Genomic DNA, 63,174 nt, shown 5'->3' on the forward strand with positions numbered 1-63,174 from the left:
GTGCAACAACATTTGCATGTTAAATTTTTGCATGTTAAAATTTAACATGCAAGTTTTTTAAAACGTAATTCAGCCTTACGGATAACTAGACGAAGCAAGTCAATAACAGTAATAAATACATCATCAAACAGTAAAACTGACACAGCTGATATAATCCTCTCAAATACGCACATAAAATGGATACATTTATAAAACAGATGGCAGTCTTGATCATAAAATAAATCCTCAATTCTAAATATTTAGAAGTCATATAAAGAGCTATTCCCCTGCAAAGATTACAATCCAATATGAGCTGTAATGACGTCATTATGTAACATTATACACGATTATTATAAAGTCTGCTCTTATAAAAAATGCATTCCTGAGTGTGATAAATCATACATAGTTTAGAAGAAGCTGCAGTCCAATTGTTTGCGTACAAGTTTCATTAAAAATCTAAATTTATATAGCTTATCCATCCATCTATCCTCTTTCACGTCTCCACTTCAGGGTCAGGGGGGGACTGGAGCTGGCACGGGGTGAGAGGCGGGGTACACCCTGGACAGGTCATCCGTCTGTCACAGGGCTAACACAGAGAGACAGACAACCATTCACACTCAAAGTCACACCTATGGGCCATTTAGAGTCACCAGTTAACCTAACCCACTAACTTCACGTTTTTGGACTTGCAAACTCCACATAGAAAGGCCTCGGACAGATGCTGGATTCAGACTTTCTTGTTGTGAGCTAACAGTGCTAAACACCATGACACCTTGCTGCCCTATACAGGTATATGTATAATTTGTATATAAATAAAATATATTTTTTAAGCCCAACTGCCTCTGACATGTAATAATTTAGTGTTTCTGTTTGCTTAATGTGATACAACACTAGATTTTTTTTGTCTTTTGTTTTGTTTTTTGCTTTTGTGTATCATTAATTATTATTTATCTTTTTTTTTTTTTTTTAGAATAAATGACAGCTGTAAGAATAATTTAACTTTTTAAAAATATTTAAGTCAGCTCAGCACTAACAGGAGGAATTAACACAATAATTATTAACACTTTTGTGTTGACTGAGAACCTTATAGATTATAACTTTTACTGGAAGGTTTTACTGAATAATAACTTGATTGCTGATCACTCAAACCAGTTATGTGAGCTTAAAAAGAGATGTTTTCATGCAGTCTGTAACCGTAGGTGTGTTTCACTTAGGCTGCAGGTTCCCAAGTAATAAAACTAAGGTGTTAATTTATGACAGCGCCACAGAGAGCTTTAAATTCAGGCCCAGAGGAAGAAACTTTTTTCTCAGGACAACAGGATTCAGCACAGGTGGAGGTAGGACAGGTCTTAAAAAGTCTTTTATGTATATGTAATTATTAAACATACATTTAAATGCCTTTTAATGCTTTTCAGGGATTTGGTGCTTAAACATGACAGTTTCCTACAGTCTTGAGGTGGCCAATGCCAGGTTTGCTGGCTTTTCCAGGCTCCTGTTCAGGTGGAAGGGAAGCATCTACAGGCTGCTCTACAAGGAGTTACTGGTGTTTTGTAGTGTTTATTTGTTTTTCAGTTTGTTTTACAGGTAAATTCACATTTTCATACCGCTCTTACTCTTACCTAGCTTTGCTTGTTTGTCTCGCAGTGACAATTTTAATTTGCTCCACAGGTTTCTCCTCACACGGAGGCAGCAGGATCTGTTTGAGCGTATCGCCCTTTACTGTGATCAGTTCACCAACACCAACTACATCCCTGTTTTGTTTGTGCTTGGTAAGAATGAATCATACAGCAGTTAAAGAACTAAAAAAAAAATCATATGCATGAACTTTCTCTCTTTTTTTTGTTTTATTCTAGGTTTCTATGTGACCTTGGCCTTTAATAGGTGGTGGGGTCAGTACACCAGCTTCCCACTGCCTGACAACCTGATGATGGTGGTGTCTGGGAACGTCCACGGGACTGATGAGAAGGGCCGTCTGCTGAGACGAACCCTCATGAGATATGCCAATTTATCTTCAGTCCTTATTCTCCGCTCCATTAGCACAAGAGTTCACAAGCGGTTCCCAACTTTGGACCACATTGTGGAGGCTGGTGAGAGCAACAGTTCTTAATCAAAAGTCGAGTTAATTTTAAAAATCTCAAATGTACCTTTTGCACCATATTCAACCATATAATAATTGCTGAATGTACCAGTAAGAAAGACAGAGTGCTTCCAATATAGACAATACTGAGGAAAAAATAAAGGGCTCATTACTCAAGACTTCTTCCTTTTGTACTTCTCACAGGCATCTTTTTACTTCACCAAATCTTAGTTATAAGTTACAAAATAATGCTGAAATAAGTTTTTTCTACACATCAAATACTTATAAACACACAGAAATATATATTTTTAGCACTAAAACAGGGAAGAGTTCAGCCAAGAGAATTGTTTTTATAGGTCACAATATACCACTGTACACCTCACAGGGATAAGGAGTTTGTCCATTTAGTAAAAATGTGTGATTAAGATTGAGTTGGGCAGTGGGGCTTTTGGAATACAAGTATTTTGTCAGTTACAACGGGGGGAAAAATGGAAAAAAAAAGAACAGCCATCATGATTCTCAGTCTTGTTTAGTTTAACTAACAGACCAAAACTCAAACACATTTACTTCATTGTATTTTAAAGTGAATAAAATCCTAATACTAACATTTCAGTGTTATGCAGTTCAGTTTATTGCTGTCACTTTAATTGCTGTCAGTAATTTAATGGTTTCATATATCATGTTAACTAAGTGTGTCTAATACGTGGGCAGGATTTATGACCTTGGAGGAGCTGAAAAAGTTTGAGTCACTGCACTCTGACTTCAACAAGTACTGGATGCCTCTGACGTGGTTTTCAAACCTGGCGTCCAGAGCGAGAGAGGAGGGCCGAGTGAGGGACGACATAGCTCTGAGGCTGCTGATGGATGTGAGGAGTTTACTAAAGAATGCAACAAGAGCAGACCTACACATTTTCTATGACTTACAAATAATCTATGGCTCTAAAGTGTGCGTAAACTCCACTGCTGTACTACATCTGCAGGAACTCAATAACTACAGAGCAAAGTGCAGTCTGCTGTTCCACTACGACTGGATAAGCATCCCTCTGGTCTACACTCAGGTACGATCAGCCAATGAAATATGAGCCATTCATTTAAGTGCTGTACATCACTATAGACTTGATTCATAACTAAATACATTCAAAGATTTTTATATCTAGAACATATTAAGGAATTATCAAATAAAACTTGGATTCTTTTTAGATTTTTTTATAGATTAAACCAACCATCAGCATGTAATGTTGCTGTTGTCCTGAATCATATTAGTGGTGCACATGGATATGCTTCTTTAACTCATGACCAGTTCAGGTTTTTTGCCTAGATCATTACATAAAATGTGTTTTTTTACATGACAAAACCTTTCTGCTGTTTCTTTTCAACAACATATGTGCTTGTCAGATTTCATCAATTTCATATAAATCACCAGATGATTCTACCTTCTGAGACACAACTGTACTTAGCAACCCCTAATTTTCTATCTCATTGGGTTTTTTTTCTGTGTAGGTAGTAACTATTGCAGTTTACTCATTTTTTGGCTTCTGTGTGATTGGCCGACAATTCCTGAATCCCGAGAAAGGTTACAAGGACCACAGACTGGACTTGTACGTCCCTGTTTTTACCCTGCTGCAGTTCTTCTTTTACACTGGCTGGCTCAAGGTAACACAGCACCATCATGTATAAGTGCACACTTCCATTCCAGGCTCTATAATATAGTCTTATCATATTTCAGAGGGAAATATGTACTTTTTATTTTTTGTGACAGTTTTAACATTGTGGTTTTGTATGATTTTACTTTAAAAAAAAAAGACATCCAATAAGCTCATAAAATACACCTTATGAGCATAAATTGGTTGTTCACAGCAGTTGAAAAGTAAAAAAAATAACAATGATGTGATGCTGAGGTCTTTGTTGCTGCTGTTCTAAAAAGAGATTTCCTATCAAGATTGTCTTTTGGTTTTACTTGAATAACTAATACAACTACGCCAAGCTTATGTATGCGAACTTTCTTTGTTCAACTCATAAACCCTCTAAGTTATCTGGTGACCAATTGGAGGCCCCTGACCCATCAGTTGGGAACAGTAGACTGAGATGTTTACTGAATATCACAGCTGCATGGAGAAAGGCATGCTGAAGCACTGACGCATGCAGTTTTTTTTCCCACTGTTTGCTTGTCCAGTTTCTGTTTCTGTTTTGTAGGTGGGAGAGCTGATCATCAATCCATTTGGCGAAGATGATGATGACTTTGAAACGAACCAGTTGATTGACAGAAACTTTCAGGTTTTCCCCTTCAGACATTCCCTCTAATTATGACTACTAGAAACCTAGAATGAGATGTTAAATCTCTTTCTTTCTCCCGCAGGTGTCAATGCTGGCTGTGGACGACATGTACCAGAATCTGGCTCCAATGGTGAAGGACAAACACTGGATGCAGAGACACTTCTCCATCCCTTACACTCTGTCGACAGCAGCGGAGAGCCTCAGACCAGCATTCAAAGGCTCCACTTATGACATGAGGTAAAGTGAGAGGGATGGAATTTAAGATATATGAGTATATCCATCCATTCATCCATCCATCCACCCTACCCGAACCTTATGGGGTTCGGGTAGCGGGGGCAGCGGCCTGAGCAGAGAAGCCCAGACTTCCCTCACCCAAGCCACCTCTTTCATCTTGTTATGTTATGTTATATATATGTGTGTGTGTATTTTATTCAAAATGTAAATATTTGTGAACTCTATTTATAAGTAGAACTGGAATTATATATCAATCCTTCTATGATTATCTTGATTTTTCTTTTTTTTTTGTAGCTTGTCAAAAATCTTTTTCATTTTTTATAAAAATTTTAATCCATATGATAATGATAATATAATATAATAATAATGATAATATTACATAATGATAATGGGAATATATCATAATTTTCAGTTACAATTTTGAAAATGTAAGTATATTTTTATACTTAAAATTTATTTAACACTTCCATTCTGGACAGTTTGTTGTAATAGCTTGATTTTACATTCCTAAATAAATCACAACCACTGCCATCTTTGGGTTTAAAGTATCTTCCATGTTTTCAGGATGAGTGCTGAAGATCTAGAGATTCACCAGCCTGGAGGCACTCCTATGAACAAACAGCATTTGCACCTTCAGGGCTCTGTGAGTGATGGGCTCAACAGCCTTCTGCAGTGGGGTAAAGGCATCCTGCGCAGTGGGAGCCTCTCTTCTCTGAAGGAAGTCTCGTCAAACCCAAACGAGGCAGACGGGGATGATGAAAGGGAAATAGATGTGATCACTCACAAAGAACAAGAAAGGGGACTAATTAAAGTTTTAATTGAACACAACTAATTGATACTTGCTGTCATGTTTTTGAAAACGTTTATTGTAAACATGACAAAAAAATGTTTGAAAACATTTTTTGGGGAGGTGGAAATGTGACATTGAAAGGTCTCGCTTGTTTTAAACTGTGAACTACAATAAGATTTCATCCTTTTCAGATTTTATTTGTAGACATTTTTGGAAATTAAGCACAAAACTAATTATTTATTTAATTATTAACTATTAGATCTCCTGTTTGCTTAGTACTGTGTCAGAGACCCATTTTATCCTATCTGTCAGAAATCTATGTATTATGAGAAAAAAATGTCTGATATTCTTGAGTAAATAAAATTCCAGATGAAAAATATGTTATTATTATCATTATTGTGCAATTTACTTTAAGTGGCTAAAAACTATTTGGAGGGAGCTAAAGTGTTTCAAAGCAGAAAACACTGTGACTGAAAACACTGTAAAACCCTGATGACTGTAAGTCTTTCATAAATGAAAACTTTATCGGTATAATGAAAATTATGAATGTTTATGATTGTTGAATATACTGAAATAGGTTTGTCTTCCACACAGGCTCTGTAAGATGTGATTAATGCTATTAAAAAGGTGTATTTAACTCAATCCATAGTAAACCTTTGATTGTGAAAGCCTTGGAGGTCTGAAGCCTTTGTTCAGTAAGTAATCCTCCCTTGCTATAACTGTATTTACATAAATCCACGTGATTTCCCTTAACAACAACAACACTAACAATAATGATATTAAAGTTGCAGTTTATTCTTTACACTTAGATCACACTAATGTATTTAATCGTATCTGACACGAGTTTTTATGAGTTTTTATAAAAACATATTAATCAATGAATTTCGCAAAAATCCCGGCTGTAGCAAATACCAATTAAAACTCATCCATGCAGATTTATTTTTAATTTCTTTTTTTTTAAGTTGTGTTGGAAGGTTGGATAAACAGTCAGGGTTCGAAAAATGTGAACTTTCTGGCAATTATTTTCGGAGTTCAGCCTTCAAAAGTTAAGAAAATTAAATACTCGACTGAGAAGCTTTTATTTTGTAAAGGAAACAGCGACGGAAGGCCGGAAGGATCAGAAGAGTCTTTGCTCTTCCGTGTTGTCAGAAAACCATAGAATCTGTAACAGGGTGCGGGACACTTGTCAGCAGGTACGTTGGTATCTACTGTTTTTAAGAATTGACCACACTTCTTACTCCGTGAAATGTTCATGTCCCGTGAAGTTTTGTTAAATATGAGCCTAGCTGGCCGCCAGGGTTGTTGATGACAGCTGCGGTGAGGGATGGACTCGTTTACTGAACACCCTGGTAGCATGCTAATGTTAGCGCTCTCACTTTTACCTAATGGGAGGAGGTGATATTTGTGTCAGGGAACTTTGCCTGCTGATTAGCGAATTCCTAGCATTTCAAACAGTGTTCAGATTTTATTAGGAGAGCTAGGAGCCAGTTTAATTAATCGATATTTTAAACGAAGCCAAAGTTTCTAAAGAAAGTTGGGTTTTGTTTGGTTTGACAGGAGCATCCCTGCGCAGCCACGCAGGAAAACAAAAGCGGTGTAATGTCAGCCGATGAGCTCCTGCTACTGCTGAGCTACTGACTGCCACCTTCACGATGGGCGACAACCCTCACCTGCTGCTCGGCAGGATCCGCTTCCTGAACAGGTGCATCGAAACTTTCAGGAGGAGCGAACCGGTGCCCGAGTGTCTGTGTTATGTCCCCAAAGAAGTGTGCTACAAAATCTGCAAGGATTCATCTTCCAGCTCATCCGCTTCCTCCTCCGGTGCCTCTGCGGGAGGCTCCACCGTGGGAAAAACCATAGTCTCTGTCTTCGAAAGCCCCCATCAGACTGCCCACAGTAAGAAAGCATGCAAGTACAACATTGAACCAAAGAAAGGGACATGCATCCGGACAACAGGGGAGGAGTACTGTAATAGCCAGGGCCTTTGGGTCAAAATGAATAAGGTAAGACGCTGTTACTTCCCCTTGGATGCAGTGACATCAGTAAAAGTCTTTGTGCTGCTTGAAACAACAATAACCCTTTGTTTACATACACTTTACATACTGTTACAGTGGTGGATGCTCACATTAAATAATGAGGTCCAATAATCCAGTGAGCCTAAAAGCACTCAGACAGTTTCAGACAGTGGATGAACTGAGTGGCTTTGCTAAGGCTCAGTATAACACAGCTCTAAAAGGGTCAAAGAATAAAAGTATTGAGCTGCAAAGTAACATATTAGGTACATAGTAGTGAAATTTGACCCTCTTTACAAATGAAACTCACATTAACTGATTCCAGTTCTTATATCAAATGTTTTTTCTGAATGAAAGGCAAGACTGAAGATTTCAGTTTGTGATATCATATTAGGATCTTCTCATGTCTGCAGTGATTTTCATCCAAAGATATGCATTAGGTTTAACTGGTAATCTCAGAAAAACAGGTGATCTTGTCACTATCAATAAGAGCTCTGTAAAATGATGAATCATGAATATAAGCTCGAGCAACTGAGTTAGAAAGAGAGAGGTTTATGTATTTTTGCCACATTTTATTACAGCAAAAATAGATTAATCTTGATTATAATTATTGCAGTGTATATTGCACAATAATGGTGCACATGTCTATTGTGGTTAAAGTTAGAAATAATGGGTTTTGTTACATACAAATAATTCATGTAAGCCAAACACAGGAATTATATTCCTGTGTTTGGCATCAAATAAAACTATTTCAGACAGTTTTTCAGCTCTTGGCTCTGTATGAGGTCATAGAAAGCTGATATCCCTAATGTCATCTCAGACATGCAGCTCCTCATACCTGCTGTTTAAACCCTCTGGTTGCAAAAGGGCAAGCCATTCAGGAAAACAGTTGGCTTAAAGGTAACAAGGGTGGAGTGAAATATGGATTTTTCAGAAAGTGGATGAACTTTGCATACAAGATAAATAAGAATTTTTTATGAGCTGTGACACAAAATTTAAAATATGGAACTCGAAAAGGTATTATAGGTTGATTTGTGTGTTCTCAATTATTGTAAATTTGGTAAGAAAGCAAATGTTGACCAGTTGATCCGTGGCTGTCCCCAGGAGCAGCTGGAGGAGCACCGTCCGGGCCAAGATTTGGAGGAAGGCTGGATCCTCGTGTGTAAACACACCGAGGGAGGCGACAGGCTGGTACCCGTGGAGTCACCAGAGACTGTCACTAGGCAGCAGCAGCTCTTTGGCTACGACCACAAGCCCTGCAACAGGTGGGAACAAGTGGTGGATGTGGAGAATGCACTTTACATTGGCGAGAAACCCAAAATCGCAGAGTGTGATGAGGCTGCCATCCAGAAGCTGAGGTGAGTCCGTCTGTGCAAAGTTAAAATGGAAAGTTGAGTTTTCTGGTGCAGCAGATTTTAAAATGAATGCAATTAATGCTCAGTTGAACTGTTTCAGGTATGTTCCTCCTACTTGGACATATGAATGTGATGAGGACCTCGTGCATTACTTCTACGATCACATAGGAAAAGAGGACGAGAACTTGGGGAGTGTGAAGCAGTGTGTGACCAGCATCGATGTGTCTTCATGCTCGGTGAGCAAAATTAAGCCCTCGTCACAAATGAAACTCGCATCGACTGACTTTAAATCTCATTTCAAACAGTCTAAATCTTTCTAAGTATAAAAAAAAGAAAATGAGGATTGTAGTTTGTGATGTCATGTTAAGGTAAATAGAATACTAGTAACTAGTCCGTAAGGTTTGTTTTCTTTTCTTTTTAACGTTGGCAAAACATGGATTGGCGTTCTCGGTGGAGTTACATTGGACCTCTTTCCTGATGACATCAAAAATGCAGTGAAAGGAAACTAGATTGATCTGAGAAGTTTTTATGACTTTAATTTGACCCAGTGACCATCATGATAGACAGTCTAGTATAACATGCATGTAATTATTTGTGGGTATGACAAATATGTATGTATTTATGAATTTAAAATGGGTTTGTTTATGAATTCAGTCCATTCATCAAACCTTGATATTTGCTTACAGGAAGATCCCAGCGGGGGGGCGAGTTGCCTGACAGATGGCGATGTTGAAACTTACTGGGAGAGCGACGGCATGCAGGGCCAACACTGGATCCGCCTGCACATGAAGAAAGGCACTGTGGTCAAGTAAGGAAACACAAAAATTGAGTAATAGTAAAGAATAGTAAAAATAAAGTCAAAGGCTTGGACAGTGCAGTGACTATGACAACAAGATCATTAAGATAAACTGTAATGTAAACTGTGCCACATGCAGTTTTTTGCCTTGTGGTGTAATGTATATATTAATATTAGTATATATAATGGTATGAATATAATGTTTTTGGGTTTGACAACAACTGATCTGGGTATTATACCCAAATTTTGCACTATCCCTATGATGGTGTAATCATCACGTAGAGTTGCTATATTAGACATTTAAAAATGTGAAGCACTTTATGTCTCTTTTTGTTTCACTGATAAGCTGCTGAGGTCTCAATATTTTATTTATTGCCTGTTTTGTTTACTAGTAAGCTGATACTGACTGTGGACTCAACGGATGATAACTACATGCCCAAAAGAGTCACAGTGTTTGGAGGAGAAGGAGACAACCTAAAGAAGCTAAGTGACGTCACCATAGATGAGTAAGTTTTGTCAAACGAGATTATTGCTACAGTTTGCAATTTAACAAAAAAAAAAGTTCAAAAATGAATGCATACTGATTACAGTTTATATTCTACATTTATGTACTTTTACTTTTATGTTTCTAGTAATCTGATAGGAGAAGTGTGTGTGCTTGAGGATATGACTTCCCATTTACCAGTTATAGAAATTCGGATCGAGGAATGTAGAGGTCAGAATTTTTATGTTTTTGTGTCAAACTAGCTGATTTCTGTTTGAATGCTTTTGCAAGAGCTTTTGCACTGAACATAAAGCAACGCTTTTTTCCTCATTTTGGCTTTTACAGAGGATGGAATAGATGTGCGGATCCGAGGCTTGAAGATTAAGTCGTCCTGTGAGAGGGATCTGGGTCTGAACGCTGATGTTTTCCAGTCCTCTAACCTCGTCCGCTACCCACGTCTGCAGGGCACCCCACCAGATATCCTGTACCGCAGAGCGTTAGTTATCCAGAGGTAGGTCAGCGAACATTGTGCCCCATGTACTTTTTACAGAACTAAATATTTGTCTTCGGGCTTGGAAAAAATATCCTTCTTCAACTTCTCAGGTCTTTACCCTCAAGATAAAGTGTTCTGATTGTCCATGTTATCTGTAAACAGAAGGTGTTTCCAGTTTGTGTCTCTTTCTGTCTGCAGGTTTATCAATCTTTTGGACAGCGCGCTCCCGCACCTAGTGCCAGCCTGGGATTACAGCCTGGGTACCTTCAACCAGATCAAAGTGAGCCGTCCTAAAGCTTTTAACATGTCATTTATGATCTGTGCACAACAGCAAGCATTTTTTATGTGTTTCTTTATAACATGTGTCTTTTGGTGCCCATTAGAGCATAAAGCAGTTCTTGCTGCTGTCCAAGCGCCGCTCAGCCCTCATCACTCAGTGCCTGAAAGACTCGGAGACCAGTAAGCCAAACTTCATGCCTCGACTCTACATTAACCGACGTCTGGCCATGGAGCACAGGGACAACTCATCTCTGGACCCAACCTGCAAGAACGCCGTCTTCAACCAGGTAGGGACCAGAAGGAAGCCTAAAATTCAATGTGTAGAGAAGATGTGCAATAACTCAGATGCTTTATTTTTCCTCTTGCAGGTGTATGAGGGTCTCAAGCCGTCAGACAAGTTTGAGAAAACTTTAGATTACAGGTGTGCATTTTATCAGCCTCTTGTGTCCAATATTTAGGACTTTTATAACTCGAGGATTAAAATCTGAATCTCCAGTGTGCCTTTTTGATCCTTCAGGTGGCCCGCTCGTTATGACCAGTGGTGGGAATGCAAGTTCATTGCAGAGGGAATTATCGACCAAGGAGGTGGATTTCGAGATAGCCTCGCAGACATGTCGGAGGAGCTTTGCCCCAGCTCGTCCGAGTGTCCCATGCCTCTCCCGTTCTTCAGCCGGACATCCAATCAGGTAGTCACTATCCCATTGCCGCCTATCATCAGAATGGATATCACTGTTGTTCTAAAAGTGTCTTTTGCTCATCTGTCAGGGTGACTTTGAGGCTAGAGATTATTACGTTCCCACCCCTTCCTGTAAAGAGTTCCACAAATACGAGTGGATCGGTCAGCTGATGGGTGCTGCTCTCAGAGGGAAAGATTTCTTGGTGAGTCTTTTGTAGGTTGTTTGCAATTTTAGAAATAGTGTAAGAATATTTATTGGGTTTTAACAAAAATGTAATGGTTTTATTAAATTATTGTAACATAGATAATTACCATTGTAAATATTTATTAGTTGTAGATATTTGACTTTTCAGACTTGCTGTGTGTTCACTCCTGCAGGTTTTGGCTCTTCCGGGGCTTGTGTGGAAGCAGCTGATTGGGGAAGCTGTCAGCTGGAGTAAAGACTTTGCTGCAGTAGACTCTGTACTGGTGAGGATATTCAAATCATTACATTTACATGGTGGTGTCATTTAAATGTCAAAGCTTTGAAAGAAGAAAAGTCTCTGCTGACTGTGTTTCATAAAAGTACAAGAATTTATTGTCACTATTTTATAATAATTATTAATTTGCTCCTACAGTTTGTTGATCGATTACATTTGTTTCATGTAGCGTTTTGGGTTTGTTTTTTTCTTTTTGCATTAAAATTAAAATCTAGAAGGAATTAACAGATTGGATGGGTTGTTTTCCTGGTTGCCTCACTGTGAACATGTGTTCAGGTAAACCTTCTGGAGGCCATGGAGAACATGGACCAGGAGACATTTGAGTTCCGATTTGGGGAGGAGCTGGTCTACACCACTCTGCTGACGGATGGCTCAATGGTGGAACTGATCCCCGGTGGCAGTAATGTGTCAGTTCGTTATGAGGACCGCAGTGAGTTTATCCGCCTGGTGCAGAAAGCTCGGATGGAGGAGAGCAAACAGCAGGTGGGCTTCACATAAATTGGAATTACCCGTATTTCTTTTACTCTTTAAGCCAACTCTTTGTAAAATACTCCAGTGATGTTTTAGTGGTTTGTACACGTGCGTTACAGATTGCTGCCATACAGACGGGACTGCTGAAGGTGGTTCCTCAGGCAGTGCTGGACCTGCTCACCTGGCAGGAAGTGGAAAAGAAAATATGTGGAGACCCAGAGATCACTGTGGAAGCTCTGAAGCGACTCAGTGAGTGTCCGGCCTGGATTTAAACTGACTTTGACTATAAGCAGACATTTTTCTGTCGTAATTAAGAAAGTGAAATGGGACCATTTGCAAGTAATTTATCCAAGACACAACTGGAAGTGGATAAATTCAAATAAAATTCTAGCTTAGTTTAAACTAAATCTAATTTTAGCAGTGGTATCTGTTATGTTTTCGAATGAATTGTATTTCATTTTCAGTACACCCGTGTATGCATGTGGTACCTTTTTTCACAAGTGGACTTGGCGTAGCTTTAAAAATACAAAAGAGGTTGACCTCTTGTGGGACTTTTCCCATCTTCGTTTTATCCACGTTCCTTTCAAATCCTCGACCACAAATGAGGTCTGAGATGTTGTTTCTGTTAAGGTACAAGTTAAGGTGAAGTAATAAGATGCAAGTTGTATTAAGTCACAAAATGCTGCAAGTAACCAAACCATTGTAATCTTTTGTTCTCCCCACCAGCACGTTATGAGGACCTGGAACAAAGTGATGTTAGAGTGCAGTACTTATGGGAGGCGCTGACAAACTTCACCAATGGTGAGTTCACTGTTTATTTTTGCCCCATTTTAAAAAGTAGTAAATGGCTCTCACAACATAAACTCTGCACCAATGGCCAAATATAAAAGACAGATAAAGCTTTTGGGTCCGAAAAATGACGCCAATGGAGAAATCCCTTAAATTGCTATTTTTTGTAATGACCAGCAGGGGGCAGATCCTCTGGTGTTAAGAAGAAGATGGGTTGTATAAGATTGAAAAATAAACCTTATCGTGCTTTGTCTATGAGCTCGGTTCACTCTTTCATGGTGAATTTATGGTCTAGGTTCTAGGTTTATATAAAGATGCTAAATTGTATTTGTGTCTGCATTATTCAAGTGCAGATTTTGACCCAGACTGATATTCTTGATTTCTGTCTTCAGAGGATCGCAGCAGGTTTCTGAGGTTTGTAACCGGTCGAAGTCGTCTTCCTGCACCTATCTACGTCTTTCCTGACAAACAAGGGTGAGTTCAAGTGTACGTAGTTATTATTATTTGACTACAATTAGATTTAGATTTGATTGTAATTTGTTTTTTGTTGTTTGTTTTCTTGATTCAGCTCTGAAACGACTGATGCACTTCCACAGTCCTCCACATGTTCTAGTACCCTTTATCTACCCAACTATCCGAGGTATAACAACCCCATGTGCTTTATGTGCACTGTTATTAATGATGCATTGATGATTTAACAGAAGTTAAATCTCTTAAAGATTATTAAGCAGTTTTTGAAGTTGACAGCACTGTTACATTATTGTCTTGTGTTTCCTCTATTCCTTGTTTTGTCCTGCAGTGCGAAAGTTTGTGAGGAGAAGCTGCGCTATGCTGCGTACAACTGTGTGGCCATTGATACCGACATGAGTCCCTGGGAAGAGTGATCTCCCTACTGTTTCACTGACCGCTGCACACGCCACAACTCAGTCGAATCAAGATATCTTGCCAACTTTTCACCATACCCTCACAACTGCCAAATAACCAATAGCTGTATATAATAAATAACTATATGGAAACATGGACGTGACTCAGTATGGTTTTTATTAACTTTTTATGTGTTCAACTCAGTAAAAGATCAAATTTTTCTTCAAGACTCATTTAACCCAGACAAAACAGGAAGAAGTTATCATGACATGTCATGTTTAAATGTTGCTGGTAATAAAAATGAGTAAACAGTGTTTCTAAACCCAAACTGTTAAAAATGATCAAACAGATAAAGTCATCTGTATAACACACGGTCCAATTAATTACTGTTAATAAAATTTTACATCAGATTTACGCATTATATGTATTTACTCATTCTTAATCTTTATTTTATTATATTTGTATCTGAAAACAACCTATTTAAAGTACCTGTGTTACACGTTCTTTAACATTGTCTATTCTTTTATTATACATTTTGAAATGACATCTGTTTTCACTACTAACTCTAAAAATTGTAAAACAAAATAGAAGTTGTTGCGGGGTGTGGTTTGTGACTCAGCCACTGAAGAGGGAGAGGGCAGTGCCAGGGAAGGATGGTCAACAGCAGGTAGCCATCGTTTAATCGTGGCTCCTCTATTTAAGCAGCGTGACGGGACTCGGGGAGGAGAGTTGGAGTACAAAAGCAAAAATAACAACATGGTGATACACAGTGAGAAGCAGACAAAGGCACGCTGAAAGACGCGTGCATGCAAATACATAAACAGAACATTTGCACCATTCCCTGCAGTCATCAAGTCCTTTTGTCACAGCAGTAATTAAATACATGTCATTATCCACTCACCAGCCACTTCATATGGCAGTAATGGCCCAGTCTATAAAAGATCTTGAGCCCAGAGGTCTTTTCAACCTTTCTCTGTTCAACAAATATAGGTGATTATATGATGTGGTGTGATATGGATGTCCCTTACTTATATTTGATGTGTGATTGTGTTCCTACACCAGTTTCTTGTTGTTAGTGTCTTTAATGTCTGCAATGGTAACAACTCTGTTATTGTGGTTATATTTGTCTGACAGTTGCTACAAGGCACAGATGGAATTTATAAAAGGACAAGTAAATAAAAATAATACTTTGTTTGGATCTGCCATCCCTTTGGCAAGGTCTGTTAAAAAACTCAACCGTCACTCTTAGATAAGATCAAATTGGTTAGGATGTTCAGGAACAGCGAAATACTTAAGCCTAACATGAGCTGGAGACTGCAGGAACAGTGGAGGGAGTTTTATATCACCATGGACTGAGAGGTTGCTGACCAAGAAAGACTGCCTTGCTTCAAAGTTGATACTTTCAAGCGTGACTGAAATGTGCCGCTGCCCAGATGGACAAGCTAAATACATTCTGGACAAAAGTTTTATGGTCAGACAAGACCAACTGAGTTATTTGGCTGCAGTGACAAGAGGTTTGTTTGGAGGAGTAAAGATGACCTAAAAACATTATACCAGATGGTGGTTGCATCATGCTCTGGGGCTGTTTTGCCGCCAGTGGAACTGGTATATTCCACAAAGTGGATAGAATAATGAGGAGGGAGTACCTTCAAATTCTTATACTTTACTTTGGATCAACAACTAAACTTGAAGGCAGTTGGGTGTTTCAAGAGGACAATGAGCCCAAACACCCTAACAGAACTGGTTTTGAAATGGATGAAGCAGGCTAACATAATGCGTGTGGACTGGCGCTTTCGAAGCCTCAGCCTTAACCTTATTAAAAATGTGTGGATTGTGGGTCCATGCCAGGGAAATCAATTTAAATGAATTCTACCAATTCTGCCAAGAAGAGTGGCCAAATATCCTGCCAGAATTAAGGCAGAACCACAAGTATCTGGTATCTTGCTAAAGCAGATTTTAGCCAAATATATGAGGAGGTGCATGCATATTTTGGACCCTGTGTGGATTAGAGGAAAATAAAGTTCAAATTTGTACATCCAATTCTTGTTTGTTTGTTTTTTTAAAGTTATGAAAGATGTATGTTGCATAAGCAAATAAATCATGAAAGTCCCAGAATTACCATGATATTTATGCCCATGACGAGTGTGTAAACTTCAGACCACAACTGGAAAAAATATGACTTAACTAACATATAGTAACATATATACTATATGTTCTAATCATTTTAGATAATGAATTTCTGATTTTCATGATTTATAAGCCACAGTCATCTAAAATAAAACAAAAAAGGCTTGAGATGTGTTATTGGGATATAAAAAAGTTCACATTTTTGAATAAAATTATGAAAAAAATAAACTTTTTCAGAATATTTCAGATTTTGAGATGCACCTGTATGTGATACCTTGAGCGATATCTGGAAAAATGATAACAGCAAGAGTGAAAGGGGAGGTTTACAAGATGATAGTAGGGCCTGCTATGGTGTATGAAGATGGCGGCACTGCAGGAAGACAGGAGGGAAAGCTGGAGGTTGAAGAACTGGAGATGCTGAGACCTTAATTGAGAGTGACCAGAATAGGCAAGATTATAAATGAGTACATCAGAGGGACACGGTCAGGCTGAGCGATTTGGAGGCAAAGTTAGAGTTTCAAGGCTACCATGGTTTAGACATGTGCAAAGGAGGGAATTGGATATACTGGACGGAGGAAGACCTCAGAGGAGAAGAAGAGCATGCAGAAAGCTGGTGTAACTGAAGAGGATGCAAGGGATGGAGTGAGATGGAGGCAGATGATCTGCTGTGTCCACACATAAATGAAACAGTCTGATGAAGAAGAAGAAAATGAAAACCTTAGAGAATATGAAAGCAATTTTGTACTTTCTGTAATGTTGTTCTGTCTCTGGTAGTGATATCTCGAAACTTTTCTGAGACAATAAAGGAAATCTCGTTCGCTGAAGAGTTAGTTCTCGCGAGACCTAGGGTGTTCAAACCTCCCCATGAGCCCTTGCGGTTCCTCTTTCTAGCCGGCGCCTGAGAATGGGTACGTGTTTTCATGCTCGCGCTGGAGACCGAATCCTTACCCATCTGATGTTTTAACGAAGGAATATTCCAGTAATGGTTTGCTATAGCGATAAATGTTGTCATCTAAATAGAAATAGTTGACTCTTTGCTGTCTATAGTATGTTGAATTTGTTTTAAAGAAATATTTTCTAGTCGTTATCTGAAGCGAGTATCCAAGATGGCTGCACTCAATGGCTATGTAGTTAGCTGTTGAGGCTGAAGCGTCCCCAAAGACTTCTCTTGTGGCTGGTTTGGGACGTTTTATTGTGAAGTAGCGGTGTTTTCGCGTTAATTTGGCTTTATACGAGAAGTGTTGGACATCTTTGCTCGCAAATTCAACTGTTTAGGCTGGTCGAAGTTAGCTTAGTTAGCATGCCTATCGTGATCTTGTCACGCTGCTTGGCTGAGACGCTTAACGTAATAATGTAAATGCTTATGCTTTTTTAGAGAAGTATTTTGTCTAGTTATTGTTGTCGAGCTTAATTCAGCTTTATTTTGTCCTATTTAGAGGCATCTTATTTTGAAAGCTATGTCGCAGGTAGACCCGGCCTGTCTCGTGTCTCCCTTCCTGCATGCTCTATGATGCATTCATGTTCTCCAGTGGGACACCTTGGGCTTCACCTCTAAATGTTCCTTGTTGTGCTTTGGAAGATGGACTGAATTATCTGGTCCACATTCAAACCATAACATGGAGTAGTGGAGCACCAGCCACTTGGAGAATAAAGACTAATGCTCATTGAGTGGGACAGTTAGCAGGCCTGCATGCAGGGTGGAACACAGGAGATGTCACTAGCCACATGTTTTGGTGGCTTTAGGTCCACGTTGGTGATGTAGGGCCCCTGGATTACTACTGAAAACCCAAACGAATATATATAATAGTTGTGGAAATATGTTTATGTCCTGACTTTAGGAATGCTATGATAGCACAGTCTAGGGTGTATTTGTAGCCTAGAAGACTGAGATTTTAAGGTACCAATGTGATGTAGTGGGTCTGTAAGAGCTTCTGAATGCATGTATCTGAGTATTGCATGTAACCAAACTGGTGTTGGTCACTTTGTCAAGATGCTGTTAGCTGTGTTATTATTGGCAAGTCCTGAAATATTGCTGCGTGGTTTTGAGTCTGGAAGTTGGCTCATCTCAGTTTTTTGTTTACTGTTAAAATAGTTTAAATCTGTGTTAATATGCAACACAAGTTGGCTTTGTTAATTTTTAACTTTTTGCAAAAGCAACTACATCTTGCCATTTTAAAGTACCATTTGATTGCTTGAGTGACATGATGAAACTCTTTTATGCGGAATCCAAATCAAATTGCGGACAACCCTTACCTTGGAGAACTGATTGCTCAAGCACAAAAAAATAATCTTCTTGCTAGCATCTTGTTGTTGGCCCAGTAAACTGACTCCTAGTTTTCCGTATTTTACTTTTGCAGGTATCTCAAGGGACAACTGGCATAAACGCCGCAAGACCGGCGGTAAACGCAAACCCTACCACAAGAAGAGGAAGTATGAGCTCGGGCGACCTGCTGCAAACACAAAGGTGACTTTTTTTGCGGGGGGCACCTCTTACCTGATTAGACTGAATAATGTGGTAGCGTGGGTGATGAAAACTTGACCTTAGGTGGGTCTTTTTTTTGAGCCGTTTTGGTTCAAAGCTTTGGGCTTACCAATGTTAGGACTTGTCATAGTTACACTGACACGCTTCAAAGCATATGCATGCTGCTGCTCAGGAAAGGAGGTTTCACACAAATCATTTTATAAACTATAATACAATGTGTTCTCGTTGTTTTGTTTTTTTTAAAGATTGGAGCTCGCCGCATCCACACGGTGAGGGTCCGCGGTGGGAACAAGAAGTACCGAGCTCTGAGGTTGGACAATGGAAACTTCTCATGGGGCTCTGAGTGTAAGTTTCTCCTGGAATACCTTTTGATATTCCACACACCTTTCCATGATGATAACTTTGTCCAGTTCTGCTACTGAATGCAAGTGGTGACAGCAAAGACTCCTGAGAAAGACACCTTCTCTCTATTCATAGTTAAATGATTTATGAAACTATGTAGTCAGATTCAATGGGAAGTTTAATGATCGTGCCTGGGTTTTGTGTATTCAGGCTGCACACGGAAGACCAGGATCATTGATGTGGTCTACAATGCCTCCAACAACGAGCTGGTCAGAACCAAGACCCTGGTGAAGAACTGCATCGTCCTTGTTGACAGTCTTCCCTTCAGGCAGTGGTATGAGGCTCACTACGCCACTCCACTGGGACGCAAGAAGGGCGCCAAGCTGGTATGTCATAAGCTCAGTGTTGATGCTTGTAGTTAAAGCATGTTATAACTAGGTTTCGCATTCTCTTGTGTTACTGTGAATGCTTTTTAAATGCTAATGGAGGCACATCGCTTTCATATGCAGCAGCTTTGTCATACCAAAGACTCTTAAGTTGTTTTTTTTTTTTTTTTAATGCCTTTCGTCTCCCTTCAGTGGAAGACGTCTTTATTTGTCCATAAACAACCAAAGTACAAGCCTTTTATCTTTATTAACAAAGATAACAGATTTGATATGTGTCTTTCCATGACGATAACTTGTCCAGTTCTGCTACTGAATGGAAGTGGTGATAGTAAAGACTCTGAGAAAGACCTGTCAACTGAAGTTGCTCATTAAAAGAACATTCAAAGCATGTGGTTTTTGTGCAGTAATTTTTTGCAACATCTAAAGAGCTTTGCTTTCCCATCCTGATGCAGAGCCCTGAGGAGGAAGAGATCCTGAACAGGAAGAGGTCAAAGAAGACCCAGAAGAAGTACGATGAGCGCAAGAAGAACGCCAAGATCAGCTCACTCCTGGAAGAGCAGTTCCAGCAGGGAAAACTGCTCGGTAAGTCCAACATTTGTGGCAGAATTATTTTTACTTGGATAAGTGGTGAGTGCTGTTTGAAAGTTTTCATTTTGGAGTATGAAAGTGTAATCATGTGTGGTAGTTTATCTTGTGCATATGTGTTAAAATACAAATACCAGGGCAGTGTTTTTGGTGTATTTAACAAAAAGGTTTTCACTTTCCACAAGAATTATAAATAATTTTGAGCGACTGTTTAAAAATTTGCTAGGAATAAAATATTTGTATTTTTATTGAAAGGTCAAATGACAGGAGAAATGCAAAGACTGACGTTAACATGCTCTCATTGCCTTAAATATATTTCTGCAACATCAAACCCACACATCTGAAACTTGATGTACTGACCTTGATAATGTGACTGACTCTGCTTCCATCTTCCTTCATGCAGCTTGCATCGCCTCCAGACCCGGCCAGTGCGGCAGAGCAGACGGCTACATCCTGGAGGGCAAGGAGCTGGAGTTCTACCTGAGGAAGATCAAGGCCAAGAAAGGCAAATAGATGTACAGCTGTTTGATACGTCAATAAAATCCAAACGTCCCACAATTGTCCACTGTGTCTGCTCTTTCACTGTTATTTGTGCATTCAATCAGAACTGGATTTTCTTTTCAAAGGCTAACTGGGGGTAAACTGATCACACATTATAATTAGTGACAAATATAAAAATGTAGATTTCTGACTGCCTTCAGGTCTGCATGCGTTAAAGAGTGCATTAGATGAATTGCTGAGTTGGAGGAGTATTCAGATCTGAGTAAAAGCAACTATTTAGAATGACATTCCCACACCTATTTTAATGAGGAAAGGCCTCTGCTGCTTAGGTGTTGGTGTAAATATAAGGCAAATACTTGTTAATGTCTGTTCGTTACATTAACACTGCTTGTGTTGGAGTCGAGGTATGACTTTTAACACTTAGCAGTGGATTTGATGCAAATAACCAGAAAAAATCTTGAGGGTGTTTTATTTCTGCCAATGTAGCCTGCAAATATTGGATAACATATTTGAGAGGTAAAGTGTTGTGTGTGTGTGTGTGTGTGTGTGTATAGAAAATGAGAAAATCAGTTCCTTAGAAGAACATAAGGATTGCATTAATTGAAACTCACGTGGTTAAACGTTTTAAGTCTTTAAACCAGTGTGATGAGGTGTGTTTTAGGTTAAAAAGTATCAGCCAAAAGATAACCTGAGAAAATTCCATTCATTAAGGGTAAAAACACCACCCTAACCTCAGTCTGGACCTTTGTGAAAAAACAATTCCCCTTAAAACCTAATGAGTCACGAAACCCTTTGCAGCAAAAACTAATCTGTAATCAAGCATTTGTGGTAACCAGTGTTGGTCAAGTTACTTGAAAAAAAGTAATTACTAATTACTTCTCGAAAAAAGTAATCCATTACTTAATGATTACTTATCATTAAGTAGTTACTTTTCGAAAACATGATGCACAACCTGATTACAGAATAAAGCAAAAGAACTTTCAGCCCAATTCAGTTTTTTCTGCATAATCCATCATATAGAATTGAATCAAATGAAAAGCCTCTTTCTAAAAGTTGTTTTATTAGTTTTAATCTTTCAATTTTATGCACATTGCTTTAAGCAAAAATTGAGTTATATGCAACTGTCTTTGACTTGAAGAGACTTGTTTAACATTTAAACCTATTTTCTGTTATCAGGATACAAAGTTAATGTGAGTAAAACACAATTGCTTGAATACAATTAGCGAGTAGCCTGCAAGATTTAATAAAAACTATTTTAAATCCATGGATCAAGCTGACTTTTAAAATTTGGGAAATAGTAATAAAATAGTATAAACTAAAAGAAGATGTAGCAATTCTTAAGTGGTGTGCATACGATACACATTTTGTTCCAAGTAAATTGGATTCTAGATTCAAAGATTGGACAAATAAAGGATTAACAGCTTTATGTATGGTAATGGAGAAAGGTAGACTACTAGTTTTGAAAAGGTTAAAGAAAAATACTCGTTAGAAACACAGGATTTTTGTAGATACCTACAGATGAGGCAAAAAGATCAAATCTAAGGCTGAATTAAGCAAACAGCTATTAGACTGGGCATACAGCTCAAATAAAGATAGAGGCTTTATCGCTGCCTTGTATAAAGGGTTAATAAACATGAAATCACACTCAACCCTACATATTAAAACAATGGGAAATGGAGGGAGGTATAGATATTATGAAGGAGGAGTGGAAAACAATAAGGACATACCAATGGAAATGTAGCAGCTCACAGAGCTGGAGGGAATTTGGTTGGAAAAGCCTGATAACATATTTTATTACATCTCACCAAAAATCAAAGTAACCCTCCCATTTGCTGGAAGAATTGTGGAAACACAAATGCAAATCATTATCATATAATTACTGGGACTGTCGTGTTATTAAAACTTATTGGAAGGGAATACATGTAGCAGTACAAGAGATATTTGGAAGTTATTTGCCTCTAGAAAGTAAATCTTTATTTTTTGGACTCATGACAGAAGGATGGACAGAGAACGATAAATATTTGTTTAATATTTTGTTGGTGGTAGGCAAAAAAGCCCTCACAAAAAATGACTTTCATGTCAGAGCCCAACAATGAACATGTGGATGGACGTCATAATGGACATTTACAGGATGGAGAAAACGAGCGGATGTGAACTACAAGAGGGACCTGTGTGTGTCATGTTGTAAGAAATGGATGGACTATATAATAACACGCAGGCCAGATTTAGACTTTGTTAACCTTAGATTTATTATTTATATTACTGGTAATTAAATCTCTCTCACTAATTGTTTTTGTCATTTTGTTTTGTTTTTCTTCTTCTTAGTTTCTTCTTCTTTTTTCTTCTTTTGCATGGATGTTTTCGTTGTTAAAAAAAGAAGAAGACATTTAGATGGATATCTGTAACAAATTATTGAAGCTGATGCACATGATACTGTACAGTGACTCCTAAATGTCAAAAAAAATTAAATTAAAATAAAAAAAACTGTTTTCTGCATATTTCAACATATAAAATAAAATAATGTTTTGTGTTTACACTCGCTCTTTCAAATAGATGCAAGTAAAACACGGCAAAAAATAATTACAATTAAAGATTCAGCGGCACTAAGTCCTTTCGCTCTTAAATCTATTGTCACCTGTTTAGCAGGAGTGGGGCGGGTGGAGGTTTGCCTGGTGCCACAGCAGTCATGTTAGTGGGGGGATCCAGGGGTTTCTCTGTGAATTTCACATTCCCACGCAGAGTGTACAGTGGACACTAATGTTTCATTCACTTTTTACGGAATAAAACTCAAAGTAATGTCAGTACGTCAACGCTTTGAATGCTGCATGCTCGTACTCTCTCCTGCACTCCTTATTATCCATGGTTGATCTAATCAGTAATCTAAATACTTTTTTTGCTATAGTAATCCCGTACATTACTCTTTAGTTGAAAAAAGTAACTGGATTACAGTAACGCGTTACTGCCCATCTCTGGTAGTAACTGTCAGTCTTTCGTATCACTGTGGAGGAGCTTTTTTCCACTTTTCTTCGCGCCTCTACTACCTGAGGAGACTGCGGAGCGCACACATTCCCAGATCTCTGATGTTGAACTTCTACAACTGTGCCATCAGCAGCGTTCTGACGTATGGATTTCTAGTGTGGTTCCCCAGCTGCACCAAGGCCGATCAGCAAGCACTCCAGCGGGTGGTGAAAGAAGCTGGCAGAATTATTGGAACAAGTCTGCCAGAGATCAGTAATATCTTCCCCACTCGCTGTCTGAGGAGGGTGCACAGTATCCTGCGGGACCAACATCACCCTGCGCGCCACCTTTTCCATCTGCTGCCCTCAGGGAGAAGGTACAGGTCTATACAGGCCAGAACATCCAGACTGGCCAACAGCCTGTATCCACAGGCTGTGAGGCTCCTGAACTCTCTGCCCCCCTCTCACGGACAATAACCATATCCAACTTCTTAATAGCAATGAACTGGTCTGCATTGGTGCATCATATCTTTATTCTCTTCCCCCTCCTGCCCCCCCTCTTTCTTAAATAGATAACTATCATATCTGATATCATATCTCACAGTACAATAATATTGAATGGGTTGTATTGTTGTACTTTGTCATGTTTCTCAGGTCTTTGTCTGAATTTCTACGAACATTATTGCTAAGGATTGTCTTATTGCATTGGAGTCACACTGGGTTAAATATGTACACTTGGGTTTTAAGGGGTATTTATTATTTTCTTCTTTTTTTTTGGGTTGTATGGAAGCCCCAAACGCAATTTCATTGTTCTTGACAATGACAATAAATAAATAAATACTAAAATACTAAATACTAAAATTGTGTTAATGCAAGCGCAGACGGTTTTCATTATTTCAAGCAGGGTTAAGTCAGGATTTTGACATGGCCACGTAACCCTCCATGGTGTGTTAGTTTTATGCCAGAGGTTACAGGAATCAAACCTTCCAGAGAATTGAATTTCTCGGTCCACAGAACATTTTCTCTCTTGGGGATCATTAGATATTTTTTTAGAAAATGTGAGATGAGCCTTTGGAATTCTCCCATGGATGCCATTTTTGCCCAATCTCATTCTTATCACTGAACTCCGACCTTCACTGAGACTCTGAGTTCTTTAGATGGTTTTCTGGGTTCTTTTGAGACCTCTTGGGTGAGTTGAAGTCGAAGCGTTGACTCCTGAGAAGGTTCACTGCTGTTCCAGGATTTCTCTATTTGCAGATAATGACTCTCACAATGGATCACTGGAGTCCCAAAGCCTGAGAAATTGCTTTGTAACTCTTTCCAGGCTGATAGATGTCAATGACTTTGTTTGTCACCTGTTTCTTTAGATCATGGGACACACAATGTGTTTGTTTTAGTCTTTGTCACTTTGTCAGGCAGGTTCTATTTAAATAACTTCTTGAGTCTGGCAGTAGTTAGTTTAACTCAGCTTCCCAAGAAGACATGGTTATGAAATCATCATTTAAAATCTGCAATTTTTTTTATTTACTTGTGTTATTCTTGTCTACAGGGAGTGCAGAATTATTAGGCAAATGAGTATTTTGTCCACATCATCCTCTTCATGCATGTTGTCTTACTCCAAGCTGTATAGGCTCAAAAGCCTACTACCAATTAAGCATATTAGGTGATGTGCATCTCTGTAATGAGAAGGGGTGTGGTCTAATGACATCAACACCCTATATCAGGTGTGCATAATTATTAGGCAACGTCCTTTCCTTTGGCAAAATGGGTCAAAAGAAGGACTTGACAGGCTCAGAAAAGTCAAAAATAGTGAGATATCTTGCAGAGGGATGCAGCAGTCTCAAAATTGCAAAGCTTCTGAAGCGTGATCATCGAACAATCAAGCGTTTCATTCAAAATAGTCAACAGGGTCGCAAGAAGCGTGTGGAAAAACCAAGGCGCAAAATAACTGCCCATGAACTGAGAAAAGTCAAGCGTGCAGCTGCCAAGATGCCACTTGCCACCAGTTCGGCCATATTTCAGAGCTGCAACATCACTGGAGTGCCCAAAAGCACAAGGTGTGCAATACTCAGAGACATGGCCAAGGTAAGAAAGGCTGAAAGACGACCACTGATGGACTGATGAAATGAGAGTGAGTCTTGATGGGCCAGATGGATGGGCCCGTGGCTGGATTGGTAAAGGGCAGAGAGCTCCAGTCCGACTCAGACGCCAGCAAGGTGGAGGTGGAGTACTGGTTTGGGCTGGTATCATCAAAGATGAGCTTGTGGGGCCTTTTCGGGTTGAGGATGGAGTCAAGCTCAACTCCCAGTCCTACTGCCAGTTTCTGGAAGACACCTTCTTCAAGCAGTGGTACAGGAAGAAGTCTGCATGCTTCAAGAAAAACATGGATTTTCATGCAGGACAATGCTCCATCACACGCGTCCAAGTACTCCACAGCGTGGCTGGCAAGAAAGGGTATAAAAGAAGAAAAACTAATGACATGGCCACCTTGTTCACCTGATCTGAACCCCATTGAGAACCTGCGGTCCATCATCAAATGTGAGATTTACAAGGAGGGAAAACAGTACACCTCTCTGAACAGTGTCTGGGAGGCTGTGGTTGCTGCTGCACGCAATGTTGATGGTGAACAGATCAAAACACTGACAGAATCCATGGATGGCAGGCTTTTGAGTGTCCTTGCAAAGAAAGGTGGCTATATTGGTCGCTGATTTGTTTTTGTTTTGTTTTTGAATGTCAGAAATGTATGTTTGTGAATGTGGAGATGTTATATTGGTTTCACTGGTAAAAATAAATAATTGAAATGGGTATATATTTGTTTTTTGTTAAGTTGCCTAATAATTATGCACAGTAATAGTCACCTGCACACACAGATATCCCCCTAAAATAGCTAAAACTAAAAACTACTTTCAAGAACATTCAGCTTTGATATTAATGAGTTTTTTGGTTTCATTGAGAACATGGTTGTTGTTCAATAATAAAATTATTCCTCAAAAATACAACTTGCCTAATAATTCTGCACTCCCTGTAATATTAAAATGTGTTCGATAGACTAAAATATGTTTTGCAAATATTCAAAACTACTCAACTTTTAATAGAGAGTTTGAGTGTTTCCTGTCCAGAAAACAGATGCAGTACTTCAAAATCATTTAGTAACTGTATCATAGACACCTTTTGTAGTCAATAGCTGAAAAACTCATGGACATCACCTGTCCTGTCCTGCTCTGCCAGGCCTGAAAAGCATGCTCTGTTGGGTTGACTTGACCATTAAAGAATATCTCATTTCTTTAGTTTGAGAAACTCTCAGGTTGCTTTTGCAGTATCAGTTTTGCAGCATTTTTTTGAATCTGTGCAGAGTAGAGCCCTGTACACTTCACAGTACATCCTGCCACTTCTTCTTTCTTTTCTTTTTTTGCCTGTCCCGTTTGGATCTTTAGCCATCAGAATTGTTGTCTGAAGGCCAAGAAAGATGCCAAGCGGATTTACTTTACCAATTGGATCATCATGGCCTTGTCATATTTGATTGACCTTTATTATAATTAAGTATTTATTTTACTTGATTTTCGGTTGTTACAGACGGGGTAGACATGACTGGGGGATAGGACAGGGAGAAAGAATGAAAGAAAGAGAGGGAGAGAAAGAAAAATAGAGGGGAGAAGAGATGGTGAGAAAGGGGAAAGAAAGAATTGAAAAACAAACAAAACACCTGGATCACCTGTATGGAGATAAGAAAAAACAGAAGAGAAAACAAACAAAAAAGAGCAACATAATAAATACAACACCATCACAATAAAGTAGCTAATCAGAATCAGAATGGGTTTATTGCCAGATGTTGAGGTTTACAACATTAGGAAATTGCTGCGGTGCTTCAGTGCAGACAATAAGAATTAAAGTGCTATGTAGAAAGAAAGATATGTGCATGAGATATACATGAGATATATACATGAGAATAAGAATTATGAGTGCTACGTAGAAAGATATATACATGGGTGCAGGTGGTGATCAGTGCCAAACATATATACATGAGAATAAGAATTATGAGTGCTACGTAGAAAGATATATACATGAGTGCAGGTGGTGATCAGTGCCAGACATGAAATGATGCAGTGGCACAGCGTAGGGTCATGTGTTAGTGGCGGGGACAGTCATGTGGTTATTGTTCATGTGTTCAACAGCAGAGGGGAAGAAACTGTTCTTGTGGCGAGAGGTTCTGGTGCGAATGGAACGGAGCCTCCTGCCTGAGGGGAGAAGGTCAAACAGACTGTGTCCAGGGTGAGAAGGGTCAGCTGAGATCCGGGCTGCACGCCGCAGTGTCCTGGAGGTGTACAGGTCCTGCAGAGATGGGAGTCTGCAGCCAATCACCTTCTCAGCAGAGCGCACAACACGCTGCAGTCTCTGTTTGTCCCTGATAGTGGCTCCAGCGTACCACACGGTGATGGAGGAGGTGAGGATGGACTCGATGATTGCAGTGTAGAATTGCATCATCGTCCGTGTTGGCAGGTTGAATTTCTTCAGCTGCCTCAGGAAGTACATCCTCTGCTGGGCTTTCTTGATGACGGAGGTGATGGTGGGCTCCCACTTCAGGTCCTGGGTGATGGTGGTATCCAGGAAGCGGAATGAGTCCACAGAGGTGATGGGGGTGTCAGTCAGGATGATGGGGGGGAGTGGGGCTGTGTGCTTCCTGAAGTCCACAATAATCTCCACTGTCTTCTGGGCATTCAGCACCAGCACAGTAGCTAACAGTAGATACTAAATATTACATGTTACTGTGCAGTACGCATGATTGACAGCGCACAATGTGATTTGAGGTAGCAGCCAACAAAGGTGTAGTTTGTGTCTGTGAACACCTGTGTGGATCAGCACGGAGTGTGGGGAGCCATAGCCCCGTCCCCCAGAGCATGAAGCAGGTATGGAGGAGATCCAGGCCCTAGACATCCAGAGGTCCCAGAGTACGAGGACCTGAGGAAGACCACCAGGGGGGCAACCGTGTCACCCTCCTGGGAAGAGCTTTTTGAACATTTTTTTAATGAGCATGAAGTATTGATACTATTGTGCTAGTATTGATCCAGTACCAATAGCAGTGGTACTGATACTATTGATATTTGGATCAATAAGCTCACCTAAATTATTAAATCATTTCAAAATATTCAGAACCTTTGATTGTGTTGTCTCAATAATAATAATACACAATAATAATATAGTTGATCACACTGACTTTGCCTCTTAACAGGAAAACGAGTAGGAACGAGGTTAAAGTGGGATTCAGCAGGAGGGGGAAACCTAAAATTAGTTGTAGTGGCTCAGTGTGGAGAAAAGAATCACAACTCGCAGTAATTTCTTATGAGTAGATTTTCTTGCACACCTAAATTCAACAAGATGTCAGCAGATGTTTAATGTTGGCCTGGCTGATTTCCATCCTCTGCACTGACAGCACACTGTTTATGCTGCCTTTATATTAGACAGTACAGTTTGTATGAAGGTGGAATTCAGTCAGTGAATCTAAGCATCATCAGCTTAAATTCAAATTCATCTCAGCTACACTTGATGTGACCTGACTCTGACCATGAGCACCACAACCACTGTTCACCATTCACACACCGTAACTTTAAATCCATCACAGTACAACCAGCTAACCTGTTTACCCTGTGCTAAAAAGCAGCGGATTTTAATGCAACCTTTTAAAAACACAGTTAGTCTGCTATGGTTTGTTTTGCAGCAGGTTTCACAATATGAAAAAAAAATCTGATTCTAACATCTGATTAAAAAACACAGGACTTACAAGTGAGCTTTAAATTTTCAGTTTATTAAATACCACAGAGAACAGGATTGCCTTTCATGCGTCACTGTTTATGGTGAAATTGGTTTGATGTTTGAAATAATAATAATAAGTTCCCTCAAATGCGTTAAGTCAAAAGTAAAGTCTGTTTTGAAATGTAAGGAGTAGATAGTACAGATATTTGTTTAAAAATGTAGGGAGTAAATGTAAAAAGTTGTCAGAAAACAAAACTACTCAAGTTAGGTACAGATGCCTGAAAATTCTACTTAAGTACAGTAACTAAGTATTTGTACTTCGTTACTTTCCACCTGTACAAATTCTCCATAAATGTGCACTAAAGCCTAATCTTGGTCGTGTTTTATTTTAGTTAATGATTATTTTTTGGGGGAAAAACATCTAGGTTTAGTTTCGTTTTATTTGGCTAAAGTAATCTTTCTGTGCTTTAACGCATTTTAAAGTGATATCTGCTGTAAGGTGAAGCTTTTAAGTAACTAACTGGGGTAAAAGTCACAGTCACGGCCAACCAATGACACGTGACTAATGTCACTGCTTTGATTGGGTGAGAGGACGCTTATGTAGAAGTAGGGCAAAGGTAGGACACGGTTAGTGTAGAGAGTCCTCTGGTGCAATAACAATGCTGCTGAACAAGGTAAAATTCTCTATCTTAACAATGATCTACCTGTCTCTGTTGTGGGTTAACTCCTTAAAGATTTTCTGTGAGCACCTCCCGATTGACAGTTTATCGATCTTCATCCGATTTTCTGCACGTTTAGCGACTACGTCACACGCTAGCGTTAGCTAGCTCAGTGCTGTAGCGTTATGAGACGTTATCAGAGGAATGTTCATTTAGTCTACATGTAAAAAGGTTTCTCCTAAATCTACACGTAATTTTATATTGTCAAAATACGCATTAGTGCATTAGTTACACCAAAAGGTTTACCTTTTTAAATTGGACTAGGCAACATTGGAGTTTTCAAAGAAATTTAAGAGACAGACTCTACCCCTTTATAAATCTCAATGTTACATCTCAGCAAACAAACAAGCGATTGAAAAGCACTGTTACAGAAGTAAACAGGAATATGAAGACACAACTGTCAAACACGGCAGTAAAAGACAAATAACTCAACCATTAATGCTCCTATTCCTGGGTTGCAGCCAAACATTACCACGGCTCACAGGCTTATGAATATGAGTAAAGAATTCACGAACAGGAAACTCGCAGTGCTAAGAAAGTGCCCTCACATTAGGCTTTTTGTGTCATTTTCATGGGTGGTGATTAATGATTCTTAAGTTTTTAATTTAACAGGTGTGAGGTGTCACAAACTGTCTGATGCATACCTATATTTTTTACATACAGGTCCTCAGAGCTGGTGTGCGGTGTGGGATCCGTCTGCAGAGCTCTTCTACAGCTACAGCCAGTGCCACAGCATCTTCCAGCAGCCCTGCTCCACCCCTTGGCTTCTCATTTGGTAAATAGGCTGTAGGCCTTGGTAATATCATTTTGTTTTTAAAGTAGGGTCTCATGTAACTGATGCATGAAATTCTTGTTTAGCAAATAACCGCTCCAGTGATGTAGTTTATAGGGATCTATTAAAATAAAGCTAAAATGCTTTGTTGCTTCTTTGGCCCACAGAGTTGACCGATCAGCAGAAGGAGTTCCAGCAGTTGGCGAGGAGGTTTGCACGAGAAGAGATCATACCTGTTGCTCCTGCTTATGACAAGAGTGGTGAAGTGAGTAAAGCGAGGATTGGGCTGCTGTAGCGATTGTCAAATTTTAAAAAATTTTTTTTTTTTTACTTCATATGTAGATGTGCTTGTACTGTTGATGTCTGTAGAGATTTTCAATTACGGTTATCACTTAGTAGGTCTATAGTCAGGGGTGCACATAAGTGGTCCGCAGGTGCGCATTCGCTGTCAAAATAAAAGACGCGCATCAGATAAGAAGTTGCAACGCGTGTTTGCGTACATAAGATTTTCTGGAGGAGGACAGACATTTGTTTAGAAGTCGTAAAGATGTCGAAGAAGCAAGCTCCTATAAGCAGTTACTTTGGTGTTCCTCCACTTACAAAGAAATGTCAGGAGTCCGAACCACAAAAGAATCGCATATTCTCAGAAAAGTGGTTGCAGGAGGTGAGCTGGCTTCAAACAAATGATGAACGCACAGATTTTGGTGCAGAATATGGCGTGAAAATCCCACTCTAGCGGACAAAAACTGTGTGTGTGTGGATATTTGCTTGTGTACACAGACTTGTCTTTAACCTTTCTATTTTTTTTCCTTTGGCATGATTGTTAGAGGCTTAGTAGAATCACAATCAGAAACATAATGTCTTTGTCATTGTTACAGGTACAACGAAATTAAAAGTGGTAACACTGACATGTTGTCTCCCTTTACAGTATCCTTTCCCCATCATCAAGAAGGCGTGGGAGCTTGGTCTGTTTAACGGTCACATTCCACAGGAATATGGTGTGTTGCATTCTTATTTGAAATTTAGTGGCTCATTCTAAACTTTGCTTTGCATGGATGAGATTCATTCACAGGTAAAATATTAGTGCAGTCTCCATCATACCATACATGTTGCCTTTACATAAAGAGATAATACAGATAGCTGTAATGTTGTTGCCTAGTGTGACCATGTTTGCTGTTCCTGGGGGAAAATGGCAGTGGACATGTGTTAATTTCAGGAAACTCGACACACTGAACACTGCATTTGAAAACCTTATTTGTTCCTCTTTGTTTTCAGGTGGAATGGGTTTGTCAAGCTTTGACAGCTGCCTCATCACAGAGGAACTGGCTTATGGATGCACAGGGATGCAAACTGCCATGGAGGCAAACTCTCTCGGAGTAAGTTATTCACAGCTTGCTTATTTATTTATTTATTTATTTATTTATTTATTTATTTATTTAAGGCCCACCAAGACACAAACCTAGAACCAGATTTAGAGCCTTTAAACTGGCTTTGTAACTTGTTTAAATATGTTTTAGAACCTGTTGTTGCAACTGATCCACCAAAAATGGACTGCTGCCAAGCATATTGTTTATTTAGCAAATTATTACAAATACAATTTTGCTTCAAGGGGCCATATATTATCAGAATCTGACTCTCATTCCACATTCAGAGGAGAAAATGTCTCCTAAAGTAAGGGAAAAGGAGAAGTCTTAGCCAGAGAGGCATAATTTTTCAGTACATATGGACAGGAATCGGAGCAGGTACCTCTGTCAGTGCGCCCCAGGGCAGCTGTGGCTACAATGTAGCTTGCCATCACCAGTGTGTGTGAATGGGTGGATGACTGAATGTAGTGTAAAGCGCTTTGGGGTCCTTACGGACTAAGTAAAGCGCTATACAAATACAGTCCATTTACCAAGAAGACAATTTAAAACGAAAGCCAATAAACAAGAGTTTGGCAGCAGGACAGAACTCATATCAGGGATGATTAAAAGGTTATTTTGAACCCGGGGGGAAACTTGGGGGTTTATGTAATCAGCCATCACGGGCTCTCTGGAGCCGGCTTTTGACTGTTCATCAGCCAGCTGTTTAGATTCACACGTACAAAAGTATTTCATGTTAAGAAAATAAGGCTAATGATGTTTTCCCAAAGTTTATTTCATGCATATTGAGCACAGAGGAGAAGAGTAGCTGTGTTAGAATGAACTGTATCTGTTTTCCCCCACACAGCAAATGCCTGTCATTATTGCTGGCAGTGATGCACAGAAGAAGAAATACCTGGGACGGCTGACTGAGGAGCCTCTCATGTGTGTAAGTATTTAATTGGAAACGATGACATGATTTGATATTTGGAAGAATGCAGCATCTAGTGATATTGCTTGTTCTGCAGTAGTTCAATCATCTACTGCAGAACATGCATACAGATAAGAGTGCCCTCATATATTTTAAGGAATATTTCTTTCCTCTGTAATATTTGATAGGGAAATATTAGATCTTTAACTGTCATGGTTACTACTCTTGATTTTAGTTAAGTGTCAATGTGCCAAACTGTCATCTAGAATTAAAGTACTTACAAACATTCAGTTCAGGTGTTTCTTGTGGAGAATGATGGCGTCATATTTTTAGGTGCTAATTCTCATTCTTGCTGTTTCACACTTGGGTGCGAGCCTCTGCAGTGTCAGCTGGAGGCTGTTGATTTATCCCTCTAAATCACTAACCTCACTTATGGCTATGAGCTCTGGGTAGTGACCAAAAAAAATAAGATGTGGATGCAAGTGGTGGTTTTCTCTGGACTGGCTGGCCCCTTCCTTGGTGATGGGGTGAGAATTTCAGTCATTTGGGAGGGAGTCCGAGCAGAGGTGCCGTTGCTATATGGCACAATGAGCAAGCTGATATGGTTTGAGGATCTGATTGAGATTCCTTCTTGGTGCCTCTTGGGTAAGGTGTTCTGGGCATGTCCTACCAGGAGGAGGCAGAGATTATGTCTTTTGGCTGGCCTGGGCACACCTCGGTGTGCCATGAGCTGGAGGAGGTGGCTGGGGAGAGGGAGGTCTGGGCTCTTCTGCTTGGGCTGCTGCCTCTGAGACCTGGCCCTGGATAAGCAGGAGATGATCAGGCTCAAACTTCTCCATGAATGAATTTCCATAATTGGGACTGAAAGGGCTACCCAGTGAGACTTCCTGTTTCTGTAAGGGAGAGTTCTTACTAAACTGTTTCTGCTAATTTAATGAGGAATTCTGTGGACGGACTTCCGTAGACCTCAGTGGAAATCTGTAATATTCAGTGGACTCACGAGCTTATCTAGCAGCACTACTGGATGACCTTTATCAACATTAGCAAATGACAAATCATAACTGAGAGATCTTTTAGAGCCTTTCATGCAGCGAGAATTTTAAAAAGAACATTTTGTTGCTCTAGGAAAAACAAAAAGAACTTAACTTCTTCTTCAACTAAACAACAAAGTTGATACAGAGGCATTAGATTCTGGTGCAAATAAAGAATTTCCTAGATTTTAATTTCTTAATTGTAATCCACTAATTGTTTGCTCCTCATTTTGGTAAATGGTTTGTACAGAGGGAGTGGTGTCCTGAGTCTTTACATTCATTGAAATAATTTGGTGTTATTGCAATTAAGTGTTGCTTGTAAATTGACATTTTTTATTTTTTAAGATGGTTTAAAAAGAAGATAATTCCTGATTACTTAACTGTCTGTTTGGATAAGTTGATTTATGCTGGATGTCCTGAAGTCCTCTTTGCGTGTCCATCTGTACCTCCTGCCACTCTGTGAACCTTGTTGTAGATGACTTTTTTTTTTTTTTTGGTGCAAACCGTTCTGCTCGGTGATGCTAAAAAGTGGATCACTACTTCAGTGGAGAGCCCGTCTGATGACTGGTTGCCTACCCTTTTGTGCTCTCTGTGCATCCTTTCCATCCACTGGGATCGCCAGTTTGATGTTCCATGCGTATAATCCAGCACCTCCTGTAGACGCTTCTTGAGCTTTATCACAGAAAGTTCTTCTTTATAGGAACTTTTGTAATCTTTAAGTCGCTATGACCCACCTAAAACTTTGAAGGACACTGGCAGGCAGTTGCATCACAAATGTCTTTAATATATGGTAGAAACAAACACACTTCAGCCTGTGGCTTCAGTTTCTACGACCTGTGGCTGTGACTCTTTTTAAAGCACCACCTTAACATATGGTGGGCGCAGGTGACGTCAATAATCAACCCAACAACAACAAACACAATGACAGAGCATTTAACTTTCAAGTTTGTTTATTAATACCCTTTACAGAATAAATGGTAACAAATGAAGGAAAGTTTGTTTGTGTAGGAGACTTTGAACAACAAGGCAGTTCAGAGTGCTTCTTGTTATACCGTCATGCCTTATTTATCTTGTAAAAAGGACCATAAACTCTGTGTCTTACTACTGTGTGCTGACAGCAGCAAACATGCAATGAAAGACGGTGCTGCTGTTCTCATTTTAACTCCTGTGTGGGTTTCTGCAGGCGTACTGTGTCACTGAGCCCGGGGCAGGATCTGACGTGGCTGGCATCAAAACACGAGCCGTAAAAATGGGCGATGAGTATGTTGTTAATGGGCAGAAGATGTGGATCACCAACGGAGGGAAAGCTAACTGGTGTGTGCTCACAGTTGCTGCTGATGTATTGCAAAGTTGTAGTGATCAGTTTTAAAGGGCATTCGTCCTCAAGGCCACTCTGAATGCTGAAATTCGCACTACTTTTCTCTCTGACTACTACAGCAACTTCTGTCTGGTAATTTAGTCTCTAATACTTTTAGGTACTTCCTGCTTGCTCGCACTAACTCAGATCCCAAGTGTTCAGCCAGCAAGGCTTTTACTGGCTTCATTGTGGATGCAGACACTCCGGGAATTCAAATAGGAAGGAAGGTGAGCTGAAAAAGTCTTTTAAAACATTAAGCACATTCTTCAGTGAGTAAATCATATTTTAAATGTTGGAGAAGTTTGATGCTCTGTTCTATAAACATTAGACGTGTAATGTCAGATAATTTACTGAGTAGTGCGAATGATAGCGTTGTTTGTTAAAAATTATTTGTAATAAAAGGAGGAAAAATGTTCAGTTTGTAAATGTATCCCATTTTAAATTTTATTTTGTTTTTGTGCCTGTAGGAAATGAACATGGGCCAGAGGTGTTCTGACACGAGGGGCATTACCTTTGAGGATGTGAGAATACCGAAGGAGAATGTCCTGATCGGAGAGGGATCTGGATTCAAAATTGCCATGGGTGCCTTTGACATGACCAGGCCACCAGTAAGTTTTCCAGCTGTGACAAAACCTAACATCTGTAACGACTACTGTGCATAGCTTCATCTTTACAAGAAGTAAAGACATGATTCATCTTTTGGCATCAAATTATATCTGCAAATAAAAGGATTAGAAATTGGAGTGCAAAAATCTGAAGTTATTGGTCTTTAAAGGTGTTAAGCAGTGGGTTCCCCCCCTCCTGTCATTTGAATCTAATTTAACTTGCTACAGTTTAAGGGATATATATATATATATTGTGCTCCTGGAGAATTAACACTTGCAGCTAAGGAGAATATCTTATTATTTTCACTGTCTAATATTGATCAAAGTTGTCTCTGAGCTTGTAGTTTGAGTGTGACTCAGCAGTACAAAGATGCACTAGTGTGGACTCTTAAATTTTCAAACGTGTGCTAACAAATATGAACCATGATTTTAAATGGTGATAATTGGGTGCCAGTTTGGCTCAGTGGTTGACCATGTGATTGCATGGCCAGAAAAGCAGCGGTCCAGGTTCAAGTCTGACCTCCTGCCCTTTGCGGCCTGTTTTCCCCCTCTCTCCCCGCTTTCCTGTCAGTCCACTGTCTCTATCCTATATAGGCAAAATGCCAAAGAAAACCCTGGTTTTGTTTCAGTTTATGAGCTGCCTCTGTTACAACAGGAACTTTGAAATGTAGTAAAACATCAGCAGGAAACTAAACAAGGACTACAGTGGATGCAACATCACCAGATTTAAGGACAAAAGTTTAAACTTGTAGCTGAAGATTTGTCTGAGCACGGTTGTTCATGTATTTGCTCCAATGCAGGTGGCAGCAGGAGCTACCGGCCTGGCACAGAGGGCGCTCGACGAAGCCACCAGTTACGCTCTGGAGAGGAAGACCTTTGGCAAAGTTATTGCTGAGGTGTGTTCATGCATTTTGTTTGTCCTTTAAAATCTGGGTATCCTTAGTTGGACTGCTTTTGTTTTAAACTCAGATGAAGAAAAGATCAACGTGCTTCTGTTTCTTGTTTTGCAGCACCAAGCTGTGTCCTTCCTTCTGGCTGAGATGGCGATGAAGGTAGAGCTGGCTAGGATGGCGTACCAGCGTGCTACCTGGGAGGTGGACCAGGGCCGCAGAAACACCTACTACGCTTCCATCGCCAAGGCCTTCGCAGGGGACATCGCCAATCAGGTGGCCTCTGATGCTGTTCAGATATTTGGAGGCAACGGCTTCAATAGCGAGTACCCTGTAGAGAAGCTCATGAGGGATGCAAAGATCTACCAGGTGGGTGACAATAATGTGCAACTATGCACTACTACACCATCTCAGCTTCATCTTTTTTAATTAATCTGATTTCTTTTGTAGATCTACGAGGGCACAGCTCAGATCCAAAGGCTCATTATTGCCCGAGAACACCTGGGAAGAGCCAAGAAATGAAGTCTGCTCATCATCATTTAAACTTACTTTTCGTGTTTGGTATACATAATGTATTTGTTTCTGTTCTATTTGGCCACTTGAACTCAGGATAACGATCAAAATTTTGCATTAATGTCACTTCATCCTACTGCGGTTTTCAAGAGTGATCCAGATCAACAAGACTCATCAGCCTCCTTTTGCCTCATAATTCACGATGCCATAAGTTACACCAATCCATCAAGTCGCAGAATATGACACAGCTATGTCCTGATCACAGAACAGTTTCTGTTAATGATGATGGTGGGGGCATACTGTGTAGCATTAATAGTGTGATCTACCAATTGCCTGTTGTGCTGTGAAGCTTCTGCTGATGAACCAGAACTGTTGGGACTAAAGTTAGTGCAAGCCTAGTCCTTTTTTCTAACCTTCAGCCTTACTCTGTTGCTGCAGTACTTGAACAGTGTGATTGGTGTTTGATCACATTCACTCTTCTTTGCATCAGGAGTTTGATAAATGGTCATTAATTTCTTCATGCCTTACTCTAAGCCTTTTCTCTCAGTTCTGACTCTCATACTGATCTTTGCTTGTTTTTTAAAAACAAAAGGTTTTAAATGTAGAAATGAATTTCTTGCCAGAATGTATAAACATACTGATGAGTGTAAAATTGCATGCTGTCTGAAAACAGTTTGATTTTACATTTAGCTGCTGTCTCTTCTAGATTTCAAATGAATATCCAGTGTAAAGCGTCAGCTTTACGGCTTACCTGTGCAGACAAGGCACGTGTGGATGAGCTGACGATAGACCGTTGTCACATCATAGAGAATTGTGTCCATAAATTGTCACTGAATAAATTATTTCATTCAGTCTAAACATTTATTTTTCTTTCTTCTCCTTTCTCCCATTTGCTAAATAAACAAGCAATTTGAGTCTTTTCTAAATTTCATTTCTTCTGAGTCCTCCACGTGCTGAGAGAAAGCTCATTACCTAATGACAGAGCATTCACAACCATGTTGTTTTTTTTATTTCTTTTTATTGCAAGCTTCACTTGTTAGGAATCTGTCAAATATTCATTATATTTATTAAAACAACTTCTTTAACTTTAAAAAGTCTGCTTCATTTTCAGTTCTGTAATTGAAGTAATCTGTGTAGATAACAGCCATATAGTCTTCAAGACACAACAGCAGCACTAATGTCCTTTATGTAAAGGCTAGGTGTAAGACACATTGCTCATGTGTGGGTTTGTTAGAATCCAGTCTTCTAGGGGGACAGAGTGGGGAGTGAGTTGAGGAAGGAAGGAGTTCAATATTTTGAAGCTGTGTATCAGTCTGATGGAGGAGGTCACCACAATACTGACTGCTAGGCAGGTGTTACAGTTGTCGAGGTGGGAGGGCAATGAAGCAACCAGTGATCTTTTCTGCTGCATTTACTATGTGATTCAGGTGGAGTTTCCAAACCACACAGTGATGTAGCTGGTCATAGTGTTTTCAGTGGTGCCTTGCTCGAAGTTGCACATGATGGTTATGGAAAAATAATTGCAGTGGGAAATTTTCCCCCAACACTGCAAAAATAAATGACTTGAGTAAGATACCTGAACATTTGTGCTTAAATATATTCGAGTAACAAATATCACTTCAAATATGAGGATTTAGGCTGCAGTTCTCCTTCCAAACCAATAGGTGGCAATAACGCGCTTCAAACCAACAGCCCGAATTGTTGTAGAAGAGGAAGAAGGAAAACGCCGGATCATGTCAGAATGGTAACTAGCGACCTGTTTCTAGTGTGATAACGAGTGTAGTTTAGGATAACATTGCAATAAAATATTATGTAAGTGTGCTCTTTCCTCTAGTCTATCCAAACTTAGTCCCACACAAGCGCGCTAATCAGTGAAAGCAGCTAGCAGAGTGGCTAAGATGTTAGCATGTAGCAGCCTGTCAACAAGCCGTGAATCATGTTAACAGTCAGCCATTTATCTGCTAAACAGGGGTTAACTCAGCGCTAGATTATGAAGAGGAAGAAGCCAAGTTTGATTTTTTTCAGGTTATTGAGTTTTAAGGCTGTCTGACGTGTTGTTGATGTGTGTTGAATTTCAGGGGACCCAGGTGAAAGATGTGATCATAAAGCCCGACGCTCCCAGCACGCTGCTGCTGGAGAAACACGCAGACTACATCGCTGCCTACGGCTCCAAAAAGGACGACTATGTGAGTACAGGCCTCATCAGAGCCTTGATATCTGTGTTTCTATTCAGGGCTTGGCCACTTGCAAGAAAAGGGTGGTCGTTGTCATCCCGCCGACAATGATCCTACCCAAAGAAGATGAGGAGTTACTGAATGGGATGAGAAAGTGTGGGACTCAAAGGGGTCGCTGAATGGGTGGTCTTCAAAACCTCCAGATAACAATCCAGTTGAGCTTCTGTGGTAGACTTTGGAGTTCAGAGGGGCAATCACTAAAAAGCAGCCAATGTTTTTGAACTAACGCTGCTGACCTTTGGTGTTTTGTCAGGAGTACACGCTGTCTGAGTACTTGAGGATGAGCGGCATCTATTGGGGGCTGACTGTGATGGACCTGATGGGGGAGCTACCCAGAATGAACCAGCAGGAGATCGTAGACTTCATCAAAGCTTGTCAGCACGAGTGTGGAGGCATCAGCGCCAGCATCGGACATGACCCCCACCTGCTCTACACCCTCAGTGCCGTCCAGGTAGCAGATTACTCTCGTATTCTCTACAGCTTTAATTCTAGATGATACACTGAACTTTTAAATATTTATATGTGCTTTAATATTTCTGAATTGGCCCCTCTTTAGCAAATTTTTTTGCAGTTCTAGTGTTTATTCTTCTAGATGTTTATTTATTTTTCTTCATAGTGCTGCTTATATTTAGCTCAAATAAACATCTCAAATTATGTCCCATAGTGTCTGGTCTGTAAAGGAACTTGAATGGTCTGCACATGGTGTATTTTATGTTCTCTTGTTTATTAGTATTTTGTGAACTCTCTTCCTCAGATCTTGTGCTTGTATGACAGCGTAGATGCGATTGATGTGGACAAAGTTGTGGAATATGTCAAAGGGCTGCAGCAGGAAGATGGCTCTTTTGCGGGGGACAAGTGGGGTGAGTGAGTTTTACTCTCACATCCCACAATACACGTGCTTCTAAGTTAGGGAAGAAATAAATAAAGCTAAGAATGATATTTCTAATTTTTTTTTTTGTCTTTGCAGGAGAAATAGACACACGGTTTTCCTTCTGCGCTGTTGCTACACTCGCATTACTGGTATGTATGTTAGTCTTTCCATGTAAATTATTATTTACATGATTTATTATTTAACTTAAAACTTTTTATAGTTGAACCTGTTTTAGAAAGTCCATTACTCGGCAGTGTTATGTGGGAGCATCTGACTTTATTTTGTGTCGATAAAATGAGGCTAAATAAATAATAAAGTTACACAATATCACAAAGTTCATCAGTTGACTCAACAGCTCTTTCATTCTTAAGTCTTAACAAGCATGTTTTAATAAACTGTTAATTTAAGCTCATTATACTTCATTTTAAGATGTTTTTTGTTTCCCAGGGCAAGATGGACACGATCAATGTTGACAAAGCCGTAGAGTTTGTTTTGTCATGTATGAACTTTGATGGAGGCTTTGGATGCAGACCTGGTTCTGAGTCTCATGCTGGTCAGGTGAGTTCACTGATATACTGATATTTACTCCCACAGAGAAGTTTGGAGACTCTCAGAAGTGTTTTGTTTCTATTTGATAGAAAATAGAATTGAGCAAAATTGCAATTATTTGTCAATAGATTCAATAATCATAACAATTTCATTTTTTAAATTGATTGAATTGATGTCAGACAGTAAATCAATCTTTTTAAACAAAAGCAGCAAAACTCTTTTAAGTTTCAACCTAAAATAAAATAAAGGAATTATATGTTAAGTTAACACTTCCTGCCTGATTTGCTCCTGCACACCAGTCTTGTTGAATGAAGCTGACTTATAAATGAGGCCAAGACAGTTGCAGTGTAAGGATGACGTGTTCAACCTGGATGGTGGTGAATTTGGCACTTTAGGATCAGTTGTTATTTAAATCAATTTCCGGTGTTTTCCTTCCTGTCTGTCAGATTTACTGCTGCACTGGCTTCCTGTCGCTCACTGGCCAGTTACACCAGTTGAACGCTGACCTGCTGGGGTGGTGGCTGTGTGAGAGACAGCTGCCGTCTGGAGGCCTGAATGGTCGACCTGAGAAGGTTTGTGCCAAACACTGTGAAGTATTGAGTTACTTAATGAAAGTATCTGGTTTTATAGTTTGAAGTTCAGACTCCTTCGCAGTTGAAGAGTTTGAGCTGTAGAAGCAATAATGCAGATTGAACAGGCTGATGATTTATTGGATTACCTGGTAATAAATACAGTTTTTAAGATTAAATAAAATATTAATGTGTCTGAAAGGAGGAGATCAGCTTCCTCCAAAGGGTGGCTGGGTTCTCTGTCCTCTTTGGGCCTCAAAGTAGAGCCACTCCTCCACATCAAAAGGAGGCAGTTGAGGTTGTCAGGCATCTGACTAAGACTGACTGGGCTGACTGACTTGACGCCTCCTAGTTGAGGTGTTTCAGACATATCCTACCAAGAAAAGTGGAGCTAAAGGAGGTGGAGTGGGTAGAGGGAGCTCTCAGTGTCTCTGCAGACTGCTGCCTCCATATTCTGAACCGGCATGTGGCAGAAAATACGTGCAACAGCTGTGGTTTACTTTCGGTATCATTCAGCTTCCAGATGTGTGCTACTCGTGGTGGGTTTTGGCCTCGTTGAAAATCATCGGCAGGATCCGCTGGATTGACAAAGACAAGCTGCGAAAGTTTATTTTGGCCTGTCAAGACGAGGAGACGGGAGGTTTTGCCGATAGACCAGGAGATATGGTGAGAAGAATTTTAAGAATCTAAATTTGAATATTTATGTTTTGGACTGAAAAAAAGTCTTTGCATGTGAGGTAAAGCAGGTGGTTTCAAAGACACTGAGTGCGAAGTGTTTTGGTCCATTTCTGTGGCCCACTTTTGTAGTATTTTCTCTATAATCAGTCTTATTGATTCCTATTAATCCTCCTTTGCAGGTGGATCCTTTCCACACCCTGTTCGGGGTTGCAGGTCTCTCCCTGCTTGGAGACGAACAGATCAAACCGGTGAATCCGGTGCTGTGCATGCCTGAGGATGTCCTTCAGCGTATTGGCCTGCAGCCTGACCTCCTCAGCTAACCCTCTGATGCATCACACAGACACTTTTTCCACCCGCACAAAACAGAAGCTCATGGCACGGCTGGATTTCGGGTGCACAGAGTCTCACAGTTTGGACATGACTTCCTCTGAACCTCTCTGTTTTAATCCTCCTGCTACTCATCGAGTCGGTGTTCTTGTGTCACTGCAACGAAAGGAGGGGCTTAAAAAGATGCTTTGACGTGTCATCTTTGCAGAAGGCTGGAAATCATGCAAAAACATTCAACAACATGCAACAACAACTTCTCAACTTACTCACTATGTCAGTTTGTGGGGGAAAATGTGAAAGTTTGCTCACAGTTAAAATGTTTCATCTTCCTGATGTTATCACCTTCCAGCTTGTCCTCTAGCCAAGAAGCTATTAGTGTTATGAGTTTCTTTGGCCAGAAGTTCCTTCTATTCTGTCCTATCGTGCTTTATTATCATGTTTGTTACTGGAATGACTGGGAATATTCATAGCTTATCAGCTTTGAACTTGAGAGTGAAGAATGGAAGCGATGAGTCAGATGAATTCGGCTGAGGGAGAAAAGGTAAAAGTTAGATTTGCTATTTTAGTATGTTGTCACACATAAAGCTAGAGCTTTTTCAATTTCCTGCCTTTAGCTTATTATGTATTTGATAAGAGCATGTGAAGAGCAACACTGCTCAGTAGGCTTTAGAAGTGGAGATGTGTCATAGGACAGCTTTCTCCATGCATTAAAATAAAACCTACACAGACTCTTATTTTGGCGGGCTTTATGGAAAGAGAAAATGTTCTCTTTGTGACTGGAACCACCCAGAGCTTAAACACTATCATTGGTACGTTTAATGTCTTATCCAGGATCCTAGTTACACTATTTATTTAAATGTATGTTGCTCAGTGCAGCTGTGTTAGATTTGCCTCCACAGTGCGTGCAACATGAAATATTTCCAGTCTTACCGTCAAATGAAATGGCTTTTCAGACAGCTTCAAGTTCACTTTGTGCACTCTTCTCGTCTTACAGAATTAAATTTCTATCTGTTCTTTGTTAACTGTTAAGTGTCAATAAAGAGAGACATTATCAGTGAGTTGGTAAAGCATTCGTTCTTATTAGTTTTCCCCTTTTAAGGGCTTTTAATACTGAGTAAATGTTATTGCTATACAAAATGAATAGTCACATAGAGTGACCCCTGTGTTATTATAAGTTTTAAAGTTCAGTTTTCAATGGATTCTGCTCACTAAACATATTAAAATAAAAAACAAATTGACTTCGTCAGCAAACAAAGATAATGCAGATAAATAATGCCAGTCATCGGAGTTTTATCTTCCCGTAATTGTACATTCTGGATATGATTCAAACTTGCAACAGACAAAAATGATGTCAAAAACGAGATTTTATTGTCGGGATGAAAAGGCCGCTCAAACCCATAAAAGCATCTTCAGATCAAGCATTAAAAGGACCATATGATTGATGATGATGTTGTTTTGCTTTATTTCTGTTTGATTGTTTAAAATATACGTTTTGTGTCATTAATATGAATTTGATTCCAGGAGGAAACACAAATCCCTTGGGGCCAGGAAGAGCTTCTGATGTAAAAATCAGCCAAATCAAACACGCGGCGCCGCCTCTGTCGCTGTTGGACCCCGTGTGATTAACTGAGCAGCTGGAGCTTATTTAAAATACAAGTTGAAACTTGACTCTAATGAAAATGAAAAGAAGGCAACTATATTGAGACTTTTCCCCAAATCCGAATAGTAAACGTGTAAGTTAAAGTCTACTTTTACATTAATTGTAAGTGATACAAGTTTAGAGTCTCCATAGTGTTTTGGTGAATAAATTTGAATAATGCCCCACAAAGACTTAAACTAAACTTGGGCTTTGAATTTTCAAATCCCATAGCAATTCATCTCTAACATGCACATCGAGTCTATTTACGTATTTGGGCTTCAATTTAGAAGAATCTATTGTTACCCTGCTGTAGAAGACAAAGTGAGAAAGGTGCCATGGTGGCAATTTACTTCAAACTACATAAAAGTTACACAGAACTTGAACAGCCACAGAGTAAACAAATCCATTTTGCAGACCAGGGTAACAGTTTGGTTTATTTTACTTATTCAGCTAACAAAAGAGGAAGGCCATCTGCTGCCTCTCATGCTCAGGTAAACTTCAATCGACTACCAATAAAATACTAACAGGTTTTTAGATGAAGCTGATTACTCCATGGTGGAAGAAAAGGTGTAATGATCAGCGGTAAGGAGGATTCAGACCTACTGCTGTAAAAATATGAATATAATATAAGAAAAATCAAAAGAGGTAAATAATGCAGAGAAAATACCTCCTTTGTTTTTCTCCTATATTACAGCTAGATTATCACTAATGGACAGGCTGTTTCATTTGGCTCGCATGGGGCTAATTATGGTGATACTGAGTGATGATTATTTTTCATTGTGGAATAATGTGCTGATTTCTTGATTAAAGGTTTTGGTTTAATGTTTACCCATAACCCCAAGTAAGCCCCTCACACTGTGATGTTACTTAAAAATGGAAAACTATTTAAAAAATGAAAAGAGGAACATGCATTTTTCACACTGGGTGAGCTGGAGCACTGAAATGTGGGAGATTTTTAAATGAAAGACAATTAAACAACAATTAATATTTTAGTTTTAAATATTGGGGTTTTTTTTGCTGTTGGTTTGCTTTTGAAGCTGTAACCTGTGTCTGCTGTTACTTTAGCATCTTTGCATGTGTGATATGCAAACATTTCATCTTGTGAGCACGGTAACTTAAGCTGTGTGAATCATTTTTGCAGTTATTTCACTCTAAAAAGTGCAACATGACCAAAGGAAAACCTTTCAAAACTCTTCTGCTGCCGTGGCTCAGCTGCTTCAAGGTTCACGGTGCTGTATTCAGAGATTCCCTTCTACATACTGTGGTTGTAACGAGTGGTTATTTGAGTTACTTTCCTATCAGTCAAAGCAGTCTGACCTCTGACATGTGATAGAATGTGAGGTGATTGTGTGGGAAAATCAGAATAGTCCAACCGTTTCTGAAACACTCAGACCTTCCTGTTTGGCAAAAACTCTGACACATTTAAAATCACTCAAATCACCTTTCGTTTGCACTTTGATAGTCAGCTTGAACTTCAGCAGGTCATCTTGACCAAATGCACTGAGTTGCTGCCATGTGATTGGCTGATTAGAGAGTCTGGAAGCCCAGAGGTTTTAATTACTAATGGATTAAAACTGATCTGGAAAGCATTCATAAAGAGTCTGTTGATTCCCTGTCATAACGCCTCTGAACTGCATAAACAGTCACTATTTGAAAACATTTTTTTAACATGTTTGTACTTTGTACCAGAATCTTAAATATTGTATAGACGTCGTTTTCATACGTATGAGCTCGTTCTGCAGAACTAAATTAGCTTTGCCACTAGATGGCAGCCTTACCTTTATATATATATATATATATATATATATATATATATATATATATATATATATATATATATTTAAATATATATATATATATATATATGTTGCTTTAAGTCTCTCTTAAGTCCGTCATAATTATATAAAACCAACAGACTGGATAGAAATTGTATTAGGCATTAAATTAATGCAGTTCAGTACACAAGCCATAACATGCAGTATACTCTACATTTAGTTTTTGGTTATGCTATTGAAATTTACATGTTTTTGAAGTCAGGTTATAGACGGTGTCATACTGGAGTTTTATTCTTTCCTTTTGCAATCCATAAACTAAATCCACAGTCTGTCATGAGATATTTTAGCTTTAATATCTAATGTTAAGCATTTAAACAGATTGTAGTTAAAGACTTTCATGAATTGCATTGATTAGGATAAAACTCTTTTACTTCCAGCATTAAGATTGATGCTGCAGTAATGAAGCTGGCAGCCCACAGACTCTGCCGATGCTGTGTGAGAGATTGTGTTTCACAGCGGTGGCAGACTGCAGTAATGGACCGGGGTAAAAAGATGGATGCAGTCCGTCTCTGTAATTCTCTCCTACCTGTTTTCCTCCATGTAATGAAGATAAGATTTCCCCCTGCAATGTAACGGCGATAAGAAAATGACACTTTAACTGAAACAATTTTCTAACAAAGGCTTTAATAAAATGTCAGTCTAATGATAAAATGATTGCAGTAACTATGGAGAACGTTATTATCTCCCGGCAGTAATTAGAGCATCAGGATCGTGAAGATGGTGAAGCACATTTTACATTAATATTCTGATGAACTTCATCATGCTGGGAAATAACTTTAGATAAGACGCGTTTAAAGTTTTGATTCTTGTTAGTGACAGGGTTATTTTACAGCTGTTTGTAGTCCTTTTACATTTATTTTCAGTTTTGTTTTCATGTGTTGTTGCTTTGTGTCTTTCAGTGGTCATTTTGTGTCTGTGTCTAAGCCTTATTTCATAGAGCTGTTAATTCCTGTTGAGAAGCGCCATTAGAACATTGTGAAGGTGTTAAGATATTTAACATGATTGCATGGTCATTTTTAAGCTCTGTGAGTCCAGAGGGACACGTTTCTCACTGTTTTTTGGCTGTCGGTGGTCCTTGTGAATCTGCTTGTGGTCTTATTGGGTCTATTTTTTAATACTTTTCAATCTTTTTATGAACTTTTGAGCCTGATTTGGGTTTTTCTAGTGTGTTTTGGCCTTCTTGGATATACCTGTGGTCATTTTGCATCAGTTTGTTTTGTGTCTTTTTGTAGATGATATCTTAAAATATTTTTTTATGATTTTGCCCCTGGCCTCCCAGCAGTTTCCTTGGCCGGCCTTGTGCCAACTCGTTTAATAAAACCTGGAATCATGAGGTCCCCCACATCTTCAGCTGACCTGTTCAATATTCCATCCATAATACTAACAAGCCATCCTTCTCTGACTCTGGCGTGAGGTATGCAGGGGCCAATCAGACCCAAGGTGCCCCTGGCCCTGCCTTCACCTCTGCCACCATTCCTGTCGCATGCATTTTTCATCGTGTTATATTCTTAGTGCAATGTGGTGCTGCAGAAAATATACTGGGAGCCTTGTATTTATTTGTGTATTCATTTAGTCCATGGGGGAGCAGTAATCTGTGGGCCCCTGGTGTCTGGGCAGAGACAAACATGCTGGTTGTTAGGCTGCTGAGAAACCCCACTGGCTCTCATTAGTGAGAAAGAGACAGGGAAGACAGAAGGTGGGAGAGAAGCAAAAAAAAAAAAGAAAAAAGTGTGAATGAGAGACAGAGGCGAAGAGTGAGGAAACCAAAGAGAGAAAAGGAGCAGAGAGACAGATGGATGGATCACAGCTTTCACCTCTCTGTCGTATTTGTTTGCAAGGAAAGCCGCAACCCATTTTTCCTCCCTCTCCTCTTCTCAGTCCTGTCACCCTCTCGTTATCTTTCAGCACAAAATACAGAGGATTAGTCCAGGACAGGCAGCTGCAGCCAAACGCTGCTAAACCACAGGCACAGCAGACAATCACTTAATAAATGTTTAATTAAGCCACAACAATATTATGTGTGTAGAGATTACTCATGAGTTTGGAGCAGTTTTGTTTTTAACTTTTCACCCAGTTTGGTTTTATTCTGCTTCTGTTATTGCCTCCCAGCAGCTCCGCGAGAGGTCGGTTTTGCAGCTTTGGCATGAATTGGACAGTCTTGTTTGTTTCCAACAAATTTATAATTTACCTCATGTTGCTGGTGAGTTTGTTACCCATCAACTGACAGAGCAGCTGCAGCTGGTATTGTGGCTTTGCTTAAAGCTTCACCGTGTTGTCATTAAAAAATATAGGTTTTTCAGTGCTTTGGCTGAAGTGAAAGGATATCAGGTGTCTAAAATCTCTCAGGCAGCTCTATGCAGTGAGCTTATTTTCAGTCTGAAGGTGAAGAAAAACAAAACTGCCTCAAAAATCTCTGAGGTTTGCTGATTTTGCTTGAAGCTTCTGTCTAAAGAAGACAAAATAACTCACAAACGTAACTGACTTTTTCCTGGATTACTTATTAATAAGAATTTTTAAACCACTGTCATGTCTGTATGATAAACCATGAGATGGATAATTTAGCAGGAAAAGGTCCAACGCTAACAAACACCAAAATTCAACAAAGTTTTTGCTCACAATGTGAATTTTGAGGCATCCAGTGAAGACTAGGGTCAAGAAGTCTGTGTGCTCAGCCAAGAAAAACTGGCCCATGACTCCTGGTGAAAACAAGAAGTCTAATACTCAGCTTTATGGATGGTGGTAGGCGGTCAGGATTGCTCTTTAGACAAGTCCAGTTTTTATTCAACAATTAAGTTCCTCATGGGGTACCAAAGCAGTACAGTGGTCAGCTCTGTTGCCTCACATCAAGAGGGTTCTTGGTTCAAATCTGCTGGCTGGCTGGAGCGTTTCTGTGTGGAGTTTTTGTGCTCTCCTGGTGCTTGTGTGGGTGTTCTGTCTGGGCACTCTACAATCCTCCCACACTAAAGTTAACTGGCAATTCTAAATTGGTACGAACACGAGCGTGAAATAGGCTCCAGCTCTCTCATCACCCTGAAATGGAAAAGCAATTAAGAAAATGTGTGGATGTATAGATGATTAAAAACTGCACAGTTTCAAAGCAAAAGGTGTAACAGCTATGATGGCCCTAAAGACAATGTCTAAAAATAGTATGAAAAAATAATTGCACCCAAAAACCAAACAAAACTAAACACTGTCAGAAGAACAACTAAAAACAATATAAAAAATAATACAGAAAAACTAATGATACCACATAGGACGCAAACTCCAAGTCTCCTGGGTCAAACTCTAAAGATAACATGCCTAAACAGCAAAAAATATATATTTTAAAAAATACAAATTAAATATTAAAAACAAACCTACACAGAATCTAAACCCCAGTCTCTAGGATAAGTCCAGTGTTTGAGTCATGCACCACCTGGAATGGAAAAAATGAAAAAATATGACATTCACATGACTTGTATGCAGGTCAGTAGAAAGAAACAGGAATAAGTGAAAGTATCTCATAATTTTAGAGCCGTTCCCACTGTAGAAAGCTGTAGCTGGTGTACATTTGCTGTGAGACTGACTTGCAAAATATCAAGAGAGAAAATCATGACTTCGTTCTCATCTTAATTACTTTCCACTTTATCTTTTTTTGTTTTTTGCTGTGACCTGAAGTTCCGATCAGGCATCAACACCATCCTTCATGATTTTTTAATGACTCATTTTCTTCTATGGTGAACTGTCAGCCACTTAGACTGGATAAGATTTCTTTTTTTTCTTATATTTTATTCATACATCAAACATTATATTTTTAAGAGAGTTTGAACTAAGCCAGACTCTTAAGAAAACAGAACATCCCTACAGGTAGTGCTATTGAGTAACATGAACAAAAGTTTACTCCTGACCTCAGAAACAGCAGCAGGCAAAACAATCTGAACTCAAGGTCTGTTTGGAAGCTGTTCTGGAGCATCTGCAGTTTCATGACAGCAGGGCACCTCTGAGATGTACGCTGGGCTGAACTTTTAACTTTCAAGAGAATATTTCATTGTGTCTCATGAGGATTGATTTTCTAAGCAACTAACAACTTGAAGTTACTAAGGAAAAACCCCACAGTAGTGAAACGAGACATCAGTAGATAGAGAAGTGTAGAAGGCATGATTATTGAAATGCTTGAAATCTCACTGCTGATGGTTAATATGAAGTCTTGCTCAATGCCAGTCTTCCCAGGAGTGGTTGTACCAGCAAACTCACCGCAAAGTCAGAGTGTGCTCAGACAAGATGAAGCACGAAACCCTAGAGTTACATGTCTTGATGCATTCTCAGTCATCAAAACTTGACCGAAATTGTGTCATGCAATTAGAAAGTGAACCCAAGCACAGCAGCAAATCTACAACAGAATGACTTATAATGTAAAGAATCATTGTGCTGCAACAGTCCAGTCAAAGCCCAGACCTCAACCAGATTAAAATGCTGTGGCAGAAACCTAAGAGAGCTGTGCAAAAATTAATGCCTGCCTCTTGATAAACTGAAGCAACGCTGTAAATAAGAATGGGCCAAAATTCCCACTGAGAGACTGATAAAGTCACACAGAAAAGGATTACTTGCTGCTAAAGGTGGTTCTACAAGCTACTTAACCATAGGTTGCAAGAACCTAATAGTCTTCTTTGTTAGGAATTCAGAACTTGTGAGATACATCTGATTTTTAATTGTGATTCACTTGTTATCAGTATATTTAGCACTACCCTGCTCTTTAAAAGGAAGAACTTATAAAACATACCTTTGAGGTATGCACTAATCAGGCATAACATTATGACCACTGAGGGGTGAAGTGAATAACACTCATTATCTCTTCATCATTTTATCTTCAAAGTTTATGTTGGGAGCAGGAACTGGGGAAGGGTGATGATTTGAGGAAATTTGATAAGGTTCCAGTTCTGATGGCTAGATGACTGGGTCAGAGCATCTCCAAAACATCAATGGCTAAGGCTCAGTGATGCATGTGGTGAGGAAAAGTTGTGTGGTCTGGTCTGACAGATGAGCTAATGTGGCTTTGCAGACCAGTCAGAGTGTGGATGCTGACCAATGTCCACTGCCGAAAGGACGAATAATGGACATGTGAGCATGAAGCCCTGGAAGAAGTCGGTCTGGTCTGATGAATCATGTTTTATTTTACATCAGGGGTAGTGTCGAGTTCCCCAGGCAACTCCAGGCCTCGAGTGCCAGTGTCCTGCAGGTTTTAGATATCACCCTGGGTCAACACATCTGAATTAGATGATTAATTCATTAGCAGGAGAACTTCAGGACATGTTGAGGAGGTCATTTAGCCATCAAATCAGCTGTGTTGGATCAAGGACACATCTAAAACCTGCAGGACACCAGCACTCGAGGCCTGGACTTGCCTACCCTTGTTTTACATCATGTGGATGGTCGGATGCTTATGCGTACCTTACCTGGGGATGTCAGTGGTGGCAGTGTGATGCTTTGGGCAATTTTCTGCTTTGAAACTTTGGGTCCTGCCATCCATGTGAATGTTACTTTGTAGCACCTTCCTAAGCATTGTTACAGACCATGTACATGCTTACATTGAAATGATATTCCCTGATGGATGTGGCTGAGGATCTGTTGCTAACATCTTGGTTGCACGTCCTCAGGGGTCCATGAAATCCATGCTTCGACAGGTCAGTGTTCTTTTTGCAGCAAAAGGGGGACAAATGCAATCTTAGGCAGGTGGTCATAGTGTTAAGCCTGATGAAATCAAGTAATAGCCAGAACAGAGCATTAAATATTTCTTATAAATTATAATCCAAATCTTCCCTATTTTTAATTTACAATAAATCTGGAATAAAAACCTAAATGAGTTATGCACTTTTTGACATCTGCTTTTATGATGCAGATCTTCACACCTCTCGTTCATCTTTCCCTGAACAGCTTCTTCCATAACTTTTGAAATGACAGGTTGCAGCTACATTTCCACAATAACAAGAAAAAATGAGATGATGAAAAGCTCCATAACAGCTGGTAAATGGACCACCGGGTGCTAGATTTGTCTTTGGTATGATGTGTGTGAAAAGCAGCAGATGTCATATTTATTGCCCTACAGTGATAACTGGTAATCTGACAAATCTTTCTAACCCATTATCACCTACTGTTGTATTCACTAGGAGGCAGTAAAGCACAAATTTTGGACTGTGATGATGACATGGATCAGAGTTCAGAAAGAATAAAAATGTCCTTAAAGCTGCTGAAGGGAAAATGAAAATGGAAACTAAATTTTTACTTGGGCACGGACTCCTAGTCTGCAATTCATTTATTAATACAAATGAACCTTGTGTTCTGAGATGAATCATTCATACATTAACAAAATGACACAGTGTCCAAAAGAACTTGTGGTAATTACATTTCAATTTATGCTTGAGAGAAATTTGTCATAGTGAGTCAAAATGATTCATTCTTGTGAGCTGTCTTGAAAGCGGAGGAACACAGGACAGCGGATTATCCGCTGTTTCTGTGGCTGCAGGCGATACGAAGTGTGAGTATAGCCTCTGAAACAGATGTGTGAAAATTGTGGTTTACACAGGTCTGTTCTGGAAAGCCACAACTACCAGCTCACTATGAAATATTAAAATGTTCATCATAAGACAACTGTGAAAATTAAGAGTTTTCTGAAGAAGGGTTTGTTGTTTGAGATCAATCCAGAGAAAATACTCTAAATAATCTTTGTGAAAATATGTTGAATTAAATGTTGAATTAAAGCTAAAATTTCCATTATATTTCACCAAAATTATAATTCAGCCCATTTTTAATTATAAAAAGTTGTCAGTGTATTCAATAATAGAGAAAAAAAAACTAACAGAGATTTCTTGTGTGGTAATGTGTGACCAAATTTGTAATACAGCTGATTAGATTTAGATAAAAGGAGCTCAGAACGCAGCCAAGAAAAAGATAAATATGAAGATTTCAAATGTGACGACCTGGAAAAGTCCACCTGCTGAAGCACAGTGAGATTCCACAGCAGCTGTTAAATTTTGCTGATAGTGTTATCATTTTGTCAGGATCTCCTAATCACCTTTACATTTTATGGTCCAACTGATTACAATCATTTTCAGGGTCCTTGTTTTTATTTGGTTCTGCTACAATGGCTTTGAATGATCCACTGTTTTAAAAAAACGTATTTATCTTACAGTAGGTCTTGATACTACTCTACCTTTAAGCCAGCTTTCTTCTGGTTGGATGCTGTTCATAAACAAAATGATTTGAAAAGCTGGCGAGTGGGATTTGTGTGCTCAAGGCAAGTGCAGTGAACAGAAGCTGAGGTCAATATTAGAAAAAGAAATAAGCCCATTTAAAAAAAATTCTGCACAATTTCTAATATGATAAAAAAAATTTGAGCAATGTAGTTTTATCTAAGATAAGATAAGATAAGATAAGATAGAACTTTATTAATCCCTCGGGTGGGTTCCTCTGGGAAATTCGATTTCCAAAAAAGCACAGCACCGACAGAAGTTACAGAGTTATACACACACACATATATATAAATACAGAGACAATATAAATAAAATATACGAAGGGGATAAATAGAATAAATAGGAATAAAAATAAAAATACAAGTGAATTGCACATTTCAAGTATTGAGTCTATTGCACCGTTGACTATTTACAAAAGTATTGCACAAAAGGTATTGCACAGTGAGGTGAAGAGGCACTACAGCTTAGTTGTTCCCTCCTTTGTCCTCCTGTTTCCCCTCCCTCTCCCCTCCAGAGAGGAGTTAAACAGTCTGATGGCGTGTGGGACAAAGGAGTTTTTAAGTCTGTTAGTTCTTGTCTTGGGGAGAAGCAACCTGTCACTGAACAGACTCTTCTGGTTGTTAATGGCCGTGTGCAGAGGATGCCCAGCATTGTCCATAATGTCCATCAGTTTCTTTAATGTCCTTTTCTCTGCCACTGTCACCAGAGTGTCCAGCTTCATGCCGACCACAGAGCTAGCCCTCCTGATCAGTTTCTCCAGCCTGGATGAGTCCTTCTTTGCTGTGCTGCTCCCCCAGCACACCACAGCATAGAAAAGTACTCCAGCAACCACCGACTGGTAAAACATCCTCAGGAGCTTCCTGCAGATGTTAAAAGACCTCAGCCTCCTGAGGAAGTACAGTCGGCTTTGGGCTTTTTTATACAGGTACTCTGTGTTGCATGACCAGTCCAGTTTATTGTCCACCCACAGCCCGAGGTACTTGTACTTGTTGACCACCTCCACCTCCTCCCCCTCTATCTGAACCGGCAGTGGACCTGCTCTAGACCTCCCGAAGTCCACAACCAGTTCCTTAGTCTTTGAGGTGTTGAGTTGCAGGTGGTTTGTGTGACTCCATGCGACAAAGTTCCTCACCAGACTTCTGTACTCCTCTTCCTGATCATCCCAGATACACCCCATGATGGCCGTGTCGTCTGCAAACTTCTGAATGTGGCATAATTCAGAGTTGTAGCAGAAGTCAGAGGTGTACAGGGTGAAGAGAAGAGGGGACAGCACAGTTCCCTGTGGTGCTCCTGTGCTGCTGACCACTGTGTCAGACGTGATGTCCTTCAGCCTGACGTACTGTGGTCTGTCGGTGAGGTAGTCGGAGATCCAAGCCACCAGGCAGGGGTCCACCTCCATCCTGTTCAGTTTTTCTTGAAGCATACAGGGCCGGATGGTATTAAAGGCACTGGAAAAGTCAAGAAACAGGATCCTGACCGTGCCTTTTCCCCCATCCAGGTGTGAGTGGGCTCTGTGTAGGAGGTACAGGATGGCATCCTCCACTCCGACACCCGCCTTGTATGCAAACTGTAGTGGGTCCTGGGCATGTTGTACCTGTGGTCGGAGGAGGTTGAGGAAGAGCCGCTCTAGAGTCTTCATAAGATGTGACGTCAGTGCCACCGGTCGGAAGTCATTCAGCTTATTGGGCCGGTTCTTTTTGGGGACCGGGACGATGCAGGATGTCTTCCATAGGGCGGGCACTCTCCCCAGTCGCAGACTGAGGTTGAAGACTCGTTGTAGCGGCTCCCCAAGTTCAGCAGCACATGCCTTTAGCATCCTAGGACACACCTTGTCTGGGCCTGCTGCCTTTCTGGGGCGAAGCTTCCTCAGTTGTCTCCTGACCTGATCCACTGTGACACTGGGAGATGTTTGGGAAGAGGGGAGGGGGGGAGATGTCTTGCTGCTGAGAGAGGGATTGGAGGAGGGGGGTGTCGTGGTGTCAGGAAGGGGGGGAAGCGAGGGAGGCAGGAGAGTGGGGATTGGACTCTGTAGTGAAGGTGAGGGTGGGGGGGTTGTGGGCTGGTCAAACCTGTTGAAGAAGTTGTTGAGTTCGTTTGCCTTCTCCACAGTCCCCCCCACTGTGCTTTTCTTGGTGTTGTGGCCTGTGATGGTTTTCACACCATTCCAGACCTCCCTCATATTGTTCCTCTCCAACTTCTGCTCCACCTTCCTCCTGTAGGTGTCCTTTGCTTCCCTCAGGCAGCGTTTCACCTCCCGCTGTGCTGCCTTCATCTCCTCCTTCACTTTGCTCCTGAAAGCCTTCTTCTTCATGTTGAGGACAGCTTTGACTTCCTGTGTTACCCACGGTTTGTTATTAGGATAACACCGTACCGTCTTAGCAGGGGCGACCGTGTCCACACAAAAGTTGAGGTAGTCTGTTTGATTTATTTTTATGTTTTGGATTATCAGGGCATACCAGTGAAATTGAAATTGCAGTTTCTTTCCCCATCAGGAAAGTCAGCCTTCCAGAAATAATGGTCCAAAGATGTGCTTCTATTTGATGCTCATGTTATATTACATCTGTTACCACCGACCAATTTGTTTTAATCATTTTATGATCCATTACTCTCTCCCAGTTCATCTCTGTGCATAGCATATCTTAAATTATTTTAACAACACTTGCTTCACTATCCTGAACATTGTTGGCTCATTAAGGTCACACCACTCCAAAGTAAAATCCCAGTCATGGCTTAATGAGACTGTACTGTACTGTACTGTTCCTGTACTCAGATCAACCATACGTCATATCTTTTTTAAAACTATTTGATTCTTTATGGTGTTCGATCAGTTTGAGCCAACCTCACATCCACACTTAACTAATATTGTTAATTTGAAACCCACTGAACACCGATGCCATTTTTCCCATACTCCTCAAAGAGACTTTCAGCATAAATGGGTTTTAGAAAGCATGACACACACAGTGGTTATAATATTTGTGACTTTTATTTACAGAGCTGTTTCCAAGCTGCAGCAGCCGCTGTCCCTTTCTCTCTTGTTTGCCCAGTTTCCTCGCACTGCTGCTCCAACTCAGCTCTCTTCCTCTTCCAGGTCCCAATGTGCTACTGAAATAGAGGAGGCATGATTAGACGATCGTTACCAGCCAAGTTGGCCAACCCTTCCCCTGCAGCTGAGCTACAGAACTCACCACACTCTTATAAGAAGCCCAGACTTAAGACAAAGTAATGGCCAGAACAGAGCCACAGTAGGTAGCTTTTCTGGAGAAATCCATTTCCCAACGCTAGCTATTCAATATTTCATGATCAGTGAATCATTTTTAACAATATAACAATATATCTGTGTCCACTAATTCATCTGTCTAACAGGTTGTTTTCAATTAGTATTGCAAGGCTGTTTTGACTTGTGGTGTACTCTCAGATCTCTGGCTTCATGCTATAAACCTTACATAAAGAACCCTGGTGTAAGTTTATTATTTTCCACTCTGAAATTAGATTTGTAGGTTGCATTCACTGGGAGACAGAAAAACAGCTTCATCACAGACAGAATTTGCTAAGACTTTTCACCAAAAGCCTTGTTAAAAAAATCTGTTGTCTACAAGTAGTGTCTCAAGTGATGTCTTAAAAAACATCCGTGTTGGGCTAAGACATGCCAGCATTTCATGGAGAAAGAGGGAAAAACTCCTGTTTACTGCTGAATCCAAGACAAAGGTGAATGGCAATAGGGTGAACCCATAGTGAAGTCTGAAGTCACTGCTCTGAGCTTTGAATCCACTCCTCCTAGACCAAGAAAGAGTAGCAGTCTACTCTTCAGAGGCATCTTCGACTCTCTGGTTTGCATCTTTGTGAAGAATGATTCATACTGCAGCAGAAAAGTGAGTTCAAACACAGCTTTGAAGGCTATATGGACTATAAAACATGGATGTAGTCACCGTGACACATCCCACTGGTGGATAAACCAAGGACATTGGTTGCTTACATGATAGCCACTTACCAGAGCTAATGTCATATGAAAAAAGATTGAAAAAAGGAGATTGAAATCATACTCTTTTTGCAAAAATGTCTCCTGAGGTGTTGAAACAAGTGAGAAGTGGAGTCATTTTGTTACAGACTTCTATGCAGCCGGACTTCTTTTTGCAACCACGGGACATTCCCCCCCCCCCTCCCCCCGCTGGCCATTAAAAAGAATGCAAGGTTGAGGTTTCTCTATATGTTAATTTCTTATATACTTATTTTAAGCCTTTAAGACCAAAGATTTTCCTGTAACTGACCACAAACCTGTTGAAAAATTTTGGAGCCATGGGAAGACTGTGAAAGAGAAATTACGTCTCTGGGGTTTTTTCAGAACATTTCAAGATCCTGCTGGGATAAAATGGATTTTCAGGTTTGAACAAATGTGGAGAACATGCAGCTTGACTATGTGTATGTATGTAATATAAAACAGAGGAATTCCTCCTTATTAGAAATTGAATCCCCCACTGTACATGCTGAGGTATGCTTTGACATCACTTATATCTGCAATTATTATTGCTACAATAGTACTTACAGGCTTGTCTCCATCAGCTGAGAGCCTCTATCAGAGTCTTTGTGTCTGTGTCTGTCAGCACAGGAGGAGGGTTTCAGGGGGCAGAGAGGGCATCATCACTCAGGCATCTTCTTACTGGGTTCACTGCACCGAACTGAAGCCTGGGAATCAGACCAACGCCAACTGTTCCCATCAAGCAAATGGATGCAGGTTCTGTGAAACTGAAATCAGAGCCATACTTCGCAGCATGGTGTCCAGTATTTTTAGACAATAGCTCTGGGAGAAAAAACTGCACTGGCTTCTCTTTTCTTTTCACAGTTTTAGATCTTTTCCTCGCTGATGAGAGAAAAGTACTTAAATGAACCTCAGGGCAATGCTTCCTTCAAGCAGTCTAAATCTGTTATGACTATTAGGCTGTCCGCCTTTCTCTGTGTTACCCTCTATTTTTACACATTTATACGATTTTAACTTTTTGTCCTCGGGTACTTTTTTCCCCACACCTTTTCATCACAAGCTTCTGTGGGAACACTTCAGACACAATGTCTTTTCTCTCTCTCTGCAGGCAGTTTTTGTTATCAGACGCAAGAGAAGCTCGTCTAAAATGGCAAGTCTCAACTCATTCTATTGAAATGTGAGCAAACATTAATCTGAAGCATTAAAAAAATTCAAAATATTTTTTCTCACATTCTCACTTTTAAAAAAGGTGGTTGTTTTAACTGTGTGCTGAAGGCACACAATTTCTCATTGGTGAAAAGCTTTTAGATGAATTGTCATGACATATCGAGGATGAATACTACAGACTTTACTTACGGGGATCACTTTTTGTTTTTTGTTTTTTAATTGATTGAGTGAAATACTGAATAGATTACTGAATAGATTAGTGATGAATAGTGGATATAGTCCAAGTTCTTATAGCATTTTATTGGGAATTAGGGTTTCTCTCCCACGGTCCAAAGATATTGTTTAGGTTAGGGTTAACTAACTGGTCATTAACTGTTGATTCCAAATAGCCCACAGGTTTGAACGCTTGGTGACTTGTCCAGGGTGCACCCTGTCACTTAGCCTACGGCAGCAGGAATAGGCCCAAGTGGAACAAGCGGAAAAAAATTAGTTAAAATTCGAATTTTATTTGTCACACACACACACAACCATACACAGAACGACATGTGGTGAAATGCTTATTGCTGTGCAATGCCCGCCCATTAAATGACAGTAAGAATGACAGCAAGATTCACAGATTACTACAAAATTTACAGATTTTAACTCAGAAATTTACAGTAGTAAGAATGTGCAAATAACGATTTATGAAAGAAATTTTGAAAGAAAAAAAGAGATAATAAATTATAATTAGTGTGCAAATAAACAGAGTGCGTGCGGTGATGTGATGTGTGTGAGAGTCCAGTCCTACACCTGATTCAGGGCCCGAATAGCCTGGGGGGAAGAAGCTTCTCCTCATTATGTTTCTAACAGTAATGTTTAAAACTGTCAGAGCAGGGGTCTCGAACTCCAGGCCTCGAGGGCCGGTGTCCTGCAGGTTTTAGATCTCACCCTGGGTCAACACACCTGAATCAAATGATTAGTTCATTACCAGGCCTCTGGAGAACTTCAAGACATGTTGAGGAGGTAACTTAGCCATTTAAATCTGCTGTGTTGGATCAAGGACACATCTAAAACTTGCAGGACAGTGGCCCTCGAGGCCTGGAGTTCGAGACCCCTGGCATAGAGGACACAGGAAAAATGTCTTCAAAATGGCCTTTTTTTATTTTAACCAACCCCAAAAAGTTCAAACAGACAAAATTCAAAATATAATTGGCAGGCCCATGAAAGAGGTCAACTAAATATAATTCTACTCAAACTGTAACTTCCAGAAAATTAACCAAACAACGTGGACACAACTTAACTCACAAACTGACCTGAACACAAAGACACAAGAGGGTAACCTTTACAGTGGTTTGGCCAAACCATTTACACACGATAGGGGAAACAAAAACAAACGCCAATACTAACTAAGCACGAAACTACATAAGTAAACCTAAAACATCCCCGTTTCTGAGAAGCACTTGGTTGGTCCTGCCAAGCACGACCATCCAACTCCTCAGCTCTTGGCCACGCCTTTTGCCCAGACAGGAAACAGCCACCTTCCCAAATCAGGTAACTCAAAGAAAGAGAAACATAATTAGTAACAGAAAACTTTTCTTTTGGTAAAACCACTAAATGCTATTATAGCTGCACTTCAAAATATCACTGTTAGGTTTAAGCAAAGACATTAATTGATTATATTGCTTGACTTAACTGCGAAACAAACTGAGGTGAATGTATGGACTGATTTTACCGATGCGTGGCTAATGCCATCACACTGTTGTTACCTGTTGCTTCAGTTGCTTAGTAATCATTTGGGTTAAAGTGGGATTCATCCATCAACTGGTACATCTTGTTTTGAGCTCACACATAACTGATAGAAGCATAACAAACTCTATGACATTTCTAATAGTTGGGTGAAACCAGTGGGAAGTAATTCTCAGTCTTTGCTATGGTATGATTCACATTCATTTGTGTTTTTCTATTTTCTATGAAAAATCTGCAATTTTCCACTTTAGCGGTGGCATAGGGAGCAAAAGACAGTGAAGTGTTAATCTGCAGAAGACCCGTGATTAAATTCTTTTGAGTGGCTGTTTTTTTTCCACAGCCACTCAATAAAAGTTTCTCAGTGTTGACTTTCAAAAACTGGAACAAATCAAAATGTAGGACATTGTTTCAATATTTGGGGCAGGAGGACAAGGGATAAATGTGCTGTGCAGTCCCACCTGGTCCCCCTAGTTAGGAAAGGAGAGTGTTTACTGTCAGCTTGTTAAAGGTTGACTTAACCCCATTTCTGAGCCCAAGAGTCTGCTGCACTAGATGAGGTTCGTTCCCTTTTTGTTGTACATGTACAATGAAAATAAAGGGCTATTCTATTTTATTCCAGTGCTGTGTTCCTTATTTTTTTGAATATTCATATTCAGGTGTATTATGGTGTTTAGGACGAAAAATATTATAACACTTCAGACTCTGATTTATTCCAGTGTGAACTGAAACCTGGGATCACAACTTTTTCAACATATCAGTCACTGACAGCGTGTTGGCTGGTCTTCTTCCTACCATATGGTTGTATTTGTCTCTGCTAATCAGGCAGTCTCAACATGCACTTTTATTTAGAACAATTTAACCTTTAACATTCATCTTCCATGTGCTTGTGCATTTGCTCTGTCTTCAGAGAAAACATGGTATGTAGTGGCATTTATTTAGCTAACTTAATATTAATAATCTAACAACATTAAGCTCCTAAATTCACTTATATTTTATTAGAGTTGTAAAAAATTTGAACCATTTTTAACACCATGCCTCGGTGGCTGTTTGCTTTTGGAAACTGAAAGAGCATTTGGACGCAGTGATAACTAATGTCAGACAAGCGGCTTGTGCTGCATGGTTTCTTCTTTGAACAGCACTCTGTGAGCGTTTGGGAGCTGATATCTATTGATGCAGTTTGGCTGTTCCCCCCTATATTCTTGCTTGAGATAGGATTTCAGTTGATCTCCTTTGTCATATTATTTGTTTCACAGTGGTTCAAACATTTTTAATAGGGTGGCCCTTATCTGCAGGGAGGCCAACTTCTGGACTTTTATCACAATGCCATGCTGTTGAAACAAAAGTAATGTTTAGTGTTTTCTTGTTGTAATGCCTTCAGTGAAAAAATACAATCTGGATGGTTGAATTTTCTTGAGTTTTAGAAATATAAATAACAGATTTACTGGAACAAACCTTTGTACTGATATGCATGGTCCTCAGAGGAAGAATCCTCCTGATTTTTGTTTCCCAAAACATTCAGAGTGGAAAATCTCTACAGCTGTTTGATAGTTTAACTTGCACATATTCCTGTTTAGTGCAATAACTCTGTCATCACAAAGCTTTCTTCTACATCAGGCAAAAATGCAATGGAGCAGTTCACATCTGTAACCAAGTACCTGTAAAGCAAAAATCTTTGAACAGCAAATGTTGACATGCAGGCATGCTAAGGAGATGAATATTTTGGTTTTACTAACTTGTTAGTGTTAATGTCAGCATCATGTTATAGCTTTCTAGAGCTGCTAGCAAGGGGGAAGACTTTAAGCTGTGTCCTAAATCCATACCACAGTTTAAATCCATGTAGGATTTTGACATGTTGTGTGCCCACGCTGGAACACTACCAACATAACACACCGTCCCATCAGTACACAAGCGAGAAACCCTAGAGTTTTATTGCTGCTGTGGGTGGATATTTAAATATGATTGATGAGGATGAGGATTTTCTTTTGGCCATGGCACAGTATACTAAGTAAATATGTACATGTATGCATTTGGTTTGTACACATCAGGCCTGTGGAAGTGGGACAAAACACTTTGTTTCTATATTGGAAAGTCAACTGGAAGTTCACTTGCTGCTAGTTGAAGGTGAAGCTGTCGGTCATTTGATCCACTGTACAAAGCAGAGACACCCATCTGAGACAGTTTCTAACTTGAAGGTGTAGCGCTACCTTCCTCTGCTTCCTTGAGACTGATAGGTGCTTATCACATCATGAAAGGTGACAGAGTATGATCCGTAGTCCGTTAATCATCCAGAGGTAATTTCAGATGCAGATGACCTTGACTTTCTCTTTCAGTGGCACGCACACGCTACTCTGAGAATTTTAATCCGTGATGTTGCACTTCCAGCGTTTGAGGGTTACTTTTTTCATGCTCTGTTTGAAAAGCTTTAAAAGAGAAGAGATGGAGACGGCGAGAAAGAAGGAGATTTGGTGATATCCCCGATAGAGCTATTGATTTGTTGAGAGGACCTGCTTCACACCTGCCGAAAATAACTGAGAAGTTTAATCAATGCTGTAGAACCTAATCAAAAGAAGTGAGGTGTACCAGCAGGCTGTGGTTACCCACTCAGAGCGTTTTATAGGTGTGGGTATGTGCTTCTTTTCAAGCAGCAAGTGTCTGTACCTCGTGAATCCATGCTTGTTTGTGCTTCAGTAATTGCAGCTGGTGTATATCAAATATTTTTTGTTAAAAAAAAAGAGAACCTGAGATTGGTTTCTTTCATTTGCAAACAAGACTGACATCTTGGAAAATTTCTGTTTACTCAAGGTGTCATGTCATCTGGCAGGGAGGCAGGCTGCAGCTGAACTCAATTACAGCCTTCCATACAGGCAGGAGGAACACAAAGGCAGCATCAGAATAGCGTGATGGGAAAGACAGACAGGATGTTTGCCAAGTTTCTATCACTTTCTCTGATATTTCCAAGAGTTTCTGTGAAAGAACATAAAATCAATGTCTCAAACCAAATCAGCTCTCCAAATATGTGCTGTCAAAGAAGGTTAAATTGAAA

At 39.8% G+C, this 63,174-nt stretch overlaps 5 protein-coding genes and 3 non-coding genes across 8 annotated transcripts; all 8 read left to right on the plus strand.

Annotated features, from left to right (window-relative positions):
- The first annotated feature begins 1,405 nt into the window (after window positions 1-1,405).
- Window positions 1,406-5,662, plus strand: best4 (bestrophin 4). Its single transcript, XM_085439035.1, has 9 exons — window positions 1,406-1,563; window positions 1,648-1,748; window positions 1,833-2,066; window positions 2,768-2,922; window positions 3,037-3,114; window positions 3,557-3,709; window positions 4,250-4,330; window positions 4,413-4,567; window positions 5,129-5,662. The coding sequence occupies exons 1-9, from the start codon at window positions 1,412-1,414 to the stop codon at window positions 5,394-5,396; spliced, it is 1,377 nt and encodes a 458-aa protein (XP_085295161.1). The 5' UTR covers window positions 1,406-1,411; the 3' UTR covers window positions 5,397-5,662.
- Window positions 5,663-6,463: 801 nt separating this feature from the next.
- Window positions 6,464-14,208, plus strand: hectd3 (HECT domain containing 3). The gene is made up of 20 exons (XM_085439381.1): window positions 6,464-6,547; window positions 6,912-7,357; window positions 8,471-8,724; window positions 8,822-8,957; window positions 9,408-9,529; window positions 9,910-10,023; window positions 10,150-10,232; window positions 10,347-10,512; window positions 10,693-10,774; window positions 10,878-11,060; window positions 11,142-11,194; window positions 11,291-11,459; window positions 11,539-11,652; window positions 11,828-11,917; window positions 12,205-12,411; window positions 12,519-12,648; window positions 13,126-13,200; window positions 13,581-13,662; window positions 13,757-13,828; window positions 13,988-14,208. Exons 2-20 carry the CDS (start codon window positions 7,007-7,009, stop codon window positions 14,070-14,072), a joined length of 2,568 nt encoding a protein of 855 aa, XP_085295507.1. The 5' UTR covers window positions 6,464-6,547; window positions 6,912-7,006; the 3' UTR covers window positions 14,073-14,208.
- A 2,800-nt stretch (window positions 14,209-17,008) lies between these two features.
- Window positions 17,009-20,537, plus strand: rps8a (ribosomal protein S8a). The gene is made up of 6 exons (XM_085439270.1): window positions 17,009-17,087; window positions 18,537-18,643; window positions 18,907-19,006; window positions 19,214-19,389; window positions 19,842-19,971; window positions 20,378-20,537. The coding sequence occupies exons 1-6, from the start codon at window positions 17,084-17,086 to the stop codon at window positions 20,485-20,487; spliced, it is 627 nt and encodes a 208-aa protein (XP_085295396.1). The 5' UTR covers window positions 17,009-17,083; the 3' UTR covers window positions 20,488-20,537.
- On the plus strand, window positions 18,697-18,806 carry LOC146687338 (small nucleolar RNA SNORD46). Its single transcript, XR_014916624.1, has one exon. It is a non-coding gene; the product is annotated as a small nucleolar RNA SNORD46 (small nucleolar RNA).
- Window positions 19,047-19,116, plus strand: LOC146687339 (small nucleolar RNA SNORD38). The gene has a single exon (XR_014916622.1). It is a non-coding gene; the product is annotated as a small nucleolar RNA SNORD38 (small nucleolar RNA).
- LOC146687340 (small nucleolar RNA SNORD38) lies at window positions 19,667-19,734 on the plus strand. The gene has a single exon (XR_014916623.1). It is a non-coding gene; the product is annotated as a small nucleolar RNA SNORD38 (small nucleolar RNA).
- A 9,233-nt stretch (window positions 20,538-29,770) lies between the features above and the next one.
- acadm (acyl-CoA dehydrogenase medium chain) lies at window positions 29,771-37,726 on the plus strand. Its single transcript, XM_085438979.1, has 12 exons — window positions 29,771-29,854; window positions 30,563-30,674; window positions 30,839-30,936; window positions 31,600-31,669; window positions 31,947-32,047; window positions 32,880-32,960; window positions 35,157-35,287; window positions 35,449-35,557; window positions 35,798-35,938; window positions 36,736-36,831; window positions 36,946-37,194; window positions 37,276-37,726. The coding sequence occupies exons 1-12, from the start codon at window positions 29,840-29,842 to the stop codon at window positions 37,345-37,347; spliced, it is 1,275 nt and encodes a 424-aa protein (XP_085295105.1). The 5' UTR covers window positions 29,771-29,839; the 3' UTR covers window positions 37,348-37,726.
- A 1,111-nt stretch (window positions 37,727-38,837) lies between these two features.
- Window positions 38,838-43,620, plus strand: rabggtb (Rab geranylgeranyltransferase subunit beta). The gene is given in 11 exon segments (XM_085439515.1): window positions 38,838-38,843; window positions 39,003-39,057; window positions 39,060-39,082; window positions 39,417-39,524; window positions 39,826-40,023; window positions 40,327-40,432; window positions 40,540-40,592; window positions 40,891-41,001; window positions 41,439-41,564; window positions 42,078-42,227; window positions 42,419-43,620. Coding segments are annotated over 11 exon segments (1,077 nt in total). The 3' UTR covers window positions 42,560-43,620.
- The last annotated feature ends 19,554 nt before the right edge of the window (window positions 43,621-63,174 follow it).

Source organism: Copadichromis virginalis, linkage group LG18 (genome assembly GCF_057382275.1).
Source record: "Copadichromis virginalis isolate Kocher_CV1m ecotype Utaka linkage group LG18, C_Virginalis_male_GT1.1, whole genome shotgun sequence".
In the NCBI taxonomy this organism is placed as follows: Eukaryota; Metazoa; Chordata; class Actinopteri; order Cichliformes; family Cichlidae; genus Copadichromis; species Copadichromis virginalis.

Coding starts and splice junctions, on each gene's coding strand:
- acadm (XM_085438979.1), top strand. Junction 35,288..35,448: donor AACGGAGGGAAAGCTAACTG/GTGTGTGCTCAC, acceptor TAATACTTTTAG/GTACTTCCTGCTTGCTCGCA. Junction 35,939..36,735: donor TTGACATGACCAGGCCACCA/GTAAGTTTTCCA, acceptor GCTCCAATGCAG/GTGGCAGCAGGAGCTACCGG.
- best4 (XM_085439035.1), top strand. CDS start 1,412: ATGACAGTTTCCTACAGTCTTGAGGTGGCCAATGCCAGGTTTGCTGGC. Junction 3,115..3,556: donor TCCCTCTGGTCTACACTCAG/GTACGATCAGCC, acceptor TTTTCTGTGTAG/GTAGTAACTATTGCAGTTTA. Junction 4,331..4,412: donor TGATTGACAGAAACTTTCAG/GTTTTCCCCTTC, acceptor TTTCTCCCGCAG/GTGTCAATGCTGGCTGTGGA.
- hectd3 (XM_085439381.1), top strand. CDS start 7,007: ATGGGCGACAACCCTCACCTGCTGCTCGGCAGGATCCGCTTCCTGAAC. Junction 11,460..11,538: donor TCAGCCGGACATCCAATCAG/GTAGTCACTATC, acceptor CTCATCTGTCAG/GGTGACTTTGAGGCTAGAGA. Junction 11,918..12,204: donor CTGCAGTAGACTCTGTACTG/GTGAGGATATTC, acceptor ACATGTGTTCAG/GTAAACCTTCTGGAGGCCAT.
- rps8a (XM_085439270.1), top strand. Junction 18,644..18,906: donor GACCTGCTGCAAACACAAAG/GTGACTTTTTTT, acceptor TTTTTTTTAAAG/ATTGGAGCTCGCCGCATCCA. Junction 19,390..19,841: donor GCAAGAAGGGCGCCAAGCTG/GTATGTCATAAG, acceptor ATCCTGATGCAG/AGCCCTGAGGAGGAAGAGAT.